General features: G+C 51.0%; 1 protein-coding gene and 2 long non-coding RNA genes across 4 annotated transcripts in view; 1 reads left to right on the top strand and 2 right to left on the bottom strand.

Annotated features, from left to right (window-relative positions):
* Nucleotides 1–19,425: 19,425 nt before the first annotated feature.
* On the bottom strand, nucleotides 19,426–44,330 carry LOXL1 (lysyl oxidase like 1). 2 transcript variants are annotated; one of them, XM_020897970.2, is made up of 7 exons: nucleotides 42,835–44,330; nucleotides 28,654–28,762; nucleotides 25,232–25,369; nucleotides 24,652–24,808; nucleotides 23,951–24,046; nucleotides 22,017–22,132; nucleotides 19,426–19,764 (listed from the first exon to the last, which is right to left on the bottom strand). In XM_020897970.2, exons 1-7 carry the CDS (start codon nucleotides 43,991–43,993, stop codon nucleotides 19,758–19,760), a joined length of 1,782 nt encoding a protein of 593 aa, XP_020753629.2. In that variant the 5' UTR covers nucleotides 43,994–44,330; the 3' UTR covers nucleotides 19,426–19,757. The 2 variants fall into 2 exon arrangements, with proteins under 2 accessions (XP_020753629.2, XP_020753630.2); XM_020897971.2 differs by lacking the exon at nucleotides 42,835–44,330 and adding an exon at nucleotides 30,191–31,005.
* Nucleotides 44,331–56,444: 12,114 nt separating this feature from the next.
* On the bottom strand, nucleotides 56,445–57,979 carry LOC139038593 (uncharacterized). Its single transcript, XR_011491609.1, has 2 exons — nucleotides 57,301–57,979; nucleotides 56,445–56,952 (listed from the first exon to the last, which is right to left on the bottom strand). It is a non-coding gene; the product is annotated as an uncharacterized lncRNA (long non-coding RNA).
* LOC110121984 (uncharacterized) overlaps nucleotides 56,776–69,683 on the top strand; it is a 13,626-nt gene continuing 718 nt past the window's right edge. The window contains exons 1-2 of the long non-coding RNA XR_011491610.1: nucleotides 56,776–56,904; nucleotides 66,730–66,956. This is a non-coding gene — a long non-coding RNA (uncharacterized lncRNA). The remainder of the gene's footprint in view (nucleotides 56,905–66,729; nucleotides 66,957–69,683) is intronic.

Genomic DNA, 69,683 nt, shown 5'->3' with positions numbered 1-69,683 from the left:
TGTGTTTTTCTGATATTATTTTTTAAATAAGTATTTAGTTTTGAATAGAGAAGTTTAAAAAGGCAAGCTGTGAAAATTGTTCCGCATACTCTTAACTCCATCCACGTAGTTTCAAACAGATATCCCCTGGTATTAGTTTCCAAGTTATTCTTCCAGAAGTTGGGGTTTGGGGATTTCCCTGGTGGTCCAGTGGTTAAGACTCTGTGCTTCCACTACAGAGGGTGCAGGTTCAGTCCCTGGCCAGGGTGCTAAGATCCCACATGCTGTGCTACACAACCAAAAAAAAAAAAAGAAGTTGGAGTTTTAAAAAAATATACTTGCAAGAAAATCCAAATATATTATTCTCTGGGATTTTTTTTTTTTTTAAGCAGAAATGGCAGCATAGCAAATACAATGTTAATCTGTTCACTTAACATTGTGCTTGAGACTCCACATTTGCACACCTAGACTTACCCTGTCCAATTTTATATTAATAGTTACATAGGATTCAATTGTATGGGTATATCATAGTTTATTTTACTTGGTTTGGGTTGATAGACATTCAGATTATTTTTTTATGTTTTGCTATTTCAAACATTCATGCAGTAATAACCTTTCACATATGCTGTTGTGGTTAAAGTTCATCTGTGGGATAAAGTCCTAGAAAGGAAATTGCTAGGTCAAAGCATTTATAATTTAGTATTGCCCAAATGCCTTCTTTAGGGATTATTCTAATTTATACTCCCCTCATCAGTAAGTGAGAGTCTGTTTTTCCTCACAGACATGCCAACACAATGTGTTACTAAACTCTGGGATTTTTTGACAGTTCAGTAAATTAAAAGTTCATCTCAGTGTGATTTTTTTTGAAAGTTGTTCAATTGTTTATTGCTTTTTAAGGTTTGGATTTTCCATCCCAGCAAAAGCACAGGGTTTCTTTTCAGTCCCAGATAAAAAGCACAGAATTTACCTTTTTAACAGATAATAGGATAAAATGCACTCATTTTTTAATAGTAAAAGATGTTTATCATTTTTCACAATAAGTAGCCAGATAAAAGATAATTATAATTGCAGGCCATAATGGAAACATGATTAACCTAAAAATAAAATTACAGTTTGGGAGGTATACATGCATATGTTTTCATCCACCTAGCCAGTCTGTGTCTTTTGGTTGGTGCATAAATGCACCCATTTTAAATGTACTTTGACAAATGGAACACCAAGTAACCACTGCCCACCAGAATCAAGATATAGAATGTTTTCATCAACTCACGTGGTTCCCTCTATCCCTTCCCATTCAATCTTCAATCTCCCCACCCCCAGGCCCAGGCCCAGGTCACCACTGATCTGCTTACTAATAACTATTGATTAAATTTCACATCTCTAGAATTTCATACAAGTGAAACCATGCCATGTGTATCCTTTTGTGACTAGCTTCTTTCTGTAGTTCTTTTGAATCATCTATGGTATTATGTGTACCTATAGTTACTGTTCTTTTTTATTGTTAGTGATACTCTGTTGAATGGATAGAGGTACAATTTACATATTCAGCTGTTGATGGACATTTGAGTAGTTTTCAGTTTTGATCAAAGCTTCTCTGGACATTTGTCTGTGTACAAGTCTTTGTATAGATACATGTTTTCATTTGGGTAAATACTGAGGAGTATTTCTTCTGGCTCTAGAAACTGCCAAACCAATTCCTGGATGGTTGTGCCAACACTTGGTGGTGGTGGTAATCATTTCCAGTGGGTCTGCCTGATGACTTTGAGCCCCTTTTTGGGTGCTCATTGGTTATATGTCTCTTTTTGTGAAGTATCTGTCAAATATTTTTTCTCACTTTAAAATCTGGCTTTATCTTGTTGGTGTAATATTCATATTAGTTCCAAGAGTTCTTAGTAAATCCTGGATACATGTCTTTTAGCAGATACTTGAAATATTTTCTCCCAGACTGTAGCTTGGCTTTCTAACTTCTTAACGATTTATTTTTAAAAACAATAGATTTTAATTTTGATGAAGTTAGTCTGTAATTTTTTATGTATTTATGTATTTGTTCATCTGTGTTGGGTCTCAGTTGGGACACAGGGGTGGGGCGCTCATTTGTCGTGAGGGATGCTTGCAGTGCGTGGACTCCTTAGCTGTGGCACTCGGGCTCAGCGGTGGCGTGTAGACTCCAGAGTGGGCTTGCTTCAGTAATCGTGGCTCATGGTCTTAGTTCCCCGTCCAGGGGTCAAACTTGAGTCCCCTGCATTACACGGTGGATTCTTAACCACTGGGCCACCAGGGAAATCCCTATAATTTTTTCATGGTTAGAGGTTTTGTATCCTTTCCTGGAAATCTTTGCTCATCTTTGCTGAAGGTGTTGAAGATTTCCCCCTGTGTTTTCTAGTACCTTTAGGCACAGTGCCTTAAAGTACTAGCTGAATCTATAAACTTTTAGAAGTACTTTAGTACTTTTAGGCCTGATGCTCTTTGAGTTACTTTTTGTATATAGTATGAGATAAAAGGCTGAGATGTTTCCCCCAGCCCACGTCCCCCTCTCCATATGGGTATCCAGCACTTCATGTTGAAAAGATATATTTTTCCCATTGAATTACCTCAAAACTTGAAATTTTTCATGTCTCTTAGTTTGTGTGAAGTTGAAATTTTGTAATATGTTTAGGAGCTATTGTGTTTCTTTTCCTGTGAAATGTTATTTCATGTATTTTTTTAGTGTTGCTTGTTTCTACTTTTGTTTTGACATCTGGAACTCCTTCCAGGAGAGAGATTAGCTCTTTTTGATATAAATTGTAAAAATTTTTAACCCAGTTTATTGTTTGTAGTTTGACTTTGCTTATGATATTTTTCCATGAAATTTGACAGATGTATTTGAAATGATATGTATTTTACTTTATGGCTTTTAGGTTTTAAGTTATAAGAAAAACTTCCATTCTAAGATCATAAAGGAATTCCATGTACTTCCATTACTTTATTTTCTACATGTAATTGTTTGACAAACCCCTTGGGATTGAAATGAGCATAAAATATATCGAACCACATTTTTTTCAGAGCTCTGTATTTCTGTTTGTCTTGGGATCTATATCTGGGTTTTCTGTTCTGTTCCATTCGTCTGTGCAGTGAGATCACATGGTTTTAACTATTGAGGCTTCATAAAATGTTGAATCATCTATAAGATTAATTCTTTTTAATGCTTCTTAAGGAATTCTTCCTGGGAATTTCCTGGCAGTCAGTGTTTGACCACTCAGCACTTTCACTGCCGAGGATGTGGGTTGAATCCCTGGTCTGAGAACTAAGATCCTAGAAGCCACGAAGCATAACCAAATTAAAAAAAAAAATTCTTTCTGCCTATTCTTGTTGCTGTTTGAAAATAAACTTTAGAATTACCCTAGTAATTGTTAAGGGGACTTTTGTTGGTGGTCCAGTGGTTAAGACACAGGGAACTTGGGTTCCATTTATGATTGGGGAACTAAGATCCTACCTGCCAGTGGAGTGGTCAAAAAAATTGTTTATATCTTTATGGAGATCATATTAAATGTGTGAAGTAACTCAAATAATTGCAGTCTTTATGGTACTGAGTCTTCCTATCCATGAACCGGCCTGTTTTTATGTGTTGTTTTTTTCCCTCTTAGTGTTCTTCAGAAGTTTTACAGTGTTCATACAGTCTTGAACATTTTTTTAAAGTTTATTTCCAGGTACTATATCTTTTCTGATTCTACTGTAAATGGAGTCTTTCCTTTCATTATATTATCTGATCAGACTGCAATTTACTGCTCTGTAGGAGTTCTGTATCTTACTAACTTCATTCTTACCTTACTAACTGTATTTTTATTCACAGTAGTCCTTCATCTTCAATATACAGTCAGATGTTGACAATGTCACCTCCTCATATCAGTGCTTTAGAATGCTTTCCCTTTTATAATTGCGTTGGCTAACATGGAGGTGGCTATTTTTAAGATGAAAGAGAGAGGATATTATGGGGAAAGATCCAGTAGAGAGAGAGGCAGAGGGAGACTGTCGAGGAAGAGAAAGGAATGGGATCCTGAGCCCTGATGGGATTAGCTCTGGACAAAGATTGACACCTCACCCTGGAGAAAGAAGGGAGGAAGGAAGGCTGGGGGCAGGATTCCGGCCCTCCTGTGCACACGGGGGCATGTTGGGGTAGGTGGCAGCTCTGGCGTGTTTATTTACTGAACAGTTTCAGGGAAGAGAAGTGCCAGTGGTAAATCATGGTCACTGTCACTCACACAGGCCTCACTGGGTTAGCCCTTTGGTGGGGCCTCCAAGCCAAAAACCATGGAATTGAGAGTGATGAGGGGGTGGGGACTTGGGGAGGTTTGTGTCTTGCAGGGGTGGAAGCTGGGAGGAGAAATTTACTGGTTTCTCCTGGTGAGTGGTTCTTGATTCCCGTCCTAGGCCAAGTGGAGTCCAGCTCCCCCAACCAGGACAAGAGATGATTGGTTCACAGATGGGATGACCGAGGACCAGCAGGCCCCCAGAAAGCCTTCCCAGAGGGATTTGTGGCAGGACTGGGTCCAGAACCTGTGTCTCATGGCTCCAGCCCATGACTTCCTCTTCCATCAGTGGGGACTGTGGGGCAGTGGGATTGGCTTGGAATAAAGAGGGTCTTAAGATTCCGGCTTTGTGTTGCTCCACTTAGCCTGACTCCACTGTGTGGGGATGGGTGTGGACTGGGTAGGGGTGGGCAGAGGGGGGTATATTCCCTATCTGCTGCCCCAGATCCGCTGCCACTCAGTCAGGAGAGAGGCTGGAGAGAGAGAGGAAGTAGTGAAGAGGGGAGGAGAGGAGAGGGAGGAGACCGAGGATCAAAGGGACTTGCCCACCACAGTCCTCAGTTGGGAGCTTCTTCCCCTGGACTGGGACTCCAGTATGCTTCCACTGACCCAGAGATTGGCAGTGTCCACCACATAACAGGCACCAGCAACTGGTTTTTAAAATGGACTTATTGAAGGACTTCCCTGGTGGTCTAGTAGCTAAGACTCCAAGCTCCCTATTACGGGGGCAAGAGTTCAATCCCTAGTTAGGGAACTAGATCCTGCATGCCACAACTAAGAGTTAGCGTGCTGCAACTAAGACCCAGCGCAGCCAAATAAACACACATTAAATTTTTTCTTTTAATGGACTTCTTGTGTAAGATGAAGCAGCGTTAGGTTTGCTGAGGAGGATGAAGACAGAGCACAGGTGAAGATAGGAAGAAAGGAGAGACTGAGGGAGACAGAGAGGGAGAGAGAGACAGATGGAGGGGGATGCTGGAAGATGAACAAGGAGAGACAAAGCAACAGGGAGATGGACAGCAAGGGGTGGGGTAGGAGCCAAACCATAGGACCTGCCACAGGGGCGAAAACAGGGCCCTGAGGGTCACCCTGGAGGGGCCAGAGTCACACCTGGGGGGAACAGAAGATGCTTGGCGTGGGGGGCACCCAGCTGTCTCTTGGGACACCTTGTCTGTTCTGCATTTCTTCTTGAAGGAGCGGCAGAAGCCCAGTTGTGAGCTTGTGGCACCATCTTGTGGCAGTTTGGGGGATAGCTGGTTTTCTCCTGGAAGTGCTTTCAAAGGCTGGGGAGGATCTTGGGGGCAAAGGAGCTGCTGCTGTGGAGACAAAGTGAAGAGTAGAACCAGAGCCTGGGGCGCAGGCCTGGGAGATGCCCACATTGCCCAACTGTTCCCATGTGTTCACACACCCATCCCTGTGTACACCCAGGCCCAGGGCTGGCAAAGCAGTGATGGGTCAGGAGGGATGTGGGAGGCCGGATAATGTGAGGGTTTGGCCAGGAGAACTGGGGGAGATTGACCAGAGAGAGGAACAAGGAAACTGCAGATCATGGAGCTAAATCTGCAAAATGGAGCCAATTATATCAAAGGGGATTTTAAGACCTTTCTAGGATGAGGTGTCTCCCCCAAATCAATTATTAAAATGCACAGAATTGTCAAATATGACATATTACCATAAGATAACACAAACTGATTTTTCTAAGTTTGCCTTGGAAATTATTTGACTAAGAGTAATTCATTCACCAGTGTAATTATCTGCACGTTCTCAGCACTCGGTGGGCATTCATTTACATTCTGGAAGTACTTGAGGAGTTAAATATCTACAAATTATTTCCAAATAGAATGAAATTCTTTTGAATACTACACATTTAATAATTAAAGAAGTTGACACAGAATTAATGATATAAGTTAACAATTGATGACATTTTTTAGACATTTATTAATTTGGGCTGTTCTGTAGTTTTTGCATTTTAGAGCCAGACTTTCAGGTTTTAAACATTTAATGTAGGTTCTTGAGAAGTTCTGGGACTCTGGTCACTGTGTCTCCTGGGATTACCTTACCTGAACAGTAAGTGGCTCTGGTAATATTGAGTTGGTAAAAAAGTTCATTCAAGTTTTTCTATATGATCTCATGAAAAAACCCAAATGAACTTTTTGGCCAACCCAATACCCTATCAGAGAGCTATGAAGAGTAAAAATGGGGGTAATATATGAAAGCATTTAGCACAATGTCCAGTAAACTCCAAGCACCCAATAAGCAGGACATGACATTAAATATAGCTGCATACACACATAATCCCATATTCATTCAGTCATTCATTCTAAAAAATTGTATTGGGTACTTAACTTTGCATTCGACCAAGCAATGTCTTAGGTGTCAGAATAGTTGTTAAGTTGCTAAGTTGCGTCCTACTCTTTGTGATGCTGTGGACTGCAGCACACCAGTTTCCCCTGTCCTTCACTATCTCCTAGACTTTGCTCAGATTCATGTCCACTGAATTGGTGATGCCATCCAACCATCTCATCCTCTGTGGCTCTCTTCTCCTTTTGCCTTCAGTCTTTCCCAGCATCAGGGTCTTTTCCAGTTAGTTGGTGTTTCACATCAGGTGGCCGAAGTACTGGAGCTTCAGCGTCAGCATCAGTCCTCCCAATGAATATTCTGGGTTTCTTTTAAGATTGACTGGTTTGGTCTCCTTGCAGTCCGAGGGACTGTCAAGAGTCTTCCACAGCACTGCAATTCCAAAGCATAAATTCTTCAGCTCCAGCACCACAATTTGAAAGCTGGAGACTGTCAGTAGCCTTAATCAGGGCACACTTGAAGCTTTCCTTCCATTTTTCACTATAGAGCTTTCCAGTCCTCTGCCTGTCTTTGAGTCTCTGCCAGGACAAAGCGATGGTGGCTGACTCCCTTGCTCTGCAGCAAGCTCTGAAAAAATAACTTTTGCTTTTCCCATTTGGCTGTTCTTCATTTATTTCCACAGATGATAAAAACTGCCTAAGATTATAAGAGCTGCTCTATTGAGAATAAACTGTATGTAAAAGTATGGAGACCCATTAAGAGGCCATTGTAATAATCCAGGCAAGAGATGATAGTGGCTTGGACCATGCTGATAGCAGGGCAGGCGATTAGAAGGAATTAGATTGTAGTTATGTGTGTTTTATTATTTTATTTTGAAATTATAGATTCACTGGCAGCTGCAAAGAAATGCAGAGAAGTCCCGTGTCTGCCTCCCTGAGCGGCCCCAACATCTCATATAACCACCAAACTATCAAAACCAAGGAATTGATATTGGGATAATCAATCAGATTTATTCAAATTTCCCTGGCTGTATGTGTGCTTATTTGTGTATGCTTATTTGTGTGTGTGTGTGTAGCTGTACACAATTCTGTCACATGTAGTCTATACATGAGTAACCACCACAGTGGTCAAGATGCTCTATGGTACTGTCCTTGGCATCACCCCTTTATAGTCACACCCCTCCTTCCTGTTGCTCACCCTGACAGCCACTACTCTTATCTCCATGATTATGTTACTCAGGATTGCCAGATAAATGAAATCCTGCAGTATGTATCCTTTTGAGGTTGGCTCTTTCACTCAGCTTAACTCTCTAGAGACAAACCCTAGGTGTTGCATGTGTTGGCAGTTCACCCTCTTTCTTGTTGACTGTTATACTGTGGTGTGGATGCACCACAGTTGGTTTCACCCTCCCCCCCTCTGAAGGACATCTGAGTAGTTTCCAGGCTTGGGCTATGACAAGTAAAGCTGCTATGAACTTTTGTGTACAAGTTCATCTGTGAATTTAAGTCTTTGTTTCTCTGGGATAAATGCAATGGCTGGGCCCTTGTTAGGTCTGTTTTTAGTTTTGAATTGGTTATGTTGATATTTTTCAGTTTGCCCTCTGATGGAGAGGGGTAAGAGGCTTATGGAAGCTTCCTGATGTGAGAGACTGAACGGGAAATTGGGTCTTGCTCTGATGGGCAGGGCCATGTTCAGTAAAACTTTAATTCAATTTTCTGTTGATGGGTGGGGCTGTGTTCCCTCCCTGTTATTTACCTGGGGCCAAACTATGGTGGAGGTGATGAAGGTAACGGTGACCTCCTTCAGAAGGTCGCTTTCATGCACTGCTACACTCCATGCCCCCAGCCCTGCAGCAGGCCACCGCCCACCCAACCCTCCATCAGAGACGCCTGAACACTTACTGGATGAAGCACAAGCTGGAATCAAGGTTGCCAGGAGAAATATTAATAACATCAGATATGCAGATGACACCATCCTCATGGCAGAAAGCGAAGAAGATCTAAAGAGCTCCTTGAGGAAAGTGAAAGAGGACAGTGAAAAAGTTGGCTTAAAGCGCAGCATGCTGAAAACTAAGATCATGGCATCTGGTCCCATCACTTCAGGCAAATAGATGGGGAAACAATGCAAACAGTGACAGACTTTATGTTTTTGGGCTCCAAAATCACTGCAGATGGTGACTGAAGTCATGAAATTAAAAGACGCTTACTCCTTGGAAGAAAAGTTATGACCAACCTAGACAGCATATTAAAAAGCAGAGACATTACTTTACCAACAAAGGTCCATCTAGTCAAAGCTATGGTTTTTCCAATAGTCATGTATGTATGTGCGGGTTGGACTATAAAGAAAGCTGAGTGCCAAAGAATTGATGCTTTTGTTGTGTTGGAGAAGACTCTTAAGAGTCCCTTGGACTGCAAGGAGATCCAACCAGACCATCCTAATGGAGATCAGTCCTGAATATTCATTGGAAAGACTGATGCTGAAGCTGAAGCTCCAATACTTTGGCCACCTAATGGGAAGAACTGACTCAATGGAAAAGACCCTGATGCTGGGAAAGATTGAAGGCAGGAGGAGAAGGGGACAACAGAGGATGAGATGGTTGGATGGCATCACTGATGCGATGGACATGAGTTTGAGTAGGCTTTGGGAGTTGGCAGTGGACAGGGAGGCCTGGCATGCTGCAATCCATGTGGTTGCAAAGAGTCAGATACAACTGAGCAACTGAACTGAACTGAACTGATGTTTATAGATAGAGCCAAAGGATCTGATAGACTGGATGTGGGTGTGAGAGAAAATGAGATGAATCAGGGCTCAAAATGGGCCAAGGCACTTAGTGCTGGAACATTGTAGGGGCTCAGTAAATGCCAGCTATTCAAGCGACAGCAAACACAACTAAGCTATGGGGAAATGAGAAAACTTGTGAGACACAAGTCACAAAATGTCACCTGACAAAAGGTTAGGAATGAGTCAGAGGGCATTTAGGTCCGGAAACCCCTTTGATTATTTTGATGTAAAAATGAAAGAGAGGGGTTTCACTTCCTCTTAAGTATATAGAAAGCTACAAGAAAATGTCACTCCCATTCTGACAAGAAGAAGTCAGGTAATCTGCAAAACTAATTTTTTAAACCCATGAGAAAACTGAGGTCATCATAGGCAACCAAGAGAACTGAATTCCAAACAGGCAAACGGTTTGGCCTTGGGGAGAGCATGTTGGAGGGCGGGGGAGTTGGAGGCAGAGCAGTAGTGGGAGAGGGAAGAGAGCCCCCTGGTGGCGCAGATGTGCAAGTGGTGACTGGCTGCTGCAGGAAGGCAGGCTTCACCTTCCCGGAGGACGTTCTCTAAAAGCCTCTGGGGTTGGGGAGGGAGCTTCAAAAGGGAGGAGATATATGTATGCCTATGGCTGATTCATGTTGAGATTTGACAGAAAACAGCAAAATTCTGTAAAGCAATTATCCTTCAATAAAAGATAATTTACAAAGCCTCTGGGGTGTTGTAGGGGAGGCGATGGCGGGTCGCAGCACCCTACTGGAGGAGAGGCAGAAACTAAGATCCACTGCTTCTGGGAGAAGGATGAAAGTCAGTGCCCCCACTTGTCCCTGCGGGGCGGGCAGGAAAGGTTCTCCTGCCCAAGACCAAGGCGAAGGGCAGGAACACCGCCAAGGCGCACCCTGTGGGTCCCAGGTTCACAGGCTCTGAGTGAGGCTGGTCCCGGGAGGACCGAGAAACAGCAACAGCAGTGTACCACTAGGGGGCGAGCGAGAGCACGCAGAGGGAGCCGCTCCGGGCAAGAGGCAGGCAGGGCCTGTGAAAGCAACAGTGGGACGAAAATCCTGTGGAACACCTAAGTACAAGGGAGCCATTTTAAATAGAAAGACCTAGGTAGGTTAAAAGTAAAAGAAAAAAAAAAAAAAAAGACATGCTCTGATCCAAAGCTCAAGTGTCTATATTCAGTTCAGTTCAGTCGTTCAGTTGTGTCCGACTCTGCAACCCCATGGAGGCCAGGCTTCCCTGTCCATCACCAACTCCTGGAACCTACTCAAACTCATGTCCATCGCGTCAGTGATGCCATCCAACCATCTCACCCTCTGTTGTCCCCTTCTCTTCCCGCCTTCAGTCTTTCTCAGCATTAGGGTATTTTCCATTGAGTCAGTTCTTCCCATCAGGTGGCCAAAGTATTGGAGCTTCAGCTTCAGCATCAGTCTTTCCAATGAATATTCAGGACTGATCTCCTTTAGGATGGTCTGGTTGGATCTCCTTGCAGTCCAAGGGACTGTCAAGAGTCTTCTCCAGCACAACAAAAGCATCAATTCTTTGGCACTCAGCTTTCTTTATAGTCCAACCCTCACATCCATACATGACTATTGGAAAAACCATAGCTTTGACTAGACAGATCTTTGTTGGTGAAGTAATGTCTCTGCTTTTTAATAAGCTGTCGAGGTTGGTCATAACTTTTCTTCCAAGGAGCAAGCTTCTTTTAATTTCGTGACTTCAGTCACCATCTGCAGTAATTTTGGAGCCCCCCAAAATAAAGTCTGTTACTGCATTGTTTCCTCATCTATTTGCCATGAAGTGATGGGACCACATGCCTTGATCTTAGTTTTCTGAATGTTGAGTTTTAAGCCAACTTTTTCACTGTCCTCTTTCACTTTCCTCAAGGAGCTCTTTAGTTCTTCTTTGCTTTCTGCCATAAAGATGGTGTCATCTGCATATCTCAGGTTATTGATATTTCTCCTGGCAATCTTGATTCCAGCTTGTACTTCTTCCAGCCCGGCATTTCACATGATGTACTCTGCATATAAGTTAAATAAGCAGGGTGACAATATACAGCCTTGACATACTCCTTTCCTGATTTGAAATCAGTCTGTTGTTCCATGTCCAGTTCTAACTGTTGCTTCTTGACCTGCATACAGCTTTCTCAGGAGGCAGGTAAGGTGGTCTGGTATTCCCATCTCTTTAAGAGTTTTCCACAGTTTGCTGTGATCCACACAAAGGCTTTGGCATAGTCAATAAAACAGAAATAGATGTTTTTCTGGAACTCTCTTGCTTTTGTGATGATCCAGTGGATGTTGGCAATTTGATCTCTGGTTCCTCTGCCTTTTCTAAATCCAGCTTGAGCATCTGGAAGTTTATGGTTCACATACTATTGAAGCCTGGCTTGGAGAGTTTTGAGCATTACTTTGCTAGTGTGTGAGATGAGTGCAATTGTGTGGTAGTTTGAACTTTATTAACATGACACAAAGTAGATTAGGAAACAGAGAATATTTCCAAGAATAAAGAGGGACAATTCATAATGAAAAAGAGGTCAAGTTCATCAAGAATAAAAAGGACCTCAAAGTGATGACCTGAAGAATAGACCATCAGCATACATACAAGTATGACTGATAGACTTAAAAGGAGAAATAGGCAGATCTCAATATTTGATAGAATGAGTGACTAAACAGAAAATCCACTTGGATATGGATAACTTGAATAACACTATTAACCAGTTTAATCTGAATGACATTTATAGGATTGACTCCACCCAACAATAGCAGGATACATATTCTTTTAAAGGCTATGGAACTGCACCAAGTTAGACCATATGCTAAGCTGTAAAACAAGTCTCAACAAATTAAAAATAATTAAACCCATACAGGTATGTTCTCTCATCATAATAATATTAAGCTATAAATCAATAACCAGAAGATATCTGGAAAATCCCCAAATAGTTCGAAATTAAACAATACATTTTTTGGAGAAGGAAATGGCAACCCACTCCAGTACTCTTGCCTGGAAAATTCCATGGATGGAGGAGCCTGGTGGGCTACAGTCCATGGGGTGGCAGAGAGTTGGAGAGGACTAAGCGACTTCACTTTCAGCACAATCAGAGAACTGGTGCGCTGCAATGAAAGATCTGACATGATGCAAAGATCCCACATACTGCAACTAAGACCTGATGCAAGCAAATAAATAAATATTGAAATCAAAAAACAAACTCAGAAGTTACACAGAATTTTAAAAACTCAAGATTCAAGGACTGCTCTAAATGACTCTGAGAGGCGGCAATCTGGGATAAGCAATGATTGGAAGTCCTACAGGAGAGAGAGACTAAGAAAAAGAAAACTCTTCAATGCAAAAAGTTATGAGGGAAATGACAACAGAGGGGATTAAGAGATTGCAGCCAATGCGAGGAGGAAGTAGTACTTCAAAGTCACAGGAGAGAAAATGCTTTCCCATATAATCTACAGAACATGTAATGAAATAAACAACATGGAAAAAAGCAAACCACTTCAAAAAAAAAAACATTTTTAAATAACTCATGATTCAAAGGAAAAAAATGAAAATAATTAGAAATATTTTAATTAAATGAAAGTGAAAACACAATTTATCAAATTTTAAAGCAGCATTTGGAAGCTATCGCACTATGTATTTATGTTAGAAAATAGAGGAGACTATGACTTTGTTTAGGTAGAGATTTCTTAGATGAAATAAATAGTACAATCCATAAAAGAAAAAAACTCTTGATTATATTGACTTTCACCAAAATTTAAAACTTCTGTGCTTTCAAAATTACTAGTAAGAAAATGAAAATACAAACCACAGATTGGGAAAAAATATTTGCAAAACATTTAACTGATAAAGTATTTGTATCTAGAATAGATAACTCTTCCAACTCTGTAATAAGACAGACAATTAAAAATGGGCAAAGGATTTGAACAGAAACTTCATCAGACATGAGATATGATGGAAAATATGTATGTGAACAGATGCTTAACATTATTAGTCATTTGGGAAATGAAAATTAAAACCACAATGAAATAACAGTACTTACTGACTAGAATGGTTTAAAAACACACACACACACACAATATGAAGTGCTGGCAATAGTTACTTTGTGGAGCAACAGCCACTTTGGAAAACAGTTTGGCAGTTTCGTGTACAGTTAAACATACACTTATACGACTGAGAAACTCATTCCTAGATATTTACCCAAGAAAAAAAATGTATGCCCACTCAAAGACCTGTATGTGAGTATTGACAGAAGTTTTTTGTTTTTGTAATGACCCCAAACCAGAAGCAACCCAAATACATAATTTCTGATATAAATGGAAAAACAAACTGTGGTCCACACAGTGGAATACTTCTCAGCAATAAAAAGGAACAAGCTGTTGATACAACATGGATGAGTTTCAAAAGCATTATGTCAAGTGGAGGAAGACAGATACAAAAGGCCACATACTGAATCATTCCATTTATATGAGATTCTGGAAAAGACAAAACTATAGGGACAGAAAGCAGATTAATAGTTGCCAGGAGACGTGGGTGGAGGTAGAAAATTGACTACAAAGACTCATAAGAAAACTTAAGGGTCATGGAAATATTTTACATCCTGATTGGGGTGGGGGGTTTCTACAACTACACATACTTGTCAAAACTCATCAAAATGTATGCCTAAAATGGGTGAATTTTACTGTATGCAGATTAGTCTTTAATATATCTGAATTATATTTTAAAAGTGAAAGAAACAATAGCTGTGAATCAGAAATGAAATGGACTTTGATGTCACATATCCTGGAAATGGGGCTTCCCTGATGACTCAGATGGTAAAGAATCTGCCTGCAATGTGGGAGAACCGGATTTGATCCCTGGGTCGGGAAGATCCCCTGGAGAAGGGAATGGCTTCCCACTCCAGTATTCTTGCCTGGAGAATTCCATGAACAGAGGAGCCTGTTGGGCTGTAGTCCATGGGGTCGCAAAGGGTTGGATATGACTGAGCGACTTAGCACATCACATCCTGGAAATAGAGTCCTGCGCCATCTAGTGGCTTCCTAGGGCAATGACAGTCCTATTTGCTGGCTGAGAAGCTCCTAGCTTTCTGGAACCCCAGACAGAGGCCATGCCATGGGTACCCTGCCACTTGGATCAAATACCTTGAATCCAGGGTTATGTTGCCCTGGTCACCATAGGCACTGTCCCCAAGTGTTTTGGGGGTATGCATATTGATACAGAAAAGAAGGAATTCCAACCAGGACTTGACTATTTAATCAGAGGTGGCCAAACCCAGCAGGGAGAAAACAAGAAAGTAACTTATTTAAAAACAAACAAACACTTGAGAACTTCTCAAAAAGGAAACGAAGTGACAAATTATCAACCTAATGTGGCATTTCAGCTGACTGCAAGGTTCTAGCAAGCAGCAATTATTCAAACTGTAACCCTTTTGTATTTTTTGCAAGCTTTGCACACCTGCTCCATTTTATTCTCTCTGCTTCCTGAGAGGAGCACTTAGGACTGTACAAAAGGAATGTTGGGTCCAAACTGCCTGGATCCAGATATAGGGTCCAGTTTTGCCCCAGCACAAGTCTGGGGACCAGGAAAGCATACCAAACACTGGGTGTTGTACAATTGTGGGCAACTCTGACCTCTTTAGGCAACACCATAACAGGATTTCACTTGCTGACCTTTTATCCAGGGTTTTGTATACACTGCCGAAGTAAAACTTGTCTGTGGTTTATCATCATGAAGGTCAGGAGGGAGGACACTTATCTTTGTCAGATTTGAGTGTCAGGAGTATGTGAACTTTATAAAATCAATTTGGATGCATAAAACCCATCCATCATTTCCCCCATGTGCTCTGGAAAAGTTTAGAGAAATAGAAATGACTGTTTTTCTAGTTTGGAAGAACTCATAAGAATACTCTCTATGTTTTGTATCTTTTTTAGAGAACAATTGTAAAATTTCTTCTGTAGTTATAGGTTTTTCATTCATTGAGTCCATTTTGGAAATTTACAAATATATTACTAGAATATTGTTTTTAATGTTGAAGCACTCATTAATAAGCATGGAAAATGCATGTACTATTCTCTTAAATTTCAAAAGTCATGTCTATAGCTGTGTTATTACTTCCTTTCTAACCACATATTTGGTATTATTTTCTTGACTAGACCAGTTGATGGATTATCTATTTTGTCTATGCCTTCCCCTTCCCATAAAGAACAATCTAGACATGAATTCCACTACTTCTAAGAGGAATTATGCTTCTCCTTGCCCGGCCACTTTTTGAGCTGCTGATTCTAGGAGTCATGAATCTAGAGAGCTGTGGAGGAAGGAGATGAAGGTTTGAGTAGTGCCCTGGCTCTGCTTCAATGCACAAGCATATGGTTTTCTGTCTGGTCTCAGGTGCCTTGAGGATCTGCTGGAAGCCACACCCTTGTCTCCAGAAATTTGCCTGCATTTGAATCTTGGCTCTCCTATTTACTAGCTGAGGGAACTGGGGCAAGTCAGGTGGTTCTCTAGGCCTCAGTGTCCCCATCTCCTAAATGGGGATAATAACATTCCCTTTCCTCATAGGGTCTTTGTGAGGATTAAGTAGGATAACTTTTGTATAGCATTTATGGGAGAGCCTGGTGCGTGGCTAGGGCTTCCCTCGTGGCTCAGATGGTAAAGAATCTGCCTGCAATGCAGGCGACCTGGGTTCGATCCCTGGGGTCAGGAAGATCCCCTGGAGAAGGAAATGGCAACCCACTCCAGTATTCTGGCCTGGAGAATCCCATGGAGAGAGGAGCCTTGTGGGCTTTAGTCCATGAGGTCGCAAAGAGTTTGACATGACTGAGCGACTAATACTCTCACACTTCGGCTGGCACCGTTGTCAGTGGCTAACAGTTCAGGAAGTTAAACGTCATCACCATCATCATTAGTGGTCTTCTCCTGCTCAGTCCTTTTCTCTCTCCACCCTGGGAGGTACTTGTGCTTCCCCCACCTCAAGGTCCAGATCTGAGGGGGCTTCTGTGAGCAAGGCACACTGTGGGCTGATGGAAAGAAAGAAAGTGAAGTCGCTCAGTCACGTCCAACTCTTTGCAACCCCATGGACTGTAGCCTACCAGGATCCTCCGTCCATGGGATTTTCAGAGTACTGGAGTCAGTTGCCATTTCCTTCTCCAGGGGATCTTCCCCACCCAGGGATTGAACTTCTGGGTCTCCTGCATTGTAGTCAGACACTTTACCGTCTGAGCCACCAGAGAAGTCCTGGGGTGATGGAAGTTTGTCCCAAATGGGAAGAGGAAAGGAGGGCGGAGTTAGGGAGGTTGTGGTAGAAGCAGGCAGAGGAAAAAAGGCAAGATAGCTTCCCCCAGACCCGGGAGATGGGGGCCTGTGGCTGTGCTAGTAGCAAGGACCATGTCCTGCTCCTGGTGATGCCCTGAGGATGTATGAACCTCAAGGGACATGCTGCGTGGTGTCCTTATGCCCAGGCTTTGCAGGAAGCAGACACCTGCCCTCAAGTGTTCATTCATCAAGCCTGCATGCAATGACTAGAAGGCAGCGAAACCACAGGGTCCCTCTCTGATGTTCTGGGCCTTTTGAGGCTTCTAGCATGAGAGTAAAATGACTCAGGACACTGAATTTCCCACCTGATAACCAGGGGCTCAAAGTGGATTAAATTTTTTTTTTTTTTAAAAGAATGATTTCACTTAGCTAGGGCAAATGGGAACCAAAATCCATACCTGCTTCCCCTGTCTTCCATACCTTGAGTTTCTCTGTTGAAGCGTTTTTAGGACTTTCTAAGAGAAAGTTCTGCTGAATTTCCAGGGTGATGCGTGTCAGGTGAGCCCTTGGGTCCCGAGTCCTAGCTGCTCTCTTGATCTGAATCCTTGTGATTCCCTAGTGAAGTTTCCAGGGTGTGGGCAGTGCCTCTCATTCTCCTTAGCTGGCTGGTGCCCACCCTGCCCATGGCCACTGCCTGTAGGCCTCAGTCTGGGGGACAGCAAGGGGTTTATGTGGAGGTGGGGCTTCCCAAAAAAGGCTGTAGTTGGGTGTGTACCCAACTTGGCCACAGTGAGGAGTAGCTGTGTTGGGACCATTCCTGGGCATGACCAGCAGGGCTCAGAGGTCTTGGAGGGTGGCCAAGGGGGCCTTGGTATCTTGACCATAAAGGGGAGATGCTTGGTGGGAGCTGGGGAGTGATCCCCCTGCTCCGAGCTGGAAGGGCAGGTGTTGTTAACCTCACTCAGTCTGAAGCAGCAGGGCAAGCAGGAACCTTCCTCAGGAGGCTGGCCCCAGGGGTGGGCATCAGGTGTGGGGCCAGTGCAGATGCTGACGGACCCCCAATGCAGAGGGGAGGGGCTTGGCACACAGGCACTGCCATGGACCAAGAGGGAACCTGTTTGGCACCCAGCCCCTTACCACCCAGCAAACCCCACACTGTTTTCTTGGAAGGTGGTTTCTAAGGAATAACCTTTTTTTGGTTCAGGCTTGAAGGTGGTTGGCACCTCCTCCCCTCCTCTCCTCCTGCCGCAGTCTCGCTCATTCCCACCTTCTGCCCCTCCAGTCCCCCATCCCCCAGGAGCACTGTGCCTCCCCGGGAGCCTTCCTTGAGCATCTGCTGAAGCCTGTGGCCTCAGACAGGCTCCTCCTCTAGGCTTCAGCTTTCTGACCTGGCAACTGGGGACTCTTGACTGTACCTCTTGGGACCTTCTGACAGTCTGGAATTTGGTGACCTCGTCTGAATCCTACTTGCCCTCCTGGGGGCACCTAGGAAGGAGAGCGCTGGGGCTGGAATGAGGACAGAGTCTCTGAGGCACACAGGGGTACAGGTTGTGGCAGAGCAGGACCCCTGGAAGGCAGGCTTCTGCTTGCACCCCTTCTCAGTCCTGCCGTCCAGCCCTGGGTGGAGAGCGGCAGGGCCACAGCCCTCACCCCGAGTTGGGAAAGAGTCGAACCCAAGCAAGACTCGGTGAGGGAAGGCGAGAGGGGCTGCAGTCGCGTTCCGCTCCATCCTCTGCCTGGGCTAGTGAATGGCTCAAGGGCTCTAGTGGGTGGGCCAGGGCCTTCTGGAAGCACAGCATGGCTCCAGGAGGACCCCCCTCTCCACCCTGTTGGAGCGCCTACTTGCTCCGGGGGTCCTGAGGCATGACTAGTGTGAGAGCCAAAAGGGGGGGCCCCCTTCTCCTTGGAGGACTCTGAGTGCAGCAGGCGGGGGAGACCGCGAGGACCTGGAGGCGTGGTCTGACACCCTGCGGCTGGCATGCAGGAGTGGCTCACGGGCTCTCCATGCCACATGTGGGCCAGGCAGGAGAGGAGCCCCATTTTACTGACGGGGAAACTGAGGCCCAGAGGTGTTGCAGGCCTTGCCGAAAGCCACACAGCCGGTGAGCAGGAGACCTGGCCCTGGAACTCACAGCCCTGGTTCTTGGACCAAGTTTCTTTCCCTTTGTCACTACTGTCACTGCCCTGGGAAGGAAGGGAGCTGGCAGGAGGCAGGTGGGTGCAAAGGTGTTCCAAGGGCTTGTGGGAGGAGAAGGAACCGGGCAAGTGCCTTCCTTTGCTCCTTCCAGCCTGGATCCAGGGTCCAGGAGCTCAGGGTACCGCTGCCAGGACAGGAGCGAAAGGGCCGCTGTCTCCATCAGCCTCTGCCAAGTAAACTCTTCTCCCTTCCCTTCCCGGGCTCCACCACTTTCCCCCGGGGCCGTCTGACTAGGGAGGGAATGTTTTCGCGTTGGGGGGTGCACCCGCTCCAGCCCCTGTGAGCAGGAACTGTCTCCGGCTCTAGTGGCTCCATTCCACCGTAGGCTGGGCATTCAGTAGGTGCTCAGTATGCGAGAAGGGGGCAGGTGGCTGGTGGAGGGGGTGACTGTGTGAGAGCGAGGGGGGTGGGTGGTGGTGGAGGGTGAGATGCCGGGGGCCTCTCCCCACGCAGCGCACTTGGCGCCGGGAGAGCCCCTATGGGGCTTCCAGCGGGGGCTCGAGGCCCTCTGGGTCAAGCTGTGGTCCTGGCGGGTGGTGGCTGCCCTCTCCACATTCTGCTGCGAAGGATGGAGCCCGAGCATGTCCCCTGAGCCCAACCTAGCTCTGGTCATCCTGGCCGGCAGGCCACATGTAGAAAACCACGGAGTAGAAAAACCTTGTTTTATTCAGCCCAGGCCTGGGCAATCTTACTCTGTGGTATGGCCAAAATATAAAAAATAAAAACCAACAACCAACAAAATAATGTGGTGGGGGAGAGTTAAGTACACAGTGGGGCCTGGCATCCGGAGTCCCTGTGGTTTCGGTCCCCGTTCGCTCCCTGAGGCGGGCAGGGAAGGATGCTCCCGCGGTCCAGCTGCCCCTGCCTGTGAGTGGGGGCTGGGCCCCTTGGCCGGGCTCGTCCTGGCGGGAGGCTGCCTGGGGAGCAGGGCCTGCTTTGGGAGGTGAGGAGGTGGGCCGGCTGTATACACCTCCCCGGGATCAGGATCTAAGGAAAGAAAGAGAGCAGGTCAGCGGCAGGCTGAGGGGCAGGGAGACCTCACTCGACTGTCAGCTAGGCCCCCCACCACCACCTCCCCAGCTGGGCGGTTCCCCTCCACTCCCCTCAGTCACGGGGGCTCAGGGACCAGATGCCATGATCTTAGTTTTCAGAATGTTGAGTTTTAAGCCGACTTTTTCACTCTCCTCTTTCACTTTCATCAAGCGATTCTTTAGTTCTTCGCTTTCTGCCATAAGGATGGTGACATCTGCATATCCGAGGTTATTGATATTTCTCCTTGCACCCCCAGCTCTAAGAAGAGGGGTTTCATGGGATCCCGCCCAGGGTGTGGTCTGGGCAGCACACCGCCCCATGCCCTGAGCTCCAGACTCTTTTTCTGGGCCATTAGCAGAGCTGCTACTGTCTGAAAATACTTTCTTATTTCTTCTAACTCAGTACTTTTGGGGAAAAAAAAAAATGGCCTTCTTTTTCCTCTTCAGAAACATGATTGAAACCCACAGGCGTCAGTCCCGTGGCCTTTCTGGGAACGCTCCTTCCAGCTTCCTGTGTGCTGGCCCAGCCGCCTGCCTGCGGTCAGGGTCGCGGAGACGCGCTAATGAGACCTGAGCCTCTCCAAGCACTTATGTAAAGGGCTCGGAAGGAAGGGCCTCGGCATTCCTGGTGCCCGCAGGCCCCCGGGGAGCTGGAGAGGGTGTGGGCAGCTGCTCTGTCCACCCCGCTGAGGGGCCCAGCTCACCGTGCCTCCCGGAAAACAGGGGGCTGTTTGGATGCTCCCCCCAACAGCAGCAGGAGCGACAAGAGGGCGTGTGGGCTCCCTGCCTCCCTCGCTCCCGCCTCTGCCCCCTTTCCTCTTGTATGGCTCCTGACTCCATCCCGCCCGCCCCTGCTACTCCTTCCTTCAACTGCTTCCCAGAAAACCTCTACTGTTTAGGTGACCCCTGGACTTTTAATGGCTGAAAGAGACAAGCCCTGAGGAGCAAGAAGGTGCTGGAAACCCAGGCCTGCCAAAGGGCTAGGTTGCCAGGGATGGGGCAGGAGTCGGTCGTTCCCAGGTCACTCTGTGACCTGGATAATTCTGATCTAATCCCACTAATGAGGAATAGAATCTCTGAATTGAACCAGAGGCTACTGTTCTCACAGTGCGGTGGGGGGCTGGGAACAGTTAGCTTAGTGGTAGCAGCCAAGGGTGAAGGGGCTATCTGTAAACACACACGGAGCCCTCGCATACCAAGCCCTGACCCTGGTCACATGCTGAGCCTTAATCCTGGTCACACACGGAGCCCTAATCCCGGTCACACTCTGAGCCCTGACTCTGGAGATAGGCTAAGCCTCTCATATCTGTGAACCATTAATAAGCAGGCGTGTTTGGGGTGAAATGCTTCTCTGGGCCTTGCAATCCCTGCCACTTGTCCCCTAGCTGACGGACTACAGCTCTAGAAGACTATTCTTTTTTTCTTTATTTTTTAAATGGAAGAGAGTTGCTTTGACCCAATCAAGCATTTAAAACTCACACAGAGTGCGGCTGCATTTTCTTAATGAGTTTGTAAGCAGGCAGGCCCTCTGCAAAGTACTTCACGTGAGGAATCAGGAGAGAGGCTGAGGACAGCCAGCTCGGGCAGCTGAGGAGCCATGTGCCAAAGGCCTGGGTGCAGAGTTTATCAGCTCCCTCCACAATGGGGCCCAGGGGCTGATGACCGATTAGAAGTGACTCCAGCCAGAATCCCTTCTAATCTGGGACTGCTGCATTCAATCCACCTTACAGAGACGCTAAGGCTCACACAGCTGCCCATCACTGAGCACCAGTGTAAGGGTTCTGGAACACGTAGAGACAGCTGTCAGGCCTTTCAATCTGCCTCACAAGCCTGCCTGGGAAGTGTCGAAGAGAAAAGATCAGAGAGGTGAGACGAGCTGCCTGAGGTCACAGAGCGAGGGAGTCACAGAATGAGGCCTGCCGGGCCCTGCACCTCCTCGCTGCCTCCTGCCAGTCTCCAGTTGAGAGATGGGGGGCCACGCCCCAGATCAGCGCCCGCAGCCCGAGCGCCACCCCCATCCCGAGCACTGGGCTTGGGGTGGGCACAGACGAGCCTCCTCCTGCACAGTCTGGGGGCTGGTCCAGCTGCAGCCGTGCATGGCCACCAAGGTGACCCAGAGGGCAGGCATCCTCCGTGTTTCGGGTGGCCCTGCCTGCTCCTCGAGGAGGAGAGGGGCTGGGGCAGGGAGCAGGGTGGGTGAACACTTACTGGACGATTTTGCAGTTTGTTGTAGAAACGTAGCGACCTGTATAATGGATGTTGCATCTCACTACATTGTTGGTGAAGTCAGACTCCAAAACGATGTACTTTGGGTTCACATGCACCTGAGGAAGGAAGGGAACAGATGGAAAGGGATCTGATCAGGGAGCTGTGCTTCACTTGGTCGCCAAGGAAGGTGGAGAGGCAGACGGGCAGACACAGAGGCGACAAAGAGAGGGAGACACGCAGATGGAGAAAGACCACTCCAGACCAAGAGACGCACTGATGCAGAGACGGGAGAAGATGCAGAGACACAGAGAGAGGAAGGAAGAGACAGCTCATGGTCAAAGAAAGCGTCATCAGATCACCCTTCTTGGAAGACAGGCAGCTTCCTCAGTCAGAGGTCAGGACAGGGGGCCTGGCACAGGGCATTCAGAGCCACTGCCCCAGGGAACCCAGCAGTGAGTGAGGGGCTGGGCAGGGATCCCATGCCTAGTCTCCCTGACTATGAAGCCGGTACCCTTTCACCATGCGTGCCCATCTAGATGACCCGCTGATGGCCTATCTGATGCCAGGAGGCATCTCCTGACCTGGAGCCCAAGGCACCTGACACTCAACTGAGATGATGACCCTAGCATAACCTGGCTGAAGAAGAGTTGTTGGGACACAAGGAAGTCTTTAAAATGTTGGACTGACAGGAGAGGGTTTCACTGGGTTAGGCCACACCTAGCCTTATCTGCAGAACATTTAAGAAGAGATGCAGTGATACTGTCTTTAAGTTACATTTATTAGAGGCAGGAACTGGGCATTACATGTCTTGAATCCTTGGAACCTAGAACTCAGAAGGGCTTTTGTGTGAGTTTGTTGAGTGGAGGAATGAGGGAAGAAAAAAGATACCCTGAACAATGCTGGCCCCTGGGTGAGGCTTAGCAGAGGCCTCACCAAGCCCAGTGAGAGGTGCTCATTCAGGGCTACAACCAACAGCTTCTGGGTTGCTGGGTTCTGAATGCAGCTGCCTAGCAGCCCATCTTTGTGCAGGTTAAAGCTGCTTTCCAGGCCCACCTTCTCTGCTCTTCTTTTACTCCAGAGTAGAAAAGAGCCCAAGGAGCTCTTCTCCTTCTGAGAGAGAGCTCACAGAGTTAGTCCCACTCTGGCTTTGCACCTGCAAGGAAGAGGCTAAGATTTGGCTCCCGCAGGTGAGGCTGTGATGACCTGGCCCCTGCCCAGCCTGCATGGAGGCACCATGCTGGGTTCTGTGCCCCTGACGCACTTTTCTACTTGTGCCCCTAACCAAGGGGCATTGGGATGATTGGACGTGGAGGAGGGGTTCAGGCCAGAGGGGATAAAGCCCTTGGCTTTGCAGGGGGTCCTGTGAGGAGCTGTGTCTCAGGGAAGGGCAGTGTCCTCTCCCAGATGGCACAGAGCCTGCCCTGCCCACATACAGGGGGATGGACTACATGGCTCTCCAAGTCCTCTGTCACTTAGGGAAGGGAGTCACCCCCTCCTCCAGCATTACCACACCCGGGCTGCAGTTTCCTTGGAGTTTTTATGGGAAGAGACTGTGTCTGACTGAGACTAAGACCTTCAGATGTGAAGTGCAGATCTCAGGGGACATCATTAGTTGCAAAGCAACAGGAGTATGAAGAAGGAGACTTAGCCTGGAGATACTGGCCTCCCCTTCCCTCTACACCCTTCTTTCCAGCTTCAAATACTGCTTCCCAAACAGACTTAACTCTTTCACTTCTGTTCACTTGACCCAGAATCCACCCAGCCTTCTAGATCCAATTCAGGTCCCCTCCCGCAGGAAGTCTACCGTGATCGCCCCGTTTAGAGTGCTCTTGACTGCCTGTGAGATCTAACACCCAGAGGGTGTACACCCAGAATGTGCAGCTTATGTCAGGGGTGGGGACATCAGGCTGGAGGAGTGCCTCTAGGGGCCCCACCTTGAGGATGTAGTTCCCGGGCTGTACATCGGTGATGTCAATCCACTGGCAATCGATGTCTGCGTTGTATGTGTCATAGCAGCCTGGGCTCAGGCCCTAGGAGAGGGGACAGGAGCAGAGGTTGGGGTGCTGTGCACTCCTCAGAGAGCCACCCCACGCCCACTTTAGCAGCCTGGGGCCTCCTTGCTCTGTGCTTTGTCCTGACCTTGCCCCCCACCCCGCCCCTTGCCAGGGAGCAGCTCAGCATGGCTCTGCCCTGTACTAGGCCCACTGGGCAGATGGACCAGAGCAATGAGAGATGTAATAACCAGAAGGAGGGGTGAGATGAAGGTGGGGGGATGCTTGGGAGAGACGGATGGATGAATGGACAGAGAGAGATAGGCAGGATAGATGGACACTCTCTGGACAGAAAGATGGATTTGGGGGCCCAGCTAGACAAATAGAACATTAAGCCATCCAGACTTCCTTGGAATGTTTTCCTTCCATGAGCAGACACCCCTGGAAATGGAGGTGCAGGGTAGGCCCCGAGGAGCCCTGCGGCGGCCTGAGGACTGGCGAGAAGACCTGCACTCTGGAGGAGCAGGGTGGCCAGGAGTCTCAGTGCTAGCCTGTCTTCAGGGTGGCCCAGCCTCCCATCCCCAGGCATCTCTGCCCCGTAGTCTGGAGCCCGGCCCCGCCTCTCCAGCCCGACCTGACCTGACCTGTGTGTGAGAGGTGCAGGCATAGCGCTTGAGGTTGCCGAAGTCACAGGTGCTGTCCTCCAGGCAGAAGCTGGCCTTGTGGCCCTCAGCCACCTTCTTGCCTGTGGCTGCGTCCAGCAGGTCGTAGTGGCTGAACTCGTCCATGCTGTGGTAGTGCCTGGGGCGGGAGAGGAAGAGGGAGAAGAGGGCCTAGGCCGCCCTGCCCAGCCCGCTCCCCTCCCGAGATGGCCCAGGTGACCCTGCCTCCTGACCAGCCTGGGCTCCTGGGTCCCACGGGCAGCATCTCTGGTGTCCCCACCAAGCCAGGCACCCTAGGAGGGCACCTCCGCAGGACCTCTCACTCCTCCCTATCCTGGCCTCCCTTGGGCGATGCCCTGCATTCGAGACACTTTCATCTCCTATCCAGACCGATCCTTCTATGTCCCGTCTTCCAGCCCCGTTGCTGAGGCTCTGCTGAAAAGTCCTTGCCCCAGTGATGGAACCCCTCTGGGGGCCCTCTCCCCAGCCCCGCCCCCAGCCCCGCCCCTCCCGAGCGCTCGCGGGGGCGCGGGTCCGGGCCCAGACGGGGGCGGCAGCTCACTGGTGGCAGCTGTGCCACTCCCACGTATGCCGCGGCCGGTTCGGGAGGAAGTCCGCTGTGCCCTGGTTCTTCACGCGCTGGGGGAAACGCAGCAGCACGCGCACGTCGTAGTCGGTGGCCTCGGGGCCGTAGGCCGTGCTGTGGGGACAGGTGGGGAGAGCGGGGGGCGCTCAGGTACCAGCCAGAGACACCCCGCGGGGGCCGTCTTGTTCCTGAAGGTTCTCACAGCTGGTCCCTGCGTTGCAGCCAAGGCTCAGGCCTCCTCCCCTCCGCCGGCCGCCCCCTCCCCTCCGCCGGCCACCCCCGACCCTCCGCCGGCCGCCCCCTCCCCTCCGCCGGCCGCCCCCTCCCCTCCGCCGGCCGCCCCGCCCCTCCGCCGGCCGCCCCCGCCCCTCCGCCGGCCGCCCCCGCCCCTCCGCCGGCCGCCCCCTCCCCTCTGGGCCGCCCCTCCCCTCCGCCGGCCGCCCCCTCCCCTCTGCCGGCCGCCCCCTCCTCTCTGCCGGCCGCCCCCTCCCCTCTGCCGTGTGGCTGGAAGCTGCCAGTGGGGACGCTCTAAAGCGGGGCCTGATAGTGACGCTCTGAGGGCCCCTGATGCCTGCTTATGACTCTCAGTTGGGGACAGTCTCTAAGCGTGGTGACTTAGATGGTTAAGAATCTGCTTGTAATGCTAGAGATCCGGGTTTGATCCCTGGGTTGGGGAGATACCCTGGAGAAGGGAATGGATACCCACTCCAGTATTCTTGCCTGGAGAATCCCATGGACAGAAGCCTGGTGGGTTACAGTCTATGGGGTCGCAAAGAGTGAGACACAACGGAGCGTGCGGGCATATCAAAATCTTTGGAGGGCTTTTGAAAAATAGCCTTGTCCAAGAGATTCTGACTTCCCCCTACACCCTGGGTTCTAGCTTCAAATACTTTTTCCCAAACAGACTTAACTCTTTCACTGATCTCTACTTTTGTCTGTTCTGTTCATTTGACCCAGAACCCAACCAGCCTCTTAGCCCCAACTCAGGTCCCCTCCTCCAGGAAGTCTGCTGAGATTGCCCCACTTAGAGGGATCTTGACTGCCTGGGAGACCTAACAGCACTGCCTCCGGCACGCCCTGATACCACACACAGCCGGCGGTCTGTGTGAGTACTCTTCCCTGATTCTGTGGCTTCAGGGCCAGCTACCCGACCTGTTTTGCTGGGGGAACACTGGTTGCAGACTGCCTGCTCACAATTCACTTTCTGTCCCCCAGTTGCCAGCTGAGATGGGCCATGTGAGGAGGGAAGGGAAAAGAGAGAACTCGGGGGCAGCAGTGAAGGGACACATGTCCACACACCCCGTATGTAGGAGAAGGGGCTGACTGCAGGCTCCCCCCTCCTCAGCTGACTGCGGACAGCTGTCTTGGCCAGCCTCAGGGGCACTTCCCTAGCAATCACTAAGGGCTGGGCCCTGAGGCCAGAGGCAGGAGGTGGCCAGTCATGGGGATTAGCTCTCTGTGAGAAGATGTCTGGACACCAGGCACTGCAGGCTTCTGTCTGCCAGGATGTAAGTCCCTTGGCCTTGTCTGAGGGAGGCTTGGAATTTGTCTCTGTCTGCGCTGGAACAGAACATCCTCCTTCCCTCTGTTCAGCTAAATCCTGCCCTTCTGTTGGGCTCGGCACACCGTGGGAACCCATTAGGGTCTGGGTTCTAGGCCCAGCTTGGCCACAAAGCCGCGGTGAGACTTGGAGCAAGTCCCTTCCCTCGTCTGAGTCCCGCCTACTGTCTGTGAACTGGCACCGGTCTGTGGCCCATGCTTTCGGCCATCTCCGAGGGCCCTGCCGCTCCAGGGCGTCGGTCCTGCTGCATTTTCTAGGTCTGTATCCCACGGCCAGCCTCCGCGGATGCCTCAGCCCCTGCCAACCTCCCCCTCCTCTGGCCTCGCACGGCTCCAGCCTGCCAACCACCCCTTCTAGCTCTCCTCCACTCCCTGTCGCTTGGGTCTGGGTGAGCGGCTACCTCTCCAGCTAGATCAAAAGAGCCCTTGGACGGAGCCCCGGCTGCCTCCTCCCCAGTCCACCTGGGGGCCCAGGTGTGGGCACACAGGATGTTCCATGAAGATGGAGTAACAGCTTGGTTTTGACTCAGCCTCAGTGGACAGCCATGGAGACTGCGCTCCTGGTCTCTGAAGGTGATGTAGTAAGAGCGTACTATGACGCCCTGTTCCCAGGCATGAGACCTGAGTGGGCAGGCCAGCTGAGGGCACTCACGTGTGGTCCCTGGACCTCTGCCAGCTCTCACACTGTCTGTGGCCAGTCTGTAAGGAGATAAGGAACTTCCACCAACATGTGAATCAGCTACATCACTGATCACATGGTCTAGTTCAGCTGATACTTCTTTTTTTGAAGCAAGACTTTCTCGATGAAGGAAGTGGTGAATTGAGTGACATTCCAGTGCAAGCCCCTCATTTCATTACAGATAGATAACAGTCTGTGGTCAGCTACTCTTGAGTGGCAGTGAATGAGAGTTTCCCTCAATGAAAAAATGCTGAGATCCCCAAGGGCTTCCCAGATATGCAGAAGTGAAAGGAGAGTTCAACTGCTTTAAAAAAGCAAATAATTAAGAAAAATAGGTGCTTTCAACACAGAGGGATGTAAACAAAAGAAGTAAGTCAATGTAACCTTTAACTAGTTGTTTTAGCATGGGGAGATGTCCTCAATGCATACATATTTGACCAGAACATTCGCTGTCAAACTGAGAAGCAAGCTCTGCAAGAGGCAGAATTAATCAGTTATAATGGAGAGTCAGCTGTGCTCACCCCCTGGGTTCAAGTAAACTGATGACCTTCCCCCCTCTCTAGTGCAACACACAATGGAGGCCTCACTGTCACCTGTGCCCTTGGCCCCTTCCATCAGCCTCCCCCGTCCTCTGTAGAGATGGCTCCATAATCCTGCCCTCTGTCCTGACAGCAGCTAGACTTGCCTGGGACCTTCTCACGATGCAGTTCCTCTCACTGCTCCTCAGTTACTGATGGGGCAACACAGACCCTTTGGGGTTGGTGTGAAGTTGCATGCTAAGTTGCTCAGTCATGTCTGACTCTGCAACCCCAAGGACTGTAGCCCACCAGGCTCCTCTGTCCATGGGATTCTCCAGGTAAGAATACTGGAGTGAGTTGCCATTTCCTTCTCCAGGGGATCTTTCCAACCCAGGGATAGAACCCGTATCTCTTATAGTCTCCTGCATTGGCAGGCAGGTTCTTTATCACTAGTGGGTGTGAAGATGAAATGTCGTTAAGTTCCCTTCAGGGTGATGTGTACATAAAAGCTGGATCTCCCCATTCCCTTCCCCACCTGATACCCTGGGGGCAGACCAGGCCCACCAGTGAGAAGGCCAGGGTGGTGCAGCCTGCAGGCAGGTTCTGGGTGACTCCTGACTACCGTCCGCACTTCATCTTACCTGGCCAGGCACTTCTCCTCCGCAGCACACCGCAGGGAGTACAGGTGGGCTCTCTGGACGTAAGTGGATGCTTGCACGTAGTTGGGGTCTGGGACCAAGTCAGGGAGGCCTGGAGTCAGGAGTGGGAGAGAGAGGAGGGAGCGATAGCTTGGCATTGAGGAGGGTCGGGGTTAAAGCCCAGAGACCTCCCCAACCCCAAATGTCCTTGGTCATTCTCAGTTCTCTGCACTGGCTGTCACCTCCTCCTGGAAGCCTCCCAATGTGTGTGTGAGCGAGGTGTGTGACATGAACCATTCTCTCTAGGCTCAGGTGTGGGGTCAGGGAGGTCAGGGAGCAGGGGCTCACCTCTGGAACCCCACACTGTGGGGACCACTGAGCCTCCTGGGGGACTGGGGGGAGCGGATTTGAAGAACCTTAGAAGACAAAAGAGTGCTCTTGGCAGGGGGCGTAGCATGAACAAGGGCCTGGGGGCAGGACCGAGTGAACCAAGCAATTTCCTGACGCAGACACTCCCCTTGGTGTCCTTATTTGCCAGGGCACCAGCCCCCAGACACTCTCTGCTCCTCTCTCCCTTGCAGCTGGCATTCTTCGTGAACCGCCGAGAGCGTGCCCTGGGCTTCCAGCCCTCAGCGGGTACCAGAAGGCTCCTGGGCAGAGCCAGGTGAATGGCGGTTGGCAGAAGTGAGGGTGGCCAGGAAGGGATGGGCTCACAGGAAAACACGTCCCGGGAGCAGGCTGCTGACAGGGCAGGATTCTTGGCTTGGGCACCCAGCCCGCCTTGCTCAGGATTCCTTTCATCCTGTCACTGGCCCCCAGAGCGGACCACACCTTCCCGTCTGCAGCCTCTGGCCTCCAGTCTGAGGAGGGCCTGGGGCCCAGTGCCCAGGGGAAGTCTGGAGTCTGGTCCAGTCCCCGGATCACTTGTTCCTCTGGTCAGGCTGCAGCCAAGGGTCTGTCCATTCTGCTCCCCACCCCCACCCCGGTACATAACTTCATCCCAGTGAGTTAATAGGACTAAGCAGAAGCTGAACTCAGGTGTCCAGACCCTAGCCACACAGAATAAAGACGGAAAGATCTTGATGTTGGGTGTGTGGAAGGGGTGGGGTGGGAGGTGGGCAGGGGGACTCCAGAGCCCTGGGCTCCATCCCAGCTCAGCCACCAGCTTAAAGGGGAATGGGCCTGGGCCTCCATGTCCCCTCCCCTCTCATGCTGCAGGGCTTCTGGCAGATAAATGATAAAATGAAGCTGTAAGCTCTTCTTAGCTTCTTTCAAGCCCTCTGTTTTTTTGGGGGCAGGCACAGTGAGGGGGCTTGAGTCACATGGACAGGATTCTAGCCCCTTCTTCTTACTGCCAAAACCCTCGTCAGCTTGCAGGTCCAGAAGACGAGACAGAAGAGGGGGACGCTGGCTTCTGAGCCTTTCCCAGAGGTTTCTGCCTGCCTGTCACCCCTCACAAATACATCTCTGGGGCTCCCAGACCTTACCCCTGCCTGCCTAGGGCCCAAGCCTCAGGCTGGAGCAGCCAGTGTGATCTCACCTGCTTGGAATGAAGAGGAAGCAAGGAGCACAAGGGTGGGTGAGGATGAGGTGGCTCCTGGCTGATGGGGGCTGTCTTGGCCAGCCTCGGCCCCGTTACTCAAGCCCCTAGGAATGCTTGCAGTCATTTCCCCAGGGAGTGTCAGGCCCTGAAAGCAAGGGCCACCTCCATATCAAGCTGTGTCTCACTTTCTTGTCCACAGAAGCTTGTGTGTGGGGGAGAGCGGGGTGAATGGCCAGGAATGGCCCCCTTCCCATTATCAAAGAGCCTTTCCCTCAGCAACATGTGGTGGTGGGTCAGCTGGGCCTGAAGCTGCATGAGACCCACATTTGGCACCAGGCAGTCTGCCACCCCCACCCCAGGCTGGGTTTCAATAAACACTGCACAGATGACTGTACAGCACTTTCTGGCCCGACCCTTCCTCGTCCAGGGAAGCTGGAAGAGCCAGCTAAGAGGCTGGGGATACTCGGGGCTGGTGCCACTCCTGGCCTCTGACTGCTCCGTGACTCTGACCACATACTGAATTCTGATCCTGGCCACACACTGAACCTTGGTCCTGGTCCTAGGCTGAGCCAAAGATGACCATTTTCCTCCGACTGTTGAGGAACCTCAGGTTCAGGCAGGTGCCTCCTGCTCCAGGAAGGCTTCTCTGATTGGCAGTTACATTCCAAGCTGCTCACACTTCTGCCTCACTACTAGATTTCATCATATTTACCTGTGTCTGCTCCCCTGCAGTCTGTACTCCCTGAGGGCAGGGCTCAGGCCCCACTCACCCCCTCAGCGTGCTTCAGGGCTGGCTGACTGTTAAGCTGTCAGTCTCCGTCAGGCAAGCTTCTTTAATGATCAGTGGCTTCATACTTTACTGCTCCACTCATCCACCAGCATGCTCCTCACCCTGTCTCCCTCAGGAAACCACGGCTCACAGTGGCGCTGAAGGGAAGGGAGGCTCAGAGAGAGCAGTGAATCTGCCCACAGTCACACCGCAGGTCAAGGAAGCCCCAGGAAGAGCTTCCAGGTCCCAACCTCTCCTTCCAGGACTTGACGTGTTATTTTTTCTTTTTTTTAAGTTATAATTTACACAGAGTCAAATGCACAGATTTTAGGCATCCAGTTTGAAAAGCTGTGACAAATGCACACAGGGTGTAGAGCCACCACAATCATGCTGCGGTCTGCTTCCACCATTCCTGAAAGTTCCTCCCTGCCCCTTCTCAGCAAATCCTCCCTCCCTCCCCCCACCTAACCACTGATCTGCTTTTTAATCACTTTAGATCACTTATGCCTTTTCTAGAACTTAAATGGAATCCCCCTGATCATCATTTTATGTTCTTTGTTCTGTATCTCTGACCATCACGGGGGTCCTGTGACTCCCCTAACTGGCTCCCCCTGGTCTGCCTTCCTCTGTCACACCTTCACTGCCATGGGGGAAGCTACTGGAAAAGGCAGAGTCTAGGCTGGGTCCCCCCAACCCCCCTTAAAATCCCCCACTGAGGTCTCTGGGAACAGCAGGCCCCCTCCCTCAGCTGGTATGTTTTCCCAGGAAGGAACAATGCCTCCTTCTCTGCTGCTCTCCCAGGAGGCATTCCATCAGCAGCCAGGCCTGCAGGCTTGGGCTCTCAGCCTCTCCATAGGGGCTTGGGTATGTGGGTGGGCTGTGTGATGTTGGAAGGGGGCTGAGGCAAGGCTTGAGTGTGCGCTTGTGGATGTAGGGGTAGGGGTTTGTTCCCTCTGGCTTGTGGGGTACATCCAGGCCCTTCAGACAGTGCGGCCAGTGTTGGTTAAAGTTCAGTTCCAACAAGACCTGTGCTCACCTCTCTTCCCCACCATCCCAAGAAATGTGCCTTTTAAAAGGAAGATCCTGGTCATCGGGTCATCAGAAGGCAGGGAGAACCATCAGTCATGGGATGTAATTGGGGGGGGGGTGGGGCTGGGACCTCTTATGCAGAATGTATGGAGTCAGCCAGCCTGTGGACCTGGCACTGGAGACATTATCAAATAGTGTAGTGGGAAGTTTTTCTGGAGACACTTGTTTTTATAAATGCAGAGAACTGGATTCTCATTTCAGAGCAACCATTATCACTGGTTTGTGCAAGGCCGTTCTCATAATTAAGTTTTTTTAACCTTCATCCTTACCCTGACCCTTAGACATGTCTTTGAACATCTGTGTCTCTGTATAAAATTGGAAGTGGGTATGTATCCGTGAGGGTATTAATTACCTCGTGGGTCTCATTCTGTTTCTTGACTTCCAGTCATTGTTAACTTTTAAGATATGTCAAGTTCATTGCTTGTCATTATGAGTACGATTCCACAGTTTATACCGATCTAGCCAGTCTCCTGGGGATGGGGTTGACCCCTCAAAGGCTGGGTGATGGGCTTGCTCAGGTTACCAAGGGAGGCCTGGTCACCTTCAGTGCCCTGCCTTCCTTGCCCAGGAGGTAGGCAGGAGCCTGACTTCTTACTCAACTGTCACAGGCCTTCTGCAAGGCCCTAGGCCGGCCTGGCCCCAGTCTAGGCCTCACTGCTTCCATTAACACAGACTGACTCAGGGCAGGGAGCCTGGGGCTGACCCCCTGTGAACACTCTTCCCCAGAAACAGTGTGCTGGCCACGGGGGTTCAGGCTGCACAGTCTGGATGAGGATTGGGAGGATTGAGCCAGAGGGCCAAGGCCCCTGGGATGACCAAAGCTAGGCTGCTCGGCTGGGGGGGGGGGGGGGGCTGGGTGTGAGGGAACCAGGTCCCAAGGCCATCTGCAGGCAGCCTCTGGTCTAGAGGCAGTCCCTTGGCCTTGGGGGCTCTGTTGGAGCCTACAGGGCTGGGAGGACACAGAGTGGCGGGACAAGGGCCAGCACTCGGCATTCCTGCTCTGCCCCTGGGCTTCCTCTCTGTGGGACCCAGGGCCGCTTCCACTGCCTCTTGGAGGTCTGATGTCCTCCTGCCTCCCCCGGGCTGGGCCTGGAGCTGCCGGCTGGCCCCTACGCCAGCCCGTGGAAGGCTGAGCACTGTCTTCCCGCTCCCTGGCAGGACGCAGCTGGGGCCTTCTGGTGGGAGAGAGTCCAGCAGGCGATATCTGCCATCTCGCCCCGCGCCTCGTGTTCCAGGTCCTGGACCTTCTTTAGGCTCACTTTCCCCACGTGGATGACGGGGAGATTAGAATAACCATCCCTTGAGAGCAGGTTTGATGGCTCCATAAACACTGGGAGATTAAAATATTTTTCAGGAGCTATTCAGGCCATTCCCCAGCTTTGGGCAAGAGCCCAGGACCTCTCACAACCTCTGCAGACGATACTCTAGCTGCCAGGAAATTCTCCCACCGTCTGACCTAAATCCTTCCTGCTTTAGGAGGAATCTGTTCCCTCCTGCTCAGCGGTTCCTGGCGGCTGCCCAGAGCAGAGGGTCTGAGGTTACATTCCCTCCGCGTGCCAACACCTCACCTGTTTTCCTCTTGGCTTCCTCTTTCCCGTGAGTTTCATAAACCTCGTCTCCTTTGAAATCCTTCTCCCCAGCCTCCTGCTCACACGAAGCAGCTGAAGGCAAATGGAATGCCAAAGAGCCCTAATCTCTCGAGCCTGGGGCTGCAGGATAAACAATGTCCAGCAGGAACCGGTCAGTGGGTTGTGAAATATGTACAGAGAGGGATGTTTTGGCCTGAGCGGCCCAACTCCAGAGCAGCCCCTCGGTGGGGAGAGCAGGAAGCTCAGAGAGCACGGCCTGGAATAAGGATGGGCCGGGAGGGCCTCCGGGGCGGGAGCTGGCAGCTATAGATCCTAGGAAATGATGGTCTAATAATCAGGACATTAAACTGTCGGCGCCACACCTGGGTGACTAGTAGGCAGGCAAGGTTCTGCAGGATCCACTGTGGCTCACCGTGAAGGGCAATGCAGTCCAGGCAAAGGAGCTAGGATGGTCACTGAGCCTAGCCAAGAACCTTCCTTGGCTCCCCATCACCTACAGAATCAAGTTCAGATTTCTCAGGGTGGCGGCCAAGGCCTTCTGCAGTCTGACCTTAACCTGGCCTTCCAGGGCTCTTAACCCTAAGCATCAGGAGGCATCTCCTAGCACAACTGACCTTTTCTGCCCCTGACCTCTGACCCCATAGCGCCCTTGCCCTGGACTTATTGCTACACAACACACACACACACATACCCTTATACTGGGTACAGTCTTGAGGCCCCAAAGCCCACCTCACTAACCCTCCTCAGTTCCCCTCCTTCCTCCTTCTTCCAGCACCCATCTGCTGCCCCCACCAGACTGGGAGAGGCAGTCCAAGGGCAATGATGGCCTCGCTGCTCTGCGTGACAGTTCCAGACTCAGAGGAGGGCAAGGGTATTTGTTCAACTGCGCAAACTACCCAGAAGTAGCCGGGGCTGAGCTGGAGGAGGCCGCCAGGGGAGGTGAGCTAGCTTCTGCCTCCTGCCGCCTCCGCACACCTCTCGATCACTCACACTCTTCCCAGTGTGAACATGCCCGCCTGCCCCACCCACGGGCCCCCCTCTTGCAGGCCCTGCCTAGTGCCCTGCCTCCACCTCTAGGAGGCTCTGAAGATCCCATGGTCTCCTGGGTTCCCTTGCTGCCCCTCAGACCCTTCTCAGTGACCTGAACTTTTTATCTTTCTTACAAAACCCATGGACTGCCCATCTCAGCTTATGGTGACTTCACCCTTTCAGCCACACAGGACCCTTTCCCGTCATGCCTGACCCCTCTCTTTCTCTTACACCCCATATCTAATTCATCAGGAAAAGCTCGTCGGTTCTATCTCCAAAATATATCCTGAAACTGACTGCCCCCCACCTCATTGTTATCCCCTGGCCCGGCCGCTGATATCTCAGCCTTGATCTCTGTACCAGCCTCCTCTCAGACTCCCCCCGTCTGCCTCCACACAGTCCATTCCCAGCATAGCAGAGAGAGACCCTGCTCAAATGTCACTGCTGTGGCTGCCCCACGAATGGAGAGTCAGAGGCCTCACAGTAGCCTACAGGACGTCCATGGTCTGGACCCCGTTACCTCTCTGGCCTGTCTCCTGTAAGGCCCCCACACCCATGCCATGCTGCTCCAGCCACGCTGGAACACACCTGAAAGCTCAGGGAGATCCTACCTCAGGCCCTTCGCACTGGCTGGTTCTTCTGTCTGGAATGCTCTACGCAGATAGCTGCATGGCTCACCCACTTGACTCATTTAAGTTTCTGTTCAAACGTCACCTTCGTGACGCCCGCCCTGACACCTCTGCAAGCTCTCCCAACGCTCCAGAGCTCCTTGATTTCTCTCTGCTTTCTCTGCAGCACTTACCACCTTCTATTATTTACTTATTATGTTCACCCATGAAGATGCAAGATCTACAAGGACAGGGACTTTGTCTCTTTTCTCAACCTCATGAATGCCCAGCTCTGGACCAGCACAGTGTAAGGCACTCCAGGAATATTTGTTGAATGGCTGCATTTCCTCATGAGATGGTGTCTGCTCTCTACAGCCAGCCTTCTGCGGTCTGGCCTTAAGCTGGCCTTCCAGATTTCTTAACCCTAAGGAGCAGGAGGCAGCTACTAGCACAACTGACCTTTTCTTCTGCCACTGACCTCTGACCCCATCCTGCCCTTGTCCTGAATCCCCTGATATGCAGGCGCGCGCACACACACACGCTTCATCGGGGTACAGTCTTGGGGTCCCAAGGCCTATCTCACTAGCCCTCCTCTGCCACCGCCCGGTGCCCCTCCCTTGTCCCCCTCCCACCACCTGTCTGCCGCCACCCCGCTGTGGCCCAGGGCCCTGAGAGCTGGCGAGTTGAGGAGAGAAGGAAGTGGACCTGGACCATGGCATCCTGCCTGCCTGGGCTGAGGCCCTGGCGAGAACAGGGATGGGTTCAGGGTGCCCCTGAATTCCCTGGACCCCAGCTCAGGGCCTGGCACCTGCATACCCTCAGTGAGCCTGAGGACAAATGCTGGCACCCCACAAAGGGCCTGCTGGCACTGCCTATGGGAGCACAGCCTTCATTACCACGTAGAGGCTGGGGCTGACTCCAAAAGCCCTTTCTTTTCAGGAAGGATTAGCTTTGGGGCTGGAAAACCATGGTTCCCTTGGCCCACGGCAGGGAGGAAGGGCGGCTTCTCTCCTGAGACTCGGGTGGCTGACGCTCCTCTGGCCTGGACCTCCCCCTCTGAGCACCCTCCTGCTCTGGTGTCCTGATGCCCTCTCCCCGTTTTCAGGTGATGCTGAGATGCCCGGTTTCTGGGCGCCCATCAGTAACGGGGAGAGGGACCCAGGTGCAGCCTGGCCCTGTAATCCTGAATCCAGACAGCAAGGCCCTCTGGCTCCAGCCGCCCGTGGGGAGGAGGCTGTTAGGTCAGGGCCGGGGAGGGACGGGACCAGCCTCTCCTTCCGGCCTCCCTCCCTGCCGGTTGCTGCTCCGCAGGAATGCTGGGCACAGAATTGGAAGCAGGTGTGGGCTGCTGGGGCCGCCGACCACCGGCTCCTCCCCCGCCCTTCCTTTCTGCCTTTCCAGCCACTGCCCTGGGGAGTTTTCCATGTGTTCTTGGCTTGGACAGGAGTCGCGTGGACTTGGGCTGGGACTACTTGGGAGAAGTGAACCTTTGGAGGTGAAGTGCCCCTTCGGAGGTGAGAGGGCATTGACATGGGGGCACCTAGGGTGGGAGAGAGGCGGAGGAAGGGGGCGAAAGGCCAGAACCGCCCCCACCGGCCAAGTGCGGCAGTAGACTGGTGCCTCTAAGGCCTGAAGCGCCCTGCTGGGCCACCACCCCAACAGGCTCTGTGGGGCCTGCGAACTCAAGGCAAAAAGTCCAACTTTTTGTGTCTTAGGGGGTTTAGATCTGAGAGAAACAATGAAGGTGGAGACATACCCTTCCTTGAGGGGCAGGAGCAGATGGGGAGGTTGGAGCGGTTTGGTGAGGGGAGTCAGCCTGGATCTGAGCTTGGCTGCTGATGAATTCTGGGACCCTAGATGAGTTACCGAACTACTCTAGCCTCAGCTGCCTCCTCTGTAAAATGGGGGTGATAATACCTCACAAGCTTGCCGGGAGGACTAAAGGAGGAAACAAAAATAAAATGCTTGGCATGGTGTCTGGGGCATACTGTGCATGCTCAGTCACGTCATTCATGTCTGACTCTTCTGTGACCCCATGGACTGTAGCCCGCCAGGCTCCTCTGCATGGGATTCTCCAGGCAAGAATACTGGAGTGGGTTGCATGCCCTCCTTCAGGGGATCTTCCCGACCCAGGGATTAAAACTGGGTCTCCTGAATTGCAAGAGGATTCTTTATCGTCCTAGCCACCAGGGAAGCCCTTGATACACATTAAGCGTTCAATAATATCAGTTGCAATTATAATTATTTAAAATAGGAGCTGTCTCTTCCTGCCGGGATAGTGCAGTTAGAGAGCAGGGGGAGAGGATGTGGCCCTCAACTGGCAGATATGAGAGGAGACAGGAAGTCTGCCTGCAAGGAGGCTGTCCCCGACACAACTTGTTTGTTCCGACACCAGTGACCTCCGATTGCCAAACAGGGGCGCAGCAAGAGGACCCAGGCCCCTCTGTCTCCATAGCTGTCTGACCCTTTACCCCAGCTTCCTCGGCCTGAGACTCCATTTCTTTCTGAAGGAGCAACTTGGGACAACTTCAGGGAAGGAAGAAGGAGTATTGAGCTGTGATTCTGCCTCCACCAGTCACCAGTTAAAGCAATCGTGGGCAAGTTGCTTAACCTCCGAGGGCTTCAGTTTCCTCATCTGCAAAATGGGAGTAATAGTAACAACAAGGGTCGTATGTGTGCTTAGTCGTGTCCTACTCTTTGCAACCCCATAGACTGTAGCCCGCCAGCCTCCTCTGTCCATGGAATTCTCCAGGCAAGAATACTGGAGTGAGTTGCCATTTCCTATGCCAGGGGATCTTCCTGACCCAGGGATTGAACCCACATCTCTTACGTCTCCTGCACTGGCAGGTGGGTTCTTTACTACTAGGCCACCTGGGAAGCCCGTTATGAGGACTAAACGACTCTAACTGTAAATTTCCAAGAACAGTGTCAGGTGCTGTCCATGTGCTTGTTAAATATTCTGGAGTCTGGAGTGGAAATGATAGGGCTTCATGTTAACAACACACTGGGAAGGTGTTCTTTGCTTCTAAATCTGTGCACACTCTGTTTCATCTCACTTTGTCACAACCAGTGCTCACTGCCCAGAACACAGTAGGAGTCAAGCATCTGCTAAATGACCAAATGGATTTGAGAGGTAAGCCTTAATACATGAAAATTTAGGAAAAAAATAATACATGGGGGTTAAGAACCCAGGATGGGGAGTCATGCAGACCCAAATTCTGGTTTCACTACTAACAGGTCATGTGACAATCAGCAAGTGAACCCGCCACCTTATCTATGAACTGGGGTGGATTATCAGCAATCTGGCTGGTGGGGTTGCTATGGGAATAAAGAGAGATGATGTATAAATATAAAATGTCCAACATACGCTAGCAGAATTATTCCCCCTGGAGGTGGCTGGTGGAACTGAGGCCTGGCTTGCAGGTGGCTTGAGGGTGGGGTCCCCTCAATGCCATGAAGACATGACAGGCTCAGTGCGAAGTCTTGGCTCCGCTGCATCCAGCTGTGAGACCTCCTCGGGTCTCAGTCTTCTCATCTGTACCACTGGCCTGTAATCCACACCTCTCTAGGAGGCTTGTGGGGTGAATGAAATTGCACATTGAGGCCTCTAAGCTCAGCAGGTGCTCCTCTGCAAATGGCTGGGGTTGTGAGCGTCATTCCTGCCTGGGCGCTCTGACCCTGGAGGCTTGCTGGGTGGAGGCCCACTCTGTCTGCCCCTGCATCTCCTTCTGGCCTTGTGGAGGTGGGTGGGTGACCTGAGTCAGGAAGGCAGGTTCTGGTGGGGAGAGGGGCAGGCAGCAGGAGATGCAGCAGGGAGACCGGGCCACTCTCAGGGACTAAGGGATCCTGTCTGGACTCTTGGGTGCAGAAGGCTGGATGGAGAGAAGCAGACCCTAGTAACACCTAGGTCTGCACCATCCCTGGGGGCTGTGGAGGCCTGAGAGAAGGAGGAGGAGGGGACAGGAGGAGGTGCCTCAGGTTCTGGAGCAATAGGCTAAGGCATTTGCAATTTTGTCCTGAAGGTCTTGGGAGCCCCAGAACCTCATTGAGCAGGAGAGTAATGTGGTCAGCAATGCAAGGGTGTAACTGCCTCACACGTAGGACAGACTGGAAGAAACCAGGGAGGGGGCAATCACAGCTCCAACTGGTTGTGTGAGGATAGGGCTGGAGGAACTGTGCCAGGCACGGCTGGCACAGCCATCAGAGGTGCTCTGGGAGGATGCCCTCCAACTGGCTGTCCTCCCAGGGCGGCTGCTCCACCTTATTTTCACAGGGTGGCCAGAACCAGTGAAACAGGCCGGGGGTGTAAGGGGGAGCCCTGGGAGAAGAGGCATGGTTTTCCAGGGCCTGGAGTCATCTTAGTCCGCACAAATATCACCAGTCAGAGGAGCTGAAGCTGTGGGGAGGCAGGAACAGGGACACAGAGGCCAGGAGGAGAGGGCCTGGCCATAGGAGAGGGAGGGGCACAGCTCTGGGGTCTCAGCAGGGCCTGGAAAGCAGGCACCCCCATCCCCAGGCCTCTGCCTGGGTTTGCTGGGACAGTCAGGCCAGGTATGTGACCTGGGCCTCTGTTTCCTTGCCTTCCGTCCAGTTACACGTTTCAGAGACAACAGTATTGCAGGAACCCTTGGGTCCCCCTCTCCAGGGTGGGAGGGAAGGGGGTACAGGCACCCAGGGAAGAAACCAGACTCCGGACAGGCGCTTGGAAATCGCCCAAATGTGGAGGCCGTGGGCGGTGCGCACATGTGTTTGGTATTGTGAGGACATGTCCACGCCCGTACACGCACGGGCTGCCAGCGCCCAGCCTCAGACCCCTGGGTGTGCGGCCAGGAGGAATGAGGTCAGCCTCGGAGAATCCGCCCTGGACTCCCACACCAGGCCTGGGGGTCTGATCTCAAGCACAAAGCTTGGCCTTCCCTGAGCCTGGATTTTCCACGGTCCCAGCCTAGCAGGGTGGGAAGGGGAACAAATGATGGGGGAGAAGGTACTGCTCCCTCTCTGGCCTCTCTGTGAGCCCCAGTTTAGCCTGCAGCCCCCACTCAGACACCATCCCTCCCTCAGGACTAGGGAAGGGGCACCTGGAGGGTGCTGACAGCTTGCAGAAATACTTGGGCACCTACTCCTCCTAGAAGTCCTCCCTGGTTCCTAGCCCCTGACTGGGGAGGCCCCTCCTCTGGCTCCCCTAAACCACCATCCTCTCCCCACCCGCCCAGTGCCTGCCCGATCACAGCACTGAGATGCCCCCTCCTCTATGCCTCCCTCAGGGCAGGGCCTGGATTCAGCTTGGCATCTCCTTCAGGAGAGAAATGTCTTTAATCCCAAATGAACACTGGGGCCCAGGGGCAATGGCCAGAGGCCCTCCCTCCTGAGGACCAAGCAGCCCCACTCCAGACACGGCCTTGCCCTGGTCAGTCTCCCTCTGAACCTTAAGACCTGACGGGTCACAGAAGGGCGTTAGAAAAACCCACTGGCTCAGGGCACAGACATCGAGTCCAAGGCCTGGCTCTGCCAGTACTGCTGTTTGAGGCCTGGGTTTTCTCCTCCGCCCAGAGGTGGAGCACTTCTGGCTGAGCCCCACTTCGTGGTCTTGCATTCTAAGAAAATCCACCACAACAGTTTAGCCTATAGGTAAAACGTGCTCTCCTCCACGGAGCTCTAGCAGGGGCTGATGCAGAGTGGTACCACGCACCACTGCAGGGCTGCTGCGAGTCCTGCTGAGGATCAGATGCACGTGAGGCCACGAAATCCTTCATCACAGCATAGACGGGTCCTCCCTCTAGCTCCTATCTTGAGCACCTGCAGGTTCTCAAAGTGGCATTCAGCATCCCAAGTTGAAGGCTATGCCTTGAATGTGAGGGAGAGCTGGAGCTAAATCGCTTTAGTCGTGTCTGACTCTCTGCGACACTATGGACTGTAGCCCACCAGGCTCTCTGTCCATGGGATTCTCCAGGCAAGAACACTGGAGTGGGTTGCCATGCCCTCCTCCAGGGGACCTTCCCGACCCAAGGATTGAACCCGCATCTCTTACGTCTACTGTATTGGCAGGCAAGTTCTTTACCACTAGCACCACCTGGGAAGCCCCTGAATGTGAGGGAGTGAGTACTACCACGGGGACACTTCCCTGCCCTAGCCTTGGGCTCCAGCAGCCCATAGAGAGACAAGAGTCCCTACCCTTGCAACCCAGCAGCAGCCTCTCACCCAAGGTCAATATGGCTGGATGACAAGGATGCATCCCCGTGTGGACAGAGGCAGAGGAACGAAGGCTGGAGGTGCAGCATCTGTGCCCCTGAGCCCCTCAATGCTTAGCCCTAACCTGGTGGGCCTGGCGCAGCCACCCTGGTGTGGAGCAGATAAGCAGGAATAAAGAATCAGGAATGTTAATTGCAACCTGAAAGAGGCAAGGCTGACGTGGAATGCATACACATTGGGGTCTGAATGGAAAACCTTGACCAAAGCTGACTGTGGACTTGCAGAGACAGAAGCAGGAAAGGGAACTCTAGGACGGCAGAGGTTAGGTCAATGGCTGTTCAGCCCTGGCCAGACCACTTGTGGGCCCTCGCCAAGGTAGCCTGCCTTTCAACAGAGTGTGTGGAGCTGCTCATCTGAAGAAGGCCACCCCTTCCTCTGTGCAGATAGCTTTCCTAAGACTAGGTCATATCTTCAACCTCCCCCCCCACTATCCCTGTCCACAACTGCCTCCAGGGACTCTTCCTAGCCTGGGGTGCAAAACTTAAGAGGGCACCTAAAAACTCAGTAACTAAGGGAAGTAATATTTGAGGCAGTGTTTTTAAAATTAAGCAGTACTGCAAAAAAAGAAATCTGATGAAGAAAATATCAAAATTTCAAATAAAGACAGATCGCTACTGCTAATTTTCAGTTTTTCACTGGCTTGAATACAGTTTGGCACAGCACCATTCTATTTCAAATTTTGATATTTTGTTCATCTTTTTTTGACATGATTTTTGATCTAAAAATGCACTGAAATATTCTTAAGTCGATTACTTTTTGGAGCCCAGGCCAGTGCCTCACTTGCCTCTCTAGTCCAGGCCTGGCAGTCCCACGAAGGAACCCCGGGTGGTCCAATCTGCTCTCCTGTCAGGCCAGACCCTCTCTTCTAACCTCCTGTTCATTCACGCCAAGCCCACCTATGCCCAGTGACCGGGAACTTGTCACACCTCCGGAGGTGTTCCCGAGGCCTTTCTGACCCGGATGCTCCGTGTTTCGCCCTGTGAGGCTGGCAGAGGGGCACCTCCAAGAGGGGAGGACGTGCCCCAGTGGGAACGAGGGAGAGGTCGGGAGAGGGGCTCCTTTATGTGTCCTCAGATGACCCAAGCGTCTCTTTGCAAAGCCTGTCCACCCCCTCCACCCCCTATCCCCCAAGTCAGAGCCTTGGCCTGCCTGGCCAAGTCCTGGCGCCGATGGGGATGTATGGACGGCGGCGAAGGCCTGGGAAGCACTGGGGCTGCCGATGGGGGCCAGGGTGGGGGTCCTGACTTAGCAGGCGGGGGAGGCCTTCTGTAAAGGATGGACGAGGCCCCGGGCGAGGGACGGACTCACCTCGACCGTTCTGGTTGGGCCGGTACACGCTGCCCACGCTCAGGCGGCCCTGCTGCGCGCCGTTGCGCTCTGAGCCCGGCGGGGGCGCGTCGGAGCTGCGCACGGGCAGGTAGGGAGGCTCCAGCACGCGGAAGGGGGGCTGCGGCTCCACGGCCCGCGGCGGGCTGTAGGCCTCGGGCGGCATGTTGCCGTAGGGTGGGTACCAGCCGAGGCGGGGGTCGCCGCCGCCGCCGCCGCCGCCGCCGTACGTGCCGCCCCCGCCGCCCCCGTTGGGCTGCGCGGCGTCGGGGCCGGGGTCGGGGTAGGCCGGCTCGAGGCCCGCGGTGCCCTCGTGGTACAGGCTGTGCGAGTAGCGCCGGTCCAGGCCGTCGGCGGGCTGCGGCGCGTACGGCCTCTCCGGGGCGGCCGGATAGAAGCCCTGCGACGGGTACTCGGGCTGCTCCTCGCCGCCGCCACCTCCGTACTCCTCGTAGCGCGCCCGCGGCTGGAAGGGGTAGACGACCCCCGCCGAGGCCACGGCCGCCGCGCCCAGGCCGCCGCCCGCGCTGCGGTAGTACACGTAGCCCTGGTCGTAGGTCCGCGTCGCGGGGTCGTACGTTTCGTACTGGCTGACGAAGGGCGCCTGCGGGTAGGGGAACTGCTGCTGCGGGAAGGAGGACGGCTGGCGGTAGGTGCTGGCGAAGGCCGAGGCCGAGACCGAGGAGGCGGAGCCCCCGTGCCGTTGCTGGGAGACAGAGGTGCGGGCCCGGGCCATGCCCGTGTTGTCCCCGACGGCCACCTCGCGCCAGTTGTCGGGCACCTGGCCGAAGCCGAAGGGGTGCCGCGCTTGGCCGCGCACGGTGTCTGAGCCGACGCGCCCCGGCAGGGGCAGGGACGGGGCCTGCCGACGCCGGAGGCCCCCCTGGCTGCGCCGCGGAGGGGCCTGGGGCGCGCCCGCCAGCAGCACCCGGGAATTAACCTCGGAGCCCTGAGGCCCCGGCGGCACGTACTCCGCGCCCGAGTTGAGCAGGCTGTACACCTGCCCGTTGTTCTCCCACTGGATCAGCTGCCGCCAGCGTCCCGGGTCCGAGCCCTGCCCTGGCGGCGCCTGCTGCCCGTGCACCAGGACGCAGACGCAGGCGCCCCACACCAGCTGCCAGCCGGTTAGGGCCAGAGCCATGGTGGCCCCTCTGCGGAGGCCCGGTGGACCGAGAGGCTCTCAGGAGTGGCCCCCCGTGCGTGCTTCTCTTCCCACGGCCTCGAGGACAGGACGGCTCCTTGCCCGCCCCAGCTCTAGCTTTGTCCATCCTGGCCTTGTCCCGAGCGGGACGGCTCCTCCGATGACAGCATTTCGAGGCCAAGGGGGTCAGGGCAGGGCAGGGGCGGTGCCCAGGGCTGCACGAGGCTCTCTGCAGGGCACCGGGCAGGCAGGGCCGCCTGGGGGCCTTACATGGCCAGCCCGGCTGTGGCTGGCCGCGCTGGGCTGGCGTTTTCCCACTCTGAATGAATAAGCAACAGGCTGGGAGCTTCGGGAGGTTTTTCGGGCTGCCTGGTCCGCCTGCTGGGGCTTCCTCCGCGGGGCCCTATGGCCCGCCGGGTTTTAGCTATGTGGTCTGTCCCACAGCTGCTTCGCCGGCTCCCTCAGTCCCTGGAGCTCCCAGCCAAGCCGCAGACCTGCCTCTGAGCACGGGAGTGAAATAGGGAGTAGGAAGGAGGCCTCTGGGGACTCAGGCCTGGTGAGTGGGGCCCTGGCAGGCATAACAGGGCTGAGGTGTCAGCACCACTCTGGCCCGTTTCCTTTTGCTTTGGACCCAGCATCCTGGTTTCTTTCACCTTACTGATTTCTTATCTGGGCTTTAATGAACCCCTGACTCCTGTCCACTCCAGCCTCTGCCCAGGATGCCTGGGCTGCTAGTCTCCAAAGCAGTAGTGAGACTTCCTCTTTGTCGCTGGGCCTTCTAGGGGGATATGCTGAATCCCACCCTCTTGTGGGGAGAAGCTGAACCACTCTAATACAGGTCATCAGGCGCACCTTCCTTCACTGGGCCTGCGAACAAAGAAGATGGAGCTTCAGCCTTTTCCCTCTTGGCACACCCCCAGGCCTTACTCTCCTGGCCTGTAGAATGGAAGTTTGCCTTCCTGCTCAACAGAACTTGTGAAAACATGGGAGAGATCAACTTCCTGCCCATCATGTGTGGTTTCTGTCACACATCTCTGAAGTTGACATGGCCTAGAAATAGCCTGAGTGTGCACCTGGATAAATGAAATTCAGGGGCTGTCTTTGATGTGGGCTAGGAGTCATTGGGAGGCACTATGTGCTATTTGCATGGAGCAGCAGAAAAGAGGATTTGGGAGAATGGGCCTACTCCAGTTGCTGTGGTTAAGTTGCTGGATCAACTTGGGCAAGTCTTTTCCCTGTTTTGATTCACTCACCACATCCGATCAGTGGAGGATTGGACCAGATGGTCTCCAAGAGTGCTTTGGCAGGTTCTCTGTTCTCTCGGCAGAAATAGGAGGGGCCTCAGAAGTTTGAACACTTTGGAGTCTAAGAAATCTCTCTGAATGCCTCCTATGGGCTGCCTTCTCCAACCTTGGTCCTGGGAACTGGAGGGCAGAAACCCCCCTCTTGGGCTTATACATCCAGGAGGAAGAACCTGCCCTTAACTTGGTCTCTCCAGATTCCTCTCCTACTTTGGGAACGCCTGGAGACCACTTTGGGAGGAGACAGCCAGAGTGGACATTCCTCAGAGACCCAGGGCCCCTGCTTCCTCATCCAGCCTGCATGTGTTCCTCCATCACACTGTGCTTCAAGATGAGGCTTGGTTCTGGTGACTCAGGGCATCTGTCTACCCTCCTAGTCCAGCCAGCAACCGCTCAACACCAGCCCCTCCGCTCCCTCGTGTGGGGTTTGATCTCCGTCTCTAGACAGGACTCCCGCAAAGAGCAACCCATTTGGTGCAGGACCACGAGGCAGATGCTGAGGGCCGGGACTGGCAGGGTTAAGCCTTCCCTCCCTCCAGCCTGCCCCCCTGCAGCGCTGGCCTCAGCTGCTTGGAATCCCTGGGGTCCTGTAGGGCCCTCCCGACAGCCAGATGGGCAGCAGTGCCGGGAGAGGAGCGGTGGAAACAGGCCCCAGGGTACCCCTGGGCAGGGAGGGGAAGGGGAGAGAGGAACAGAGGGAGGAGGGAGGATGGCTGTGTGGCGCGGGAGCCCCACTGGCAGAGCAGGGCGGGGGGACAGGGCTGCCTCCGGGCTTTGGAGCTGTGGGGAGTTCAGGGCACAGGCCATTGTGCTCGGCCGGCCTCCGCCTGGGAGCCAGCTCTTGGCGTGAAACCCTACCCAGTGCTGGCTCCTGCTGCTCTTTCTTTTTTCTTAATAAGGTCGAATCAGAGTGAGTCAGAGGAGCCAAGTTTCCTGTTAGGCTCTGTTTGAATAAACTCTGCTCTGAACATAGCTTGGGCCTCTGCACAAGCTCCTGGGGCCAGGATTGTAGCCCTGCCAGCCATCTCTGCTGAGACTGGAGACCTGGGGTCCTGGCCTGGCCCCCAGACGCTCCCCAGGGAAGCCTGTTAAGCTCTCAGAGCTTCAAAGTCTTCAGCTATAACTTGGGAGTAATAATACCTTTCTCGTGGTATATTTGGGAGGATGAAATAAGAGGATTATGAAGAGTACCCAGCACAGTGCCAGGCATGTGGCCACTATTTTTTTCTTTCCTCTGGACTGATGAAAGAAGGGAGGGCTTCATCACCCAGGGTGTTCCCCCTTCCCCATCTTCTCTGTCCCTTTCATCTTTTGCATCTTCTGCATCCTCTTCTTGTACCCAGCCCAGGGCACACTTCTAGGGCGGTCCTCTCCTCCTCTCCACTCCCTTCCTTGCCCTCCTTCTCTCTTCCAATCTGGGTCTCCCAAAGTGGCTGATAAGACCCTCTTGGATCTCTGAGCCCAGAGGAGCCTAGCTGGTTCCCCCTCTGCACACACAGGACAAGACCTTGCCTGAGTAGCTGAAGGTGTCCTGACATCCTTTGATTGGAAGCAGCAGAGCCAGGGTCTGAGAGAGACCCCGGGCAGGCAGCAAAGGATGCAGAGCTGGGGTCAAATGAGGGCTTCGAGTCACCAGGCTGGGCCTGAGCTGTCTGGAGGTAAGGGGCGGGTGGCAGGCAGCTCCTCACCAGGCCCTGTTCCTAGGGGCTGGATTCACACCCACAGTTTTAAGACCTAGCCCTGTGGTTGAGGCTTGTTGCCAGTCCCTGGCACTCAGAACCAGGCACAAGTGTTCTTTAGGGCTGCAAGAGCTTTTGGTAGTGTGTGACTTTGTTAAGAATCTAATATGTTCTAGACGGGGCTGCTCCTCCCCTGGGCTTCCCATGGGACACAGCCAGTGTCTTTTGATCCTGTACTGGAGCTCCAGGCCCTGGGAAATCCGGAGGGAGTGAGGAGGCCTCAGACCCAACCAGCAGAGGGTTTGGGAAGCTGAGAAAGGACAGGAGCCACAGGATGCCTTACTGGTTTGCAGAGGAAAGGACCAGGAGGCCCACTGTGGGTCAGAACATTTCTGTGGTTGGGGGGAAAAGATGAGGCAAACTCCGGGGTCCCTGCCCTCTGTCCCCCACCTGGAATGGGGCTGGGCCGTATCCCCCTGCTGTGATCCCTGGCTGCTGAGCCTAGGCCCCTGGCAAAGGCTGTTGATGGGGTTTGTGCGGACCTGGGGGTGGAAGCCCCAGCCCAGCTGGCAGTGAACTGTGCAGGCCCCTGCTGCTGCTTCTAGAAATTGGGCCGAGGAAGTGCTGAGTGAGGAGGCCTGGCAAGCTGGCATAGAACGCGCTGACTCTGCAGCAAGAGGACCACCAAGTGACCACTGCCAGCTGGGCCCTGCGCCCACCCCTCCCCTGCAGCCACATCTGGTGCAATGGTGGGGGAGGCAGGGGGGCTTCGGAGGTCCCCAGAGCCAAGGCAGCCATAGAGGGGCCCGCAGAAGGGGCTGGGGCCCTTTGGTTTGGAAGTGCCTCTCTTCAGGGCTGGAACTCTGGAGAAGCCCGGAAATGGGGGAGGTGAGGTCAGAGCCTTTTGGAAGGACAAATGGGGAGGTGGGGCGCGGGGAAGGGAAGGAACCCACCCTGCTCTAGGACCCAGGGGAATTCAGTGGCTCTGGCCCCCTCCCACTCTGCTTTTCCTCCTGGCTCTCTGGGGCTCCCTCCTCCAAGCTTCCCCTGGGAATTGGAAATACCATCGCGGATACGGGGGTCCGTGGAGTCCCAAAGAGTGGAACATGACTTTGTGACTAAACAAGGCTAAGGGAAAGCTCTTTTCTCCCTCTGTCTCTCTCTCCGCTTTTGTTTTCCTGCCTTTATATCTTTAACTTCCATTTGGGTCTTTCTGGGTTTCTTTACCTTCCCCCCCCCCTTTTTTCAGAATATCCCTTTTTTCGCTCATTCATTCATTTCCTGTCTCCCTCCATTTCAGTGGCTTGCAGTCTCTACTCATTGTTTCTGTTCTTTCGTATCTCCCTTACTCCACCTCACTTATTTCTCTGAATTATTCCTTCATGTGTCCACTCATGCAGTCGCTCAGCATGTTCCCTGGGTGCCTGCTGAGTGGAAGCCCTGTGTTGGCTGGGGAATCCCCAAAGAGCCCCACTCTAGTGGGAGTGACATAGATAAACAGGTAAGAACAGAGTGGCCAGTCCTGAGTAGAGGTGCATCTTTAGGCTGACTGTGACCTTTGAGTCACCCAATAAATATTAGTTGAATAACTGAATGAATGGTGAATTTCTATATTCTTTGACTATTCTCTGTTGCAATGTTCATCTGCTTAGTATTGATTTATAAGATGTAGTATATTTAGCATCTTTTCGTATATCACTCTTTTTGTCATATAGTGTGCAAGTGATTTTTAAAGTTTGTAATTTACATCTGTAGTTTTTATACTTTCCTGGTCTTTGAAGTGCTTCAGTTTTAAGCTGTCAAATTATTTGATTTTTCTGTTATGACCTGAGACTTTATTGTTATATGACCTTTGCCTTCACCAAGAATGCATACATTTTCAATTAAATTTCAAGATTTTATAATTTAATTTCACCTTTATATTTAACTCTATTTTATTTTTGTATCTGGTGAGAGGTAAGAAAACAACTTTAAAACAAATTAAGCCACTGTCCCAATATGAATGATAAATTAATCCATAAATGAATTCCTAGTGATCTGAAAGGCCATTTTATCATATACTGAATAGTTTTCTGTTTGATGTGCTTTCTATTCTGTACCATTGACTTATCAGATCATTTTTACATTGAGATTACCTTATTTTAATAGTTGTAACTTTTAAATAATGGTTATTAACTGAGAATACAAATCTCATTTATTTCTTTATTGGCCATGGCTTGTAGAATGCAGTATCTTAGTTTCCTGACCAGGGATTGAACCCGTATCCCCTGTAATGGAAGCACAGGTATTTTAACCACTGGACTGCCAAAAATTATTCTTAGTGCTTGTCATTTAGGTGAACTCTAGATTTTTTTTTTTCCAAGTTAAATACAAAACAAAATGTCCCCCTGAAAATTGGAACTGGATTACATTTATAGATGAATGTAGTGGTAAATAACTTCTTCACAACACTGAGTGTTTCCATTCAGGAAGATGGTGTATCTTTCTATTATTAAGGTCTTTTTAAATTGTTGTTCTACAATAAAGTTTTATAGATGAATATATGTGTCTGGTGCATCTTTTATGAAACATGGCAATGACATTTGTAGTTGGCAGCTTCTGAAATGGTTCTCAATGATCCCTGGTAGTCACTCCCTTGTATAATCCCCACCCTTTATGTGTGGATTAGACCTAATGACTTGCTTCTAGTGACTAGAAAGTGGAAATAAGTGATGGGATGTTACTTCCAGATTAGCTTGTGAAAAACTGTGACTCTGTCTTGCTGGAGCGCTCTTCCTCTCTCAGGCTCTCTCTCTTGCCTTCTCTGATAAAACCAGCGCTGTTTCGAGCTGCCGTATGGGAAGCCCATGTGGCAAGGAGCTGAGACCCTCAGCCCAACAGCCATATGAGTGAGCATACCTACTTGAACCTTCAGATGAGACCACAGCCTTGGCTAACTACTTGATCATAGCTTTGTGAGGGATCCAGAAGCAGAGAACTCAGCTCAGCCACCCACAGATTCCTGGCCCACAGAAACAGTGAGATAATAAATTCTGTTGTTTTTAAACCACTATGCCTTGGGGGTAATTTGTTATGCAGCAATGGATAACTAATGCAGCATCTTTATTTATTTAATTTTTGCTTAATGTTTTCCAATAAGTTGTCAGGAGGTAGAAAAGATATTAACTTTCCTGTAGTTATTTTATAACTGGCTACTTTACTAAACTCTTCTATTCTGATAATTTTGTATTCCTTTTCCTAGTTTTTCTGAGTCCTATTTGCAAATAATTATAATTTACTCTTATTTTTTTCTAATTGAAATAACTAGAATTTTTATAATATTTAGTGTTGAATAACAAGACAGTAGAAATCTTTATCTTGTTCCCATATTTGATGAGAATGCTTTTTGTGATTTTTTGTTGGCTGTGGGTTTGAGAGCTAGTATTTTTTACCAAGTGAAACAAATATACTTCCATCTCTAGTTCACTAGAGTTTTTTAAAAGAAAATCAGTAATGGATATTGAAATTTACCAAATATCTATTCAACATGTAAAATGATTTTTTTTTTCTCCTTTGACGTATCGCTGTAGTTAATCATTTTCCTGCAGTTTTGACATAGCATTATCCATGCATTCCAGGAGTGTTTGCTCATGGTGTATTCTTTTCATAGTTCTCGATACTTTCACTGTAAGTATCTTTGCCAAGACATCTTTGCCACAAACATTTACATCACATAACTAGCTGGCTATAAGATAATTTTGCCATAAAAGTTTAAGAGGAACACTAAGAAGGACAGAAACATGAAGAATGAATAATGAAATCTAAAATACTTTATTTTAAAATACAAAATATTTGAATACATTTAAAATATTATAGATTCATAGAAATACTACACAAAGAACTGATTTTATTTTGTAGGTTGGATCGATATGCACCTGTCTTCCAGGTCTTCCATTCATAGTATTTTATGCATTTACTTGTTGAATTGTCTTCTCAGTTGGCATCACTCTTTTTCTTTCAGGCTAAAATTTCTTCCGTCACTAGATGAGCATCTGTTCCCAAATCCTGGGATGTGTATTTATACCTGAGCTCTGCAGTGAGCTGTGAAGGCCTCTACACTGTCACTAGCTCTTGGTGTAATGTCATCTGTCCATTGATTGTCACTCCAGATGTGTGTGGGAAGAGTGGGCTCAACTGTGCCTGGAAGGCCTCTTTCTCCTCCAGTGAAATGTGTTTCAAAATAAGAAACCAACTCTTGGGGCAAATCATTGTCTTCTGTCAGCTCCATAAAGCCATCAATAACATTGCTAACTGGAAGAAATGCTAACACACTTCAACCAGCGGAAACCAAGCTGTCAAACCCCAAACAGTCAACCAGTTATTTGATCTTTCTCACAAAATTGCCTCACAGCCTTTAGTTACAGGGCAAAAATGTTTGCAGCAGAAATCGCTTTTGGCAAAGATTTCTGTGGCAAAGATGCTTACGGTGAAAACACTGGACACATTCTTTTAATATGTTGTTGGACTGGGTTTGGACTTTAATCTGAGTAGATTTTTACTAGGACTTTACATCTCTATGAGAGAGACTAGTGAATGACTCATTCGTTCGTTGTGTTTTCCTTTTTGCCATTGGTCAGATTTTAGTGTTCGGGTTATTCCAGCTTTCTAAAAAGAGCTGGGAAGTGTGTGAGTCAGGGTCCTGGCAAGAAACATTCTCCCCACTGCCAAATGGTTGAAACAGAGAGTCCTTATTTTTATTTTTTATTTTTTTAACTTTAAAAATATTTATTTATTTGGCTACCCCAGGTCTTAGTTGTGACACTCGGGATCTTTGACCCTCATTGCAGGATGCGTTAGTTGCAGCTTGTGAGCTCTAGTTCCCCCAACCAGGGGTCAAACCTGGGCCCCCTGCGTCGGGAATGCAGTCTGAGCTACTGGACTACCGGAGAAGTCCCTCAATAGCGAGACTTTAATGAAGGGAGTCCCTACAGAAGTGTGGATAAGGTGCAGGGGACAAACGAGGGACAGTGAGGCACCCAGAGACTAGTACTGATGCGGAGACACCAGCAGTCCCAGGGCTGCAGGGACGAGGGAGGCGCCTAGAGCTGACACCTGGGAGAACAGGTCCAGGCAAGTGCTGATTTGGAGACACTGCTGCTGCCGGAGCGGCTTGTGGGGTCAGCCCACTGGGGCTTGGGACCAGACAGGCAAGGATGTGGTTTCTGCTGTGGTTTCTGTCTTGTGACCAGACTCTGACGGAGACTAACATAATCCTATGCCTGACAGGGTTTTCATATTTACTTTCACATATATGCAGCAACTTCCCCATACTGATTTTTATTGTTTACTGTGATCTTGCTTATTTTGACTCGTCTCTGCCTGCTAAGATTGCATCGCTGAATATTTTCCCCCATGAAACCTTACACATGGCACATGTCCTGAGTTCTGGAGCACAGGAAAGTTTCTTTCTGTTGTCTTCATGCATGAGCTCACCTGGCAGATGGTGGGAATTTTAGGTCACAGCTGCAATCTCGAAAAATTTCTGTAGAAGTGTGGTTTCCAAAGTGTGTTCCATACAGCACCCGTCTTTCCACGAAGCCAGTGGAAAATGGTTTCATTGCTAAATAAGCTTGGAAAACTGTGCTCGCTAGTATTACTGATTTCACAAATACTTTCCAAGCCCCGAGATACCCTCAGTATAGGATCTTGCCGCGCTTCATTCTGCGTCTCCCAGGTCAATTTTATGGCAGAAGCTTTTTCCTCCAGCATAACTGGGACACGGGACCCTTTGCAGCAGGGCTACAGTGCTTGCACCTGACACGTCTCTCCTCAAGCGACACAATATGAAGACACTATGGGACTAAAAATAACTGCATGCATATGCAGTTGGGACAAATTCTGGACCAAAGATACAAAGAGACCAAAAACCCAACCGCCATTTCTGAAGAACCTGGAGCAAAAACTGTCAGAAGCAAAAATAGGGTACTGCGCATGCCCACTGCACTCAACATCACCAAAGGAGTGGGTAAAACACCTAAGCCACCCCTCTGGCCTGACCCCTGGACACACCCTTACCCTCATTCTGTTTAAGGAACAAATTGGCACCCTGCTTTATGGAGCAAGCGAACAAGGGAAACTTGTTTGTTCTTGATCTCTCTTGTTGCCGCAAGGGCCCCAATAAAGCTTTGTCTGAATTTCTTGTCTGGCTTCTAGTCAATTTCTGTTGATTGGGGAAGGCCAAGAACCCTGGCTGGTAACATAGATACTTCTCAACATTCCATGGAATGGAATTTCTCGTCCAATTAAACATGTTTCCAGAATGTTATAGATGTTTGCCCCATTTCCCCCCTCTGTATGGGTGTTTATAAGGTTACTCTGTTGTTGTTGTTCAGTTGCTAAGTTGTGTCCAACTCTGTGATCCCATGGACTGTAGCCCGCCAGGCTCCAGGACATTCTCCAGGCAAGAATACTGGAGTTGGTTGCCATTTCCTTCCCTGGGGTATCTTCTTGACCCAGGGATCGAATCTGGGTCAAACCGCATCGCCTGCATTGACAGGCAGATTCTTTACTGCTGAGCCACCAGAGAAGCCCCATAGAGTTATTTCTTTACCCTTAAAATGGACAAAATCCTGCATAGTATTTCTAAGTTTTTTTTTTAAATTAATTTGACATAGAGATCAAAAGGAACCTTTTAAGTGTTTGAGCTCAGGCTTCCCATCAGGAGTATCATCTCCTTTTTTGATTCTTGCTTTTGTTTCATTTGCTCAGTTTCTTCTTTGGGCCTCTACCTCTACTGTGGTCTCCCTGTTTGCGTTTATTCCTTTGGGCTTTTCCTCAGCCTTCTCAGAGGACTTAGGTCTGTCTCTGCATTTACAGATTCAGTCTTCTGTAGTTTCGATTCTGTCCATTACCATCATAATGCAATGTTAAATCTACTGCTGCCTTTGTAGTTTCTTTACATCCTTTCTTTTCTTTCTGTCTCTCTCCTATATGGTTTGCCTGTGACTTCCACCTGCCTCTCAGCCAGCAGCCATCTCATTTCATTCTTCCCATTTGTATTTCAGCTGTCCTTTCTTAGAGTTTGTGTTTTGATTACATGAAGTGCATACAAAGCAGATGTGGTCTGAAAGTTATTTGTGTATCTGCGATAAATCATCTTCAAAGGAATGGTTTTTCTCTGCCCTTTGAAGGACTTGTTCTTTCCCTTCATGATACAGAATCTTTCAAAGACTCTGTGTTTGCAAGCGTTTGTGTGTGCATGTGGGTGTGTGTTTGCTTTTACTCCTCCTTAAAAAAATGAGTGTTTTGTTAAATCTTATTATTTTCCCCCAAACAAGAGGGAAAGAATTGGATTCTTTTTAGCTCACCATTCACCTGGGTATTTTTTCCAGGTCCTGTCATCTTTTAGGTTGAAGGACTGGTTAATGCCAACTCATGTCACCAATTGGCTGTGAACACAAATTATCTTTGTCATTATGTGCCCCCGCTCATCTCCAGAGTTGACTTGCAGGTCTCACTGGCTTTAGGGCTTGTGTGTGTGTGTGTGTGTGTGTGTATCTGTGTGTTTGTCCTGTTCTTTCTCTACTCAAGTAGAGCCTTCCAAAGGCTATTACCAGCTCAGGGATCTAGTTGGGGGAAGGAGTGGGAATTGGCCGTGACCCAGTGGGGACTCTTCTGTCTGCACCAGGGGCCAGCGATATGCCAGGCTCCTCCACTAGATAATGGATGCAGCCATGATAAGACTTGAGCTCACCCTGTCAAGGAAGAAGAAACGTGGTATCAGGGAGAAACTGATGCAGGGAGGAGCTCCCTCCCAGTTATACACGTGGCCTAGCAACCACAGGCACCCCAAAGCTTCCAGTCAGCTCTTCCCAAATGCTATTGATCCAGAGCCCCAAAAGAGGCTTCTAAATGACATATTCTCGGCAACCCCACGTCCCACCACCTGCTCTCCAATTCAGGGGCAGTTGACAAACACTGCCAGGATCTCATCTACTTATTTTGCTTGAAGGGAGTTTACTTTTCTCAGAAATTGGTGTTGTGAACAGCCCTTGGGGGGTCTCCCTTCAATCCCGATGCTGCGTATTTTCCACAGATCCCCAGCATTCCTGCCATGGAAATGTGCTTCCCCTGGCTTCCAGGCTGACTCAGGGCTTGCCCTTATTTATTTATTTATTTTTAATAAAAAAAATTTTCAGGGGACTTCCCTGGTGGTCCAGCGGTTAAGAATCTGCCTTCCAGATGGTATGGAGATTCCTTTAAAACCAGGAATAAAACCACTATACGATCCAGCAATCCCACTCCTAGGCATATTCCCTGAGGAAATAAAAATTGAAAAAGACACCTGTACCCAAGTGTTCATTACAGCACTCTTTACAATAGCTAGAACATGGAAGCAACCTAGATGTCCATTGACAGATGAATGGATAAAGAAGTTGTGGTACATATACACAATGGAATACTACTCAGCCATAAAAAGGAACATGTTAGAGTCAGTTCTAATGAGGTGGATGAAACTAGAGCCTATTATACAGAGTGAAGTTAAGTCAGAAAGAGAAAGATAAAAATTGTATATTAATGCATATATATGGAATCTAGAAAGCTGGTACTGAAGAATTTATTTGCAGGAAGAGAAACAGCCATAGAGAATAGACGTATGGACACAGGGAGAGGGGAGGAGAGGGTGAGATGTGTGGAGAGACTAACATGGAAACTGGCATCACCATGTGTAAAATAGATGGCCAACAGGAATTTGCTGTGTGTCTCAGGGAACTCAGACAGGGGCTCTGGATGAACCTAGAGGGGTGGGATGGGAGGGCGATGGGAGGAGGTTCAAGAGGAAGGGGATATATGTGCACCTACAGCTGATTCAGGGCTTCCCTTGTCGCTCAGCTGGTAAAGAGTCTGCCCGCAATGCAGGAGACCTGGGTTTGATCCCTGGGTCGGGAAGATCCCCTGGAGAAGGAAATGGCAACCCACGCCAGTATTCTTGCCTGAGAATCCCATGGACAGAGGAGCCTGGCAGGCTACAGTCCATGGGTTCACAAGAGTCAGACACAACTTAGCGACTAAACTGCCACCATAGCTAATTCATGTTGAGGTTTGACAGAAAACAACAACATTCTGTAAAGCAATTATCCTTCAATTAAAAAATGAATAAATTAAAAAAAGCTTCCTTCCAGTGCAGGGAACACGGGTTCGATCCTTGCTAAGGGAACTGAAATCTCTCACGCAGTGGGGCAGCTCAGCCCACGCACCACAAGTAGAGAGAGGCCCAGGCATTCAAGGAGGGATCCCCCAGGCCACAGCTGAGACCCCACGCAACCAAAAATAGATAAATACCATATTGACCCAGAGGGAGGGGACGGGGAGGGAGGTGGGAGGGAGGTTCAGGATGGGGAACACATGTACACCCATGGAGGATTCAAGTCAATGTATGGCAAAACCAATACAATATTGTGAAGTAAAATAATAAAAAAAAAGGCAAAAAACCATTTTTTAATATGTTTACTTGTTGAGTTTTCCCTTCTATATCCTTTTGATCAGCTGGGCTCTGGGAGGAAGGAGAGCCCTGCACCAGCATACCTGGGTGCTGTGTGGGACTCGTCCTGTCCTGGATGCAGCTGAGACCCAGAACTGAGTGAGAAAGACACCAGGAACCCATGCCCGTACATTCACAGAGCCTCCAGTGAGGGCCGGGAGCTCACAGCATCTCCCCTCTGCAGGGCTGGCACGGGGGCTGGACTGGCTCTTCTCTCATCAGCACCACGGCTGCCCGCAGTGACTGGGAGAGGAGCTGGCACGGGGGCGAGTCACTGGCCACGTGGGGAGCACAGCGCAGGTGGCAGAGGGTCCGCCCTTCCCTCTCGTGGGGGAGATGGGGACGGGCGCTTTCCCTCCCCAGGGCCACAGGGGATGTCTTGTGAGGCGAGACCAGCATGTCACCCCCCAGGTGGGTGTCCGCTTTGTCTGTGGGCTCCGTGATGAACCTCCGGGCCGCCTGAGGAGGGGAAGGGGAAATGAGAGGCAGATGGCGGGTGGGGAGAGAGCGCAGAGGGAGGCAGCGGGGCTCACGCTGAGTGCTGCTGCTGCTGCCTCGCCCCAGGGCCGCTCACAGGCTGCAAGGAACGCACAGGCCTTCCTGGGGACTCGGCTGTCTGCGAACAGAGGATGGGTCGAGTAGCCAGAAAGGCAGTGATGATCCAGCCAGGACAGGACAGGCTTGTGAGACTTGCTTCCACACCCCTCTCCTGGCCCCCCAGTCTCAGAGATCCCCGGAAGAGGGAGGAGGAGGATGGGTGTAGGGCCAGATTCCCCTTCACCCTGGGCCATGCAGCTGGGGTCTCACCTCTGCTGGAGGAGGCGAAGAGGTCTGAGTGTTGACTGCGGAAACGAGACTGTTCCAACAGACGAACACGGGCGGGGAGCAGGGCGGTGCAGCCAAGATGCCATTCAGAGCGCTGCCACCCAGTGGACATGGGCTTTCAGCAGGACACAGCTGGGTGGCGGGCAGGGGATTGGTTGTTAGAAGACAATTTCATGTTTATACTCCAACAGATTGAGACTCTGCAATGAATGTGCTACACGTGAAAAACCCTTTCTTAAAAGCAAAAGGGGGAAAAACAGCTTTGGAACATTTTGGGAGTAGAGAATGTATAGAAGTAGGGCAAGGGAGCTGCTGTGAGTGCAGATGAAGAGGGAGGGCCATCAGCAGGGGACCGAGGGGGTCAGGGAGCAGGTCTTTGTCCTTTTGCTTTCAGGGGACAGAAGTCCAACTCATGCTCGCTTCTGCAGAAGTGGGGTTTTATAGGGGGGATCCTGGAGCATCTCATGGAGTCCAATAGTTGAGCTGGGGGAGAGGAGCTGACACAGGTGGGCATGAGTGATGGCAAAATCAGCCCCCTCCCAGTCCTCATGTTTTGCTTCCTGCTGCAGGTCAGCCCCAATCTTTCCTCTCGCTGTACACAGGTTTGGTCCAAAAGACAGAAAATATGGCCACTCACAGCTTCCAAGCATTGTAACATGGAAACTCTGCCTGGAGAACTGACTCTCAGACCCCAAATCTAAAATCCCAGAGGATGACCTCACTGGCCAGGTCAGGACAGTGGACAGTCAGGCTGGCCGGGAGGGCAGCTCCACAGAGGAGCAGGGAAGGCCCCTCCCGGGAGAAAGAGGATCGGTGCCATCAGGCAGTCACAGCTGGTGTTCCTGGTGGAAATCAGACTGACACCATGTCCTCTGTAAGGAGGGGGTTCTGACGACCCCAACACCCCACCACCTGCCAGGGCGCCATGCAAGCTGCAGAGGTTCTGATGGTGCTGTGGCCTTCAGCCCTCATGAAACCCATGGCAAAGGAAGCAACATCAGAAATCATAATAGCTGGCATTTATTGCCTACTTACTATGTGCCAGGCCCTGGGCTGTGCTCTCTATGGATTTTCATTGAATCCTCAGTGCAGCTGTACTATTTCCATCCATATCGAGGTCGAGGAGGCAGAGGTTACGTTGGAAAGATTAGGAACCCAAGGCCCTGTGGCTAGTGGAGGCCAGGCCTGGCCCTCCGCCCAGGTCTGTCTTGCTTCCAAGTCCACGAGTTTTTACCATTGAGCTCTCCCGCCTCTGAGACTGAAGGTCTGGGACATGGCATCTCCCAGAGAGAGTAGAAAAGTCTTCCAGGCCTGGGATATAGTTCTGTCGTGCAGACCTTCAGGTGTCACAAGCTGAGCGTGAGAAGCTTCCTGGGGACTGGCTGGGTCCCCACCAGGTCTCCTGGAGGTTGTGACGAGCATCGGAAGAGGTGACGGCTGTGAGCAGCTGCTGTGACAGATGGAGGGGCTACAGAGCCGGATCCTCTAGCCTGATGGTTTGGAGGACAGAACGGGTCCAGGCTCCACTCCCCCCTTCTTATTTGTCCTCATCTCCTTTCTCTTCCCTTCCATTTTTCCCTGTTCCTACACTAGAGGGAGGGGAGTTTCCCAGGCACCCAGGGCTTATTAGTCAGGCTCTAGTCACTGACTCACTGGAAAAGACCCTCTTGCTGGGAAAGATTGAAGGCGGGAGTGAAGGGGGTGACAGAGGATGAGATGGTTGGATGGCATCACCGACTCGATAGACATGAATTTGAGTAAGCTCCCGGAATTGGTGATGGACAGGGATGCCTAGCGTGCTGCAGTCCGTGGGGTCCCAAAGAGTCTGAAATGACTGAGCGACTGAACTGAACTGTTAGACGTAGGCTGCAGTCATCGCTGATGTCAGCAGAGGGCGCCAAAGCCTCCTCACATATCCAAGGCCCAGGCCTGGCCCAGGAGGGGAGAGCAGAGAAGCAGGTTGGCAGGGGGTGGTTATGGCACGCGGGATCCCCGCCTGTTCTCTTGCCTCAGTCAGCCTGTCCTCTGTATGCCTCTACGCAGAGCTGATGAATGTGCACACGCCTTCCTGTGCGTGTGTGTGTGTGTGTGCACATCTGGTCTCCCTGTGTCCAAGAGGAAGTCCAAGGTCAGGGCATGGGAAAGATACTCTGTCCATAGCAAGCCACTGATTTTACAGACTTCAGTAACATCATTTTCTGGGCACTTATTGTAATTCTTGTTTCTGTCCTATCATGGGACAGGTCAAGAATGACTGCATGCAGGGAGGGGAAAGAACAGTTATCCAGCTCTCTGTCTGTACCAGGTCTTGGCTAGAAGCTTTGCACCTATTATCCTGGTTGGCCAGTCCCAACAGTCATGTAAGCCAGGCGATATTAGTCTCATGGTACAGATGAGGATGAGGTGGCTCAGGGAGGTTAAGTAACTTGCCTGAGGTCACACAGCTAGGAAGTGGAGAAGGTAAGATTTGAACCCTTGTCTCTCTGATTCCAAAGTCCATGTCAGTTTCACACCTAAAGCTGCTCTCTCAGACCTGTGGTTTCTTTACATGCAGACTCCCCACCCTGGCCTCCACCTCCCCCCTACCCCAGCCAAAAAAAACGAGCTTGAGAGCAGTCAGTGAAATTCCAGAGCAGCAGCCGGCTTGCAGCTGGAATGACTGAGAAATGAATGTTGGTAGATAGAGTGGTGGCTTCTGGGATTCAAGGAATAAGGGGCTATATTTAGCTGTTAGCTGTGGGCTAGTTAGCTGATGGGGAGTGAGGAACAAGATAGGCTTGGAGGAGAGAGAGAGAGAGAGAAAGAGAATGAATGGGAATGAGGTGCCAGCTGCCTGGCCTGGCTCCTCACCCTCAGAGTTGGGTCTCTGTGGCCAGCTTTGTATGGAACCATAGTGGTTGGGGTCTCTTCATGAAGGGAAGTCCCAACTTTATCAGGGCTGGTGGGGCAGAGAACAGGGCTTGCCAAGGAGGATCTGCCAGGCCTTTCAGATTGTCTTCTCCACGTATGTGATATTGGTCCATGAGCCTTTCCAGTTAGGGGGTGTGGGGGTCCACAGACTAAGATCGGCGCAGCTCAGCTCCAAAGCACTGTGACAACCCCCTGGATGGGCTGGGGTTAGGTCTGTCCCTTAGAGTCGTGTGACCTCAGGTGCCCCTCACGGGCCAGGACATCCCTTTCCTTTCTCACAAGGGGACATCAAGGCACTTGCTCTGGTGTGCCTTGGGTTTGGTTTCCCCAAACAGGCTGCTTCCCAGAGGAACAGAGAGAGAAGTTCCTGCCTTCTCCTCACATGTCTGTGGTTCTGTCCCCCTCTGCCCTCCTCCTCAACCCACTTTGTCCCCTCCTGGTGAAACCGATGGGGCTGGGCCCCACGTGTCTCCTCAAAGCGCTCCGCCCCCGACTCCTCCCTCAGATTTCACTCAATCAAAGAGCAAGGCCGAGTGTACTAACGATTTGAGTGGTAGACCTCGAAGAGGGTCTCATACCCCACTTGAGATGCATTTCTTTCCACCCTTCTCCCCACGTAGGTCCCCGTTTGCCTACCCAGATCCTTCAAGGTGGGCGGCACAGAGGGCCACCAGGCACTGGGGCGCAGCTTCCCGAGAAGGCCGCAGAGAGTTAAAAATAACAGTGACACTGTTCTGTGTAGAAGAAGCACCCCGGACTGGGGAGGGGAAGGCGGGACAAATGGGGAAAGTAGGTTTGACGTAAATGCACGACCCCGTGTGAATCAGGGAGCAGGGGGAGCTGCTGAGTGCAGGGAGCCTGGCTCTGTGATGACCTGGAGGGGTTGGGGTGGGGGGCGGCCGGGAGGGAGGCTTAGAGGGAGAGGACATGCATGTGCTCACAGCTGATTCCCAGGTGGCGCTCGTGGTAAGGAACTCACCTGGCAATGCAGGAGATGAAAGAGACAGGATTCGATCCCTGGGCCTGGAAGATCCCTTGGAGGAGGAAATGGCAACCCACTCCGGTATTCTTGCCTAGATAACCCCATGAACAGAGAAGCCTGGCGGGCTACGGCCCATAGGGTCACAAAGAGTTGGACATGATGGAAGCAACTTAGCATGCATGCCTGCACAGCTGACTCACGCTGTTGTAAAACAGAAACTATCACAACACTGTAAAGCAATTATACTCCAATTAAAAAAAAAAAAGAAGTAGGGCCACAAACCTTCTGGGACTCTGAGTCTGAGCAGCTGAACAAGAGGCCCCAAAGCCAAGAGCGCAGGACATCTGCCTATGCCTGACCCCCACCCTGGCCACACTGCAGGTGACACATGGCCAGTTACTTCCCTTGCTGGGCCTGGATTCTCTTGCCTGAGTTCTCTTCCCTGCAGACCACGCTGCCTTGAGGAGAGGAGCACGGACTCCCGGGCCAGGCCCCAGCAAGTCCACACAGACCCTGTGTTGCCTGCTTGACCACCCCCATAGATTCTACTCTGAGTTTCCCCTGGGGTGCTCACAGCCAGGACCTGGAGCACGTGCTATAAATCCCCAAGTGCTCCGATTTCATCTCACCTGGGAGCCATGGTTTGCTGGGGACAGAGCCAGTAAGTGAAGGCACTGGTGGCTTTCTGAGGAAGAAAAGAAGCTTTGGTCTGTAGCAGTTGCCAACCTCCATGTAATAAATACTGCCCCCGCCCCCATGACCAATTTCAGGCTCCCACCATGAAGCGCAGAGTGCAGAATTGGGAAGAGATGTGGAAATGTATTTTTTCGAGCCAGCATCAGCCCATTTCTGCACTCCATCCGGCCAGGGGAAGGGCATGAATCCAGGGACCCTAACCTCAAGGATGTGCTGGCTTCTGCTGGGGAGGAGACAGCGAGCAGACCCCTAACTCTTTATGTTCCTCCCACAGGTCGACTTAACAAAGGAGAATAAAAGCTCAAGAGTGCCTTTGTGAGTGAACTCTTTCCAAAACAATCGGACCACTTAGCAATTTAATCGCCTAAATATTTTTTACCTAATTTAACAATTGCTCATCCTAGAAGTAATTGGACCACATGTTATTGAATTAGAGGGATTTAGTACCTAAATTGGGGGCTTTCCTGGTGGCTCAGTGGTAAAGAATCTGCCTGTAAAGCAGGAGAACTGGGTTTGATCCCTGGGTCAGGAAGATCCCCTGCAGAAGGGCACAGTAACCCACTCTAGTATTCTTGCCGAATTCTCGGGCATGACTGAATGAATGACTAAGCAGCAGCAGCAATGCCTGAACTGAAGAAGCAATGAAACATTTGCATCTTTGAATTGAGTCTCTGATTCACACTTGGCTGGGGTAGGGGCAGGGGGACCTGGTTCTCTAGCGAGCTGCCCTCCCTCCCCTGGAGCCCAGTGCCTGGAGCAGGTTTCATGGTCAGCTAGGGCTGAGCCTGCACCCTCCTCGGCCCTCTGGTGCTGCTGTCTGAGCTCATCACTCCCCAGTTTCCACCTCTGTCCCTAGATTCTCCCATTTCTGCCCCTGACTTTCTCCATTCTGGGCTGTCCTCCTCTCATTTCTGCCCCTGTCTCCACTCACCTTACCCCTCTCTGGCTTCGTCACTTCTTTGTGCCTTTTGTCTGTCTGTGTTTGCTTTATACCTCAGTGTCTCTTCCCTTCTTGTCTCTGCTGTCTGTTTTCCTTGGCCTCTCTCTCTTACACACACACACACACACACACACACATGCACACACACCCCTGGCCCTGTCTTCTAGCCCCAGTTCCTCCTTGTTTTGGTTCTCCAGCTGCATGCTGGTCCTGCCCACATCCACCCTGGCACTCTGAGGCCTGATTGACCTCCCTCCTCCTGGCTGATCTGCCTGCCTCTTGAGGGAAGATCAGAGCCAGAACCTGTGCTACAAACCCCTCCACACACTCAAGATTTCATTACACCTGGGAGCCGCAGGTGGTTGGGGTGGGGATGGGGCACACGCAGTGGAGGCTCTCTGAAGAAGATGAAATTCTTGCTTGGTAGCATTTCCGATTTCCATGGTGTAAATACTCTCATCGTGGCTGGTTCCAAGGTACCGATGCAATGATGATGCGTTGGAAGAGATGCACACGTTGGTTCCTCTGAGCCAGTGCGAGCTGATTTCAGCATACCAGCAGGTGATGGGGTAGAAGGAGATTCTACAGGACCTGGCGGGGGGCTGCTAACAGGGCTGACCACAGAGCAGCTCACCGCAGCCTTCCCAGGGCGAGGGCTCACGGGGCCTGACGGGCTCTGCTCTGGGCTGACAGCCGACTCCACCCTGGCCACTGCTTCCTTGAAGCTGGCTTCACAGTACGCTCACCTTCGGGTGGGGCAGGGCGCCCGAGGATTGACCTTCACAGTCACCAAGGAAGGCTTCCAAGATGAAATGCCTGCATTGAGCTTCAGGCAGAGGGACAAGGGCGTATGGAAGGGCATTACGGCCAGAGGGCGTGAGCCAGACTGTGTGTGCGTGTGTATGTGTGTGTGTGTGTGTTTATGTGTGTGTGTATGTGTATGTGTGTGTCTGTGTATCTGTGTGTGTGTTTATGTGTGTCTGTATGTGTATGTGTGCATGTGTGTGTATGTGTGTGTGTGTGTCTCTGTGTGTGTGTGTGTGTCTGTGTGTGTAGGGGGCAGGGACAAGGCTGCTCTGGGTGGTATTGGTGATCACGAGCAGTTCAGTGTGGCCAGAGCATGACGTTTGAGCTGGAGGGGTGAAGTGGTGCAGGAGAGGCAGACGTGGGTGAGGGTCCTGGAGGGCTCTGAAGACTGAGTGAAAGAACCCGGGCTTTTCCAGAAGGCAGTGAGGAGAGTAAGGAGATCTGTTGTTTTAGTTTGGTTTCCAGACCTTTACACAAGGATTTGGGTGAAGGCATTTGTTTTTCAGGTGATCTCAGGAAGCAGGTGAGGGATAGGGAAGTAGACAGGATGGAGATAAGTGGAGAAAGCGTGCGTTAATGAGCAGGCTACTGCTGTGAGCAATCGGGACCCCAGCCGAGTGGGGTCCCTGTGAACATGGCCCAGAATTGTCTAATTGAGGGTGAAAAGCAGGGGTATTAATCTGCTGTGACTCGTCCCTTGTTGGTGGAAGGTTTCTCTTGGGGTGTCAATGCCCCAGCCTTCCAGTCTGACCCTGCTGGGGGCCAAGTTCACCCCAGGGTCAGACAATGCCCTTATGAAGAGAGACAAGATGCTGCGGGTCTGGGTCCCAGGCCAGGAGCAGCAGGGAATCCTGTTCTGGCCAGGGCCTTTGGACGGCTGCCTCTGCATCGGGCAGCACCGGGGTTGTTAGTGACTCTGGGGAGGGCATTTCAGAGGGATAAAGGGGCAGCAGCCAGAGAGGGCTGACATACAGGGAGAACGAGAGTTGGTACAGAGGACAGTTACTCCAGAAAGCACAGATAATGGGGAAACTGTTCCAAGGCCTGTGGGCCTGGGGCAAAGGTGAGCCGCACGTGGACAGGGGAGTTGCTCAGAGCCCGGGGGGAGCAAGCAAGTGGCCTGGCCACTCTACCTGCTGCCAGAGCTGGGCTGATGGAAGTCTGCATGGGGCCTCTGCCGAGTCCTCCAGACTTGGCCCGGGCACTAGTTGGCACCTTTCACTTCCATATTTCTCCCTGGGTGTCACGGATTGGCTCAGCACTATCGGTTCTGCGAGCATTTATTGGATTGATGGGAAGCAGACAGGCCTGTCCTCTCCAGGGGGAGCAGACCCCACGTTAGGCATCAAGGGGGAGAGGAAAGGAGAAGGACCTTCTTGTCCGCTAGTCTGGGAAAGTTACACCTGTGCAATGACAGATACAAGCAGTGGACTGGGGCAGGTACTAACGGAGGTGTCAGGGAGCGTGTAAGTCAGAGAGGAGACGGCTGCTCTGCCTGGGCTGGGGCAGCCAAGCCTTGAGTGATGAGGGATAATTAGAGGTAGAGAAAAGAGGGGTCAGGCGTTCCTGGACCTCAAAGACTTCTAGCCTATTTACCCCTTCCTGGTAACTAGTATCACATACCTTCAAGATTAGGGACCTGATGCCTACAGAAGCCATCCTTTCATAGCCAGACCCCAGTCACCATCCTTTGATGGGTCAGACTGCCTTTGCTGGGGATTGACACAGAGGATGTTGGAAGGAGTTGAGGCATGTCGCATTGGGCCTCCAGCTTAAAGGAAGAGGCTGCTTTCTTAGGTTCAGTTTCCTGGTGTGTAGGCTGAATAGCAGCTCCCACCCAAAGATGGGTGTGCTGTGTGCTCAGTCGCTTCAGTTATATCTGACTCTTTGCAGCTGACTTCCCTGGTGGCTCAGATGGTAAAGCGTCTGCCCACAATGCGGGAGACCCGGGTTCAATCCCTGGGTCGGGAAGATCTCTTGGAGAAGGAAATGGCAACCCCCTCTAGTATTCTTGCCTGGAAAATCCCATGGACGGAGGAGGCTGATAAGCTATAGTCAGTCTGTGGGGTCGGAAATAGTCAGACACGACTGAGCGAGCCCACCAGTCTCCTCTGTTCATGGAGATTATGCTGGATTATCAAATGGACTCCAATTGTCATCCCAAGGGTCTTTATGAAAGGGAGGTAAGAAAGTTCAAGGAGGAAGTAGGAAGCAGAGATTGGAGTGATGTGAGAAAGGGGCCACCAGCCAAGGAGTTCAGGCGGCCTCCAGGAGCAAGAGAAGAGGAACCAAACTCTCCCCTGGAGCCTCCAGGAGAGACCAGCCTGCCTGCACCTTCACTGTAGCTCAGAGACACTGAATCTGGACTTCTGGCCTCCTGAGCTGGAAGAGAATAAATGGGTGTTGTTTGAAGACAGTTTGTGGTGATCTGTTTCAGCAGCTAGAGGAAATGAATACGCCTGGGAGGCAGACTTGGTGATAAAGATTTGCATGTAGGGGTTTGAGTGGGGAGTGCCCCTCACCTGTAGGGTGAAGGAAGCAGAGGTGGGCAGAGCAGGCTGCCTAAATGCTGTGGAGTCACAGACAGTCACTGGCTTCAGCGCATCCTTAAAATTCTCCCACAGGTGGTCCTCCCAACAGAGCCTGTGGACAACCCTGAGGATGTCTACCCTCCCCATCTTCTTTTATTTATTTATTTATTTATTTTCCTCCCCATCTTCTTTACTGGGTATCCTGGTACTGTGTCCTGCGGTTCCTCTGCTCTACGGGGACTGTGCTGCGCATAGGAATAACAGGGATAAGATCATGTGCTGAGCATTTAAGCAGCTTCAGAAAATACTTTTGTTTCTCTGCATTTTTCAATTTTTTGGGTCATTTGCAAACCTACAGAAATCATTTTAAAGAGAACAGGTAAGTCTTTTGTTTAATTATAATTCTAATAATTCTCCATTTCAGAAGAATTCTGTTTAGTTTGTCCCAAAATGTATGGTACTCCACACTATTTGCGATCACAGTGAATGTACATTTTTGAATATCCTGCTTTCTTCAAGTCACATTATATTGCATTTTTGACCAGATTTGAAGTTAGGACTCTGAAGCTCTGAAGCAGAAGGAGCAGGATTGTTGGCAGTCCCTCAGTGGCTGCAGAGGCGGAGAGTTCCTTCAGCTGGGGAGCCAGGCAGGAAGGCCTGTCTTCCTCGTCTCCTGTAAAGGCTGTTTGATGAACTGTGGCCCGCTGTTCACCTGTGGCACTTGCCAGGGTTCCTGGTCCTGGTTGCAGTGGAAGGCGGTGATGAGCATCAAGTACGTGGCAAAGAATTTCAACAAAAGCATTTGTTGGGAGGCCTGGCTTAATTTCAAAAATTCTGGCTAGCATTCTATAGAAACCTGGGGTCACTGATGTTAGTGAGGTTGGGTTTCAGTTGCACTCAGAGGTGGCTCTAGGGCCAGGTTTGGCTGAGGCCCACGCATGCCTTTCCTGGGCTGGAGAGTCCCTGTCCTATACTGGCCTCTCATTCAGGGCCTAAGACCTTTCATTTAGTGCGGATGACTTAATTAGATCTGAGACTCCAGAGAGCTGCAGGCTTATGAGGCTTCCCACTTTGTCCTAAGACCTTTGGCACAGGAGAGTTCAGTAAATTTTTTAGTCACAAACATGATTCTGTTGTCGATCAGAAGCTGGAAGGGATAGAGACTGCCAGAAGCCATGGAACTGGAGAATCACCTTTAGGGACGCCTCTGATGAACTGATACTGGTTTATCTGTGATACGGCCTCCTTTGGGTAGGTGCGGGAATGGTGGAAGGAGTGGAAAGAAAGAAGGTGGATGAAAAGTTAGAATAGGAGGAGAAAAGGTGAGGGCACTCTCTTCCATGAAGCGTGGCTCTGTTACTTGCTGCAACTTTCGTTGGGGTTAGATGGAATGAGAAAAGTTCAAAGCCATGTTGCTGGGGATCCAAATATTTGGGAGGAAAAATGCTTTAACCAAGGGAGATGGTAAAGGCTCTAGGAACTGGAGGTTGTGACTATCACCTAGCCATTTTAGGCTACTCATATCAGTGGACCAACAGGCAAAGAAAGGAGGTACTATGCTGGCTGGAGTAACTGACCGTGATCTCATGGGAGGCTAGGATTCCTGCTGTCCAAAGAGGGAAGAGAAGAGTATGACAAGCCAGGAGATTTGCTGGGGGCATCCCTTTTACTTTTGTGCTCAGTGATAATTACAAATGGGCAACGGCAACCACTCAAACCCAACAAATAGAAGGCAACCTAAGACTCAGCCCCCCTGAGGGTTAGAAGTCTGGATCACCCCGGCAAACATACAACCCAGACTAACACAAACACTGGCTAGAATGGGCAGTAGAGTGGTCAGATGACAAATATCAGTTAAGACCTGGGGACAGCTACAACTGAGGAGCCCATAGCTTGATTTGCCAACCCTCCATAAGTCTTTTTAGGAGACTGTGATTTGTTATGGCATTGAAGATTTGAACTTGTACTTTCCCTCTCAGGAAAGAAGGATGGGCATCTTGATCTCAGGCAAGATCCAGATACTGTAAGAAGGTGCAAATGGGACTTCCCTGGTGGTCCAGTGTCTAAGACTCTGAGTGGCCAGTTCAAGGGGCCTGGGTTTGATCCCTGGTCAGGGAAGTAGATCCAATAGGCTGCAGCTAAAGATCCCACATGCCTCAACTAAAGCGTCTGCATGCAGCAACTAAGATCCCACGTGCTACAACTAAGACCAGCCAAAATAAATATTCACAAAAAGAAAGTGGAAGTGGATTCGGGTGGCATAAGAAAGGCTTTGTCAGAGCCATTTTGTTACTACCTCTGATCAGTTCAATCAGTTATACTTCCCAGCTCACACCATTCCCACGGGTATCAATCCCAGGCCACCATTACTTTTGCTAAAGACAAAAGTCTTTGCAAGGCACTAATTGACAAGGAGACCACCATGTCTGTGCACTGGCCCAAGGGATCCCTTGAAGGCTTAGATTCTTTCGCAGCATCCTGAATGGGCTGAGTGATGCGATCTGGAAGTGCAAGGGTATTTACTCCTCACAGAGCAAACCTTGACCAACAGGAGAATGAACAGGTGTATGTGCTTACGTATGGGTAGGTCCATATATGGTATTGAGTCAGCAACAGTTAGAATACCTGGGGTTTAGAGCCAGCATATAAGAGAAATAAAGACAGTTATTAATCCTAGCCTCTAAAATTATATTATTACAATAATTATTTGATGTTAATTATTTCGTTTTCTTCCTATGCATACATCAAATACTCAACCATAATTACAAAAATTGAGATTCTACTATAGAGAGATATTTATATTGTTTTAAAAAGCGTTCTTGAATTGCATTTTCCTACATGATTCAATGTTTTGAAATACATTTTTAATAAATTCAAAATATTAAATCACATGAATCAGACTGAGAACGGTTTCCTTAAGGCCAAGTATTGTCTCTCCCTAAAGAGACCCAGCCCTAGCAGCTCCCCCTCAGTCCCCCCAGGGGCTGTCCCTGGTTGCTCCCCTTGCTGCTCACCTCCTATTTGGAGATAAACGGTACCCATTGTCTCACCTCCCTGCACAGTGCGCAGCCGTCAGCACAAACTCCCTTCTTATCAGGAAACCACCACAAGCTGCCTGCTTTCCCTGCGAGGTGACGATTTCAAGTAGGCCATGTAGGGGCGGGAGTGTGGCTTGCTCTCTGCGCCCTCGATGATCTCCCCTGGAACACAGAGCCCCAGGGCCTGAACACAGAGGGTGCACCAGCTGGCTTCAAGTTGGGACAGGCAGCTTTGGAATCTGCCCTTGCCCCGTGACACTTCCCCTCCCACCCCAGTTCACCTTCATCCATCCTGGGAGAATGTGCTGGGTGGCTGGCTGGGGAAAAACAGATGTGAAGGAACCAGCCTCCAGCACTCTGCAAGAGGTGGAGCTCAGAATGGGAGCCCCAGGCCTGCAGCCACTTCCCTGCTTTTGACCACAATCTCCAGCTGTGTGTGGGCCATCCTCAGAGCACAAAAT

Source organism: Odocoileus virginianus, chromosome 16 (genome assembly GCF_023699985.2).
Source record: "Odocoileus virginianus isolate 20LAN1187 ecotype Illinois chromosome 16, Ovbor_1.2, whole genome shotgun sequence".
In the NCBI taxonomy this organism is placed as follows: Eukaryota; Metazoa; Chordata; class Mammalia; order Artiodactyla; family Cervidae; genus Odocoileus; species Odocoileus virginianus.
Note: the sequence above shows the minus strand (reverse complement) of the source record. Positions and strands in the feature narration are given on the sequence as shown.

What these genes read in the sequence shown, in the direction of transcription:
- LOXL1 (XM_020897970.2), bottom strand. Translation starts at nt 43,993, where the DNA reads ATGGCTCTGGCCCTAACCGGCTGGCAGCTGGTGTGGGGCGCCTGCGTC. An exon ending in GAGGAGAAGTGCCTGGCCAG is followed by an intron (nt 25,370 to 28,653) that starts GTAAGATGAAGT and finishes CTGTCCCCACAG; the next exon opens with CACGGCCTACGGCCCCGAGG. An exon ending in CCGGGAACTACATCCTCAAG is followed by an intron (nt 22,133 to 23,950) that starts GTGGGGCCCCTA and finishes TTCCTTCCTCAG; the next exon opens with GTGCATGTGAACCCAAAGTA.